The sequence below is a fragment of the Podarcis raffonei genome, chromosome 4 (assembly GCF_027172205.1).
Source record: "Podarcis raffonei isolate rPodRaf1 chromosome 4, rPodRaf1.pri, whole genome shotgun sequence".
Classification (NCBI taxonomy): domain Eukaryota; kingdom Metazoa; phylum Chordata; class Lepidosauria; order Squamata; family Lacertidae; genus Podarcis; species Podarcis raffonei.
Window position 1 is genome coordinate 49,113,131 of NC_070605.1, and position 72,089 is coordinate 49,185,219.

At 40.9% G+C, this 72,089-nt stretch overlaps 2 protein-coding genes across 3 annotated transcripts; one reads left to right on the top strand and one right to left on the bottom strand.

Annotated features, from left to right (window-relative positions):
• The first annotated feature begins 6,306 nt into the window (after positions 1-6,306).
• On the top strand, positions 6,307-38,575 carry CXADR (CXADR Ig-like cell adhesion molecule). 2 transcript variants are annotated; one of them, XM_053386510.1, is made up of 8 exons: positions 6,307-6,622; positions 20,027-20,187; positions 20,537-20,735; positions 21,882-22,034; positions 24,276-24,398; positions 24,514-24,652; positions 26,623-26,809; positions 38,044-38,575. In XM_053386510.1, exons 1-8 carry the CDS (start codon positions 6,568-6,570, stop codon positions 38,083-38,085), a joined length of 1,059 nt encoding a protein of 352 aa, XP_053242485.1. In that variant the 5' UTR covers positions 6,307-6,567; the 3' UTR covers positions 38,086-38,575. The 2 variants fall into 2 exon arrangements, with proteins under 2 accessions (XP_053242485.1, XP_053242483.1); XM_053386508.1 differs by lacking the exon at positions 38,044-38,575 and having other exon boundaries at positions 6,308-6,622; positions 26,623-28,455.
• Positions 38,576-66,929: 28,354 nt separating this feature from the next.
• On the bottom strand, positions 66,930-69,385 carry LOC128412932 (glutamate--cysteine ligase catalytic subunit-like). Its single transcript, XM_053386511.1, has one exon. It carries the CDS (start codon positions 69,065-69,067, stop codon positions 67,199-67,201), a length of 1,869 nt encoding a protein of 622 aa, XP_053242486.1. The 5' UTR covers positions 69,068-69,385; the 3' UTR covers positions 66,930-67,198.
• Positions 69,386-72,089: the final 2,704 nt, after the last annotated feature.

The window sequence follows — 72,089 nt, forward strand, 5'->3', positions numbered from 1 at the left end:
TAGAATGCAGGTGAGTAATCAGACCACAGGCTCCCAACTTCATTTTATGCAACCCACAAAGCTCCTATACCTTCATTTCCCCATTTTACTGACTTGTGTTTGTTCCTCGCTTTCTATGTAGAAGCTTGTTTTAACATGTTTCCCCTTGTTGTATGGCTTTAGGAATCAAAGTTTTATTTTTCTCCTTTTATTTTTCACACACACGCTGAGTGTGTGTGATATCGAAGTCAGAAAGGAATTACCTTCACTGACTTTCCAGAGCAATGGCTGTACTGGTTCGTCAGAGAACAGGGAAGCAATAGTATTTCCCCTTTTCTTGAACATGATGTATAAGTGACCATGATGGCTACAATAAGCAATTTAATGATGAACAATGATGTTGATGTTTAGGTTCACATAATTTTACAGATTTAAGCCCCCTAAAGATATCTTGTCTATACCATTTTGTAAAGAAGAAAAGACTGCACTAAATTCAATTAGCTTTCATCTTTTCTCCATAAAGCCTCTTAATTTTAGCGACTTGCTGAGATACAAAGATCTCATTTCAAGCCAACAGGAATATCATTTCCCATTCACTCGTGGGAGCAGATCTGTGAAGTCTAAACACAAGAGTTTCAGTTTCCAAAATGCTGTATAGTATTACATAAAATTACTAGGTGGTGTTATGTTGCATAAACATGAAGACCACCAATCTAACAAAGATAGCTTTTTATTTTTCTGTGCAGGGTATAATTACCTGATTAACTATTCCATCATGTACAATTTATGTCAACAGGCCACGCAACCAGGTTTTTCACTCATCTAGTCTATAAAAACAAATTTAGACTACTACTGGTCTTCAGAACATCAAGGAGAGTCAAATGTATATTTCCAATCATCTATGATCACTCATATTACATAGAAAAATACCACTGCAAATCTGCCTAACGTAATTCACCCCCACTCTCTAAATACCCAGGCTCTCACCCTGAGTGGTGCCACAAGCATCCATAGCAAATGACTCTCATTTCTTATCCACATTCGGAACGGAGAACAATACATACACAAAGAGAATGGCAGTATGCCATAGATTGTGTTCCTTTCCCCTTCCCAGTCCTGGGGAAGCTCAGGAACCTCAACAAGAAACATGCAGATGGCTTTACTGGCTACCCACATCTCTCTTCTCCTTAGCAGCTGACACAAATAGTGTTCAAGGTCCTAGACTGTATGCATATAATCATTTGTACTGGGAAATCAATGTGTCTTGCCTCCTAGTGTTCCCACTGTCCAAAGACTGATCTGAACTCAGAGCACACCAATTATTAAGGTAAGGTAGTTATGGGGGCAGATATCTCAGTACAGAGATACTGATTTCTCCTCTCTCCCATTTTTCCCTTTTGCGATATGCAAAATAGTTCACATCAAGCGAATAAATTAAATCCCTTGCTTAAAGAACAGATGCAGGTTGAAATTTCCAGATAGGTAGCCATATTAGGCTGCAATGCCAAAACCAGCAACAAGTTTTATTGCAACACAACTATAAAAAAATTTGATTCTATGATAAAGACTAACAAATGTCTCAAACCAGGGATAGCTGCCCAGATTTTGCTGGACCACAGCTCCCATCAGCCCTGATCATTGGCCATTCTGGCTGAAGCCAAATGGAGTTGCAGATCAGGAACGTCCACACCATGTTGGCTACATTGTTGTAAATTTAATCTGATGGTTGACACTAATCAACTGTGTTAGGGTTGTAGTCAACATTAGTTCTGCTCAGAGTAGACACTGACAGTAATGGACCTATGTTAGTCATGGATACAACTTTTACTCTTCAAGGTGCCACAATACTATCTGTTGTTTATTCAAGTTAAAAGAGATTCATGTTGTATCTAAAATGGCTAAAAAGACATTGGCTTTAGGGCTTGCTTAGTAACAAAGACTCATGATCAGTCTAATCTGGCAAGCCACAAGTGCTTATTGTAATCTACCAGATTTTTCTTTTGGGGGAAAAACATACCTTTTAAAAAGCAATGCTAAATATATAAATAACCCCTTACACAAACATTTGTTTTGCCTGATCTGGAGGAAAATCTGAAGAAGCTGTTAAGCACAGTGATTGCCTTTGTAAAGGGTAAACAGTACTTTCAATTGTACTCTCAAGGAAAAAATGACATGCATCTACTGCGTCCCCTGTAATTTTACCAGGAAAACAGAGACTCAGATTTGGCAGGTAAAAGCTGTAGCTTTATCTACGGTAATATAACTAATGATTTCAAAAGATATAGGGGACATTTACATATTCATTATTTCAGTAGAAATGGAGGCATCCTGATTCTCATCAGTGGGAGCCATCTACCACAGCAAGTGATTAATAACCACCTTTTTGTTAGCAAGAAGAAAATACACCCTCTTAGGTAACAACCCATTGGCTCTATTAATGTCCATAGAAGGCATAAATTAACTTGGGTTAATAGGGCTAGATTGATACTACAAAGGAATACTCTCAGACTCTGCCCAGTCATTAAAACACATTTTAGTAACCACAGTTGCATTGTTCTCTATACAATGCTGTTTCTTCCCACTGCAGTTTAACTAAAACCCCATTCCTGAGACACTTGATGCTTTAGACAAAGTCCCATGCCTTCAGCAGAAATACAAAATGATGCTTGTGAAAGAAAATCCAAATATATGGAATTCATCAGTTGTGATACCACTTCAGTTTTTCAAAGTGTCTTGCTGTTCACTTGATTTTTTGCAGCTTCAGACTATATATTATTATTTTATTTACTTTCCCTGAACAATTGTGTCTCTTTTTTCACCACGCTGTCTGTAATTTACAATTCATGAACTCTGTGTATTGGGGAAATCCTCCTTTAGTGTCTGTGTAATTTAATTCAGATCTTTCCTCTTCATGGGATTTCTTCCGCTCTGTGCCTTTTTAAAAACATATTTTTAAAATAGTTTACTTACAGAGCAGTTGAGCATCCTGTGAAGCACAGTACAGTTGAACCTTGGAAGTTGAACAGAATCCATTCTGGAAGTTCATTTGACTTCCAAAATGTTCAAAAACCTAATTGCGGCTTCTGATTGGCTGCAGGAAGCCAGTCAGAAGCCATGGAAGCCCCGTTGGATGTTCAGCTTCCAAAAATAGTTCGCAAACAAGAACAGTCACTTCTGGGTTTGCGACGTTTGGGAGACAAAACCTTCAGGAACTAAGCTGTTCGAAAACCAAGATACAACTGTACTAGTGAGACTCCAGCTACCTGTCTTTTTCATTTGCTCAGAGACATCTATCCATATAAATTAATATATGGGTATTTTATACCAATTTGTGTCATGCCTGGGCCCTTAAGTACCTAGCTATTCCCTTACTCCCATTTCCTCACAATAGCTTTTCTTTTAAAATTCTGTGAGGATTTTTTTAAAAAAAGACACTGTATATAGTTCAACATTTTGCCATAAAGTAGACCCAACCAGCCTCCAGAAATCAATCCATGTAGACACTGGGCCACCCCAAGCAAAGAGCATTCTGTGAGGGTGTTTATAAAGGAGTCGTTGCAGGTGACTCTTGACAACGAGCCAAAGCACTTCCAATTAACCATGGCACACTGTTTCATAATAAATTATTACTGGTTTGAGGTATTCAGTTTTGTGGGTGGATTTAGGCATAGTTAAATAATCAGTCACTTGAACTACAATATGAAATTGTTATAGGAGAGTTAGGGAGTTTGCAAACATGAATTTAAGGAGTTGCTGTAGCTGAGGGGCTTTTTTAGCTGAATGCTTTTAGCTGAATGCAAAACATATCACAATTAGAATAGGGTTTGACACCGTGTGACAGAATGAAGAAATCTCTTCAGTTAATACACAATCCCATAGCTGTCAACTTTTCCCTTTTCTTGCGAGGAATCCTATTCAGAATAAGGGAATTTCCCTTTAAATAAGGGAAACGTTGACAGCTATGCAATCCTTCCTCCTAATAAACTATCCTTCTCAAGCAAACTCCTATTAAACTGTTTCTCATAACATTTTAAAAACACAAATACACTTCAAATGTTCAAGGTTTAGTTAACAATGTACCATCAGCTATCTCTATCTACTTGTCAGCAAAATTATATTTGCCAAGCTCAGTGTCTATTCTGAGAATGGAGATAACTGGGCACATGCAAACACATTCCAGTCCTAATCCTTCTTTCCAATGCACATTATCATCCTTCTTTTAACGGAATGTTAATGTAGTGGCTAATGTTGGCCTTTAACCTTATACTTTTACCTATTAGATTTCTTACCTGCCCTTTACTATATCAGGTCCCAGGAACGGTTATAATGCTGAACTATACAGACAGACAAACAAACAAACAAACAAACAAGTTACAACCATAACAGCATAGCCTGACACAAGTCATTGCAGCGCAATCTGTCTACCTCATAGCACTGCTGTTCACGTGAAAATGACATCCTGAGCTCTATGGAGAGAGCCAAGACTTTAAGTAAGTAAGTAAGTAAGTAATAATAAAGGCTTGTAAATACACACTCCAGCCTAAGGTGTATATTTTAGACCACACTGCTGTATAAAATCCTGAAGTCCTGATCAGAGTTTAGAACTGTTTAGACAAATCAGCAGCTCTAGTTTTTAAACATTTGAGTTCTCACAATGAGTTTGATAACATTTCTAATGCACTGTTAGTGTAACTGTTTAACACGAGTGTTGGTTGGATCTCCAAATCCACTGAAGTGGTTGACAAGTGCAAGTGTGTCGGGGTTTAACAGAGAAATCGAAGCTCCTCTTATGCTGGCTGGGGAGAAGGGTTGGATTGGGTGGACGGGTCCCTCCGCCCAGTTCTGCTGGCTAAACTGACCTGTTGGTGGAGCGATGCAGGTGTCATTCTGCCAGTGCAGAATGTGGGTACCCTATCTGTGGGTAGGAGTGCTGTTGGTAGGGTAGGCAGCAGAAGCCCCCCAAATGAGGTGTTCTGGAGGAAAGAAGGAGATGCTGAGCTGGCTTGGGATCCACTGGCTCTGTGGGCCCACTTGCTGTAGTAGTAGCTCTGCACTGATTATTCAGCCCCTTCTTTCCCTCCTGGCCACTATGAGAGGTAGAGCTGTAGATGCAGCAGTAGCCATGTGGCTCTCTTAAAGCCCCAGCAGTAGGAGCAGAAGATCTGGATTGCTCCCTTAGACCTGGAATCTTTTTTCACTAAACAAGTTCAGTGAGGAAATGCCTAACAGTTCCTTAGGGCAGGGATGGGCAGAAGGTATTTTGGCATCCGCTAGTAGATCCCTAATAATCTGGTATAGGTTGTGAAGGGTTTCTGACTCCCAATTGCTTTACAGTTGCAACAATGCAACTTTTTTCATCTAAGGTGCTGAAATGAAGAAAGCCAACAAGGCTGGCCTTACCATTAGGCAGAATGAGACAACTGCCTCAGGCAGCAGATTGAATGAGGCAGGTAGCATGGGTAAAGTGTTGGAAGGTAGAGCTATACCCTACCCTAATCTGCTGTCTTCAGGTGCTGTGGAGATGTTGTCCATAGCCAGTGCTGGGGTAAGAGTCAACTATCAGTATGTCAGGGTTCCATATGTGGAATATCTTTTTTTTTCCTTTGCCTAGGGGTACAAAATATCTTGGGAGTGGAATTTTGTGCAAAAAACCCCATGATCTTCAGTCATCTCTGGAGCTGAATTCAAACGCCAACATGTGCTCAGAAGCACCCTGTTCCTTAATTTATGGTCATATCCACACCATCCCTTTAAAGCACTATTATGACACTTCAATAATTATGGCTCCTCCCAAAAAATCATGGGAACTATAGCTTGTTAAGGGTGCTGAAAACCCCTATGCACCTCCCAGGGCTACAGTGCCTTATGTAAAGATAGTTAAAATGGTGTTGAGTGTGGGCCTTTGTGCTGTTTGGTTGGGAGTGTTGCTGTAGCAACTCCAGCTTAGTTAGAGCATACCTACCTGAGTGCCACATGGGCAAAAAACAAAACATGGGGATTCTGCGGAAAATAAATCGAACTCGCACTCCTTAATGGAAATTGGAATGGCCCCACTTCACTCACAAACAAGATATCAAAAAGGGGCAGGGGAACTCACACCGTTTATGTGTGAGGCTTTTCTTTTCTTTTTTAAGGTGCTAAGGAGCAAGCAACCCTAGCCATGTCTACTCAGAAGTAGATCTCATTGAATTCAACGGGGCTTACTCCCAGGTGAAGAAGCAGCCGCGCAGCTTTTGCAGCCATTGTTGAGAGAGGAGCGCGCGCGCTGAAAGTGACCGCAGGGGTGTGCGCGGCGCTGCCTCGCCCGGCGGGCATTGCTTGCTCGGTGGGAGGCTGCAAGGTAGGTGGGTGTGAGCTCAGCCCAGTCAGACGCGCAGGCGGGGAAGCCCGTCCTCCGCGGCGAGTCCGGCGCCTGCCTCAGCCTCCCATTTGTGCCAGCGCAGCGGAGCAGGCGGCGGCGGAGCTGTGGCCAGGCGGAAGTGACGGCCGCTTCACCTGCTGGGCTTGCGAGGGTCGGGCCGAAGAGTGTCCGCCGGGAATTTACTCGGGAGTCGCCTCAGCTGCTTCTCCGGCTGGCTTGTCCCCGCCATGGAGTCGCTGCTGCTGGCGCGCTTGCTGTGGAGTCTCCTGTTTCTGTGCGCAGGTAAGGAAAGGAGGCGACGGAGCCGGCACCCTGAGGGGAAAGAGACCCCGCTTCCTCCCCCCCACCCCGCTTCGCTTCCCCGACACTGTTTTCCCTGCGCCCCGCTTCGTGGCGGCCCCCGCCCCACCTTCCGCGCGCGCTTCCCGGGCGCTTCTTCTGCTGGTCTCCGCGGGAGGAGGTGGGGGAACAAAGAGTCGGAGTCGCGGTGGGCAGCGCGCGCGCGTGGGCTGATTTTCGCGAAATATGGCTGGAGGTCCTCAATCACTCAGCGCTTGGGCTGCTCCAAAGTATTGCCTACAGATACCCGCGCGCACTTTCTGAAATAAAAATGTTTTCGGAACTACGGATGAAAAAGAGAGATACGAGCGCCTCTGCTTGGCGCGAAGTACTTCGCCTGTTGGCGGGTTCCCACGTAGCTTTAGTGTTTTAAAATGTGATGTGTGCAACTTCTCTCTCTTTTTAAACCTTTTTTTTGGTGGGCTTTGTTCCTTGGGGGGGGCGGCGGCGAGGGCGCGCTCAAACCGGACTGGCCTCAACCTGGGCTGGCCGAGCGCCTCTCTCACTCTGTCTCTGGTGATTCACCCGGGCTGAGGTCGAAGGCTTTGTTGTGTGTGCTGAACGTCCGTCCGCCGCCCTTCCCTTCCCCACGCCCCATAGCGAAGCCCTCCCTCCTCTGGACTCGGCTGCCAGCCGGAATTTGTGTGTGTTCTTTGCGTGGGATGACTTCTTCTCTTAACAAAGCAAATAAAAGCAAGGCTTCTTCCAGATCCTAGCACCGCCATCTCAATCCGTACAATCCGAACGCGGCAGACTGGCTGTGCCTTGGAAGGTGCAAGGCAAAAAAGGAAGGGAAAAAAAGATTTTGCCAAACGTGGGCTCTTCGACAAGCAGCCAAGCCGGCAGCGCCAGGAGGGCTCAAGGGAGAGAGGGAGGAGGGGCAAAGCTCTCCTTGCAATCTCTGTGATCTGGGCAGCAGCGTGGTCCTTTCTTCTACTCTCTTCCCCTGTGTTTCTGGAAAAGAAAGAAAAGGACACCGAAGATCTTTTTAAAAAAGCAAAATATTGTGCTCTTCAGTTTAGGATTAATTTTTAGCCTCTCTTCAGAATTTGACTCTGTGACTGTAGATTGGGAAGCTAGTTGAATACTGGAAATAAATAGGATTAATAGCTGCATGTAGAGTAGGTCCCCCCCCTTTTTTTTTCTGCTTAAAGGCTGAGGCTATTTTGCGGCTTGAACATGTGAACTTAAAGGCTGCCTTCATCACAGTGATTTTTTCCCCTTGGTATCTCTAGGAAAGAAAACCTGTATTACCGGCTGTACTGAAATAAATCCATAATGCATGGCAAATGCATGTCTTTTTACTTTGGCACAATTCACAAAATGGGCAGGACTGTTTCTTAGTGGTTTGATACGACTTATATTTAGAAGATTCAGTTCCTGAAATCTGCAGGAGGAACAAGACTGGCTGGAGTGTCTATGAAGAAGTCTGGCAGTCTTGAGGCAGTTGCACAATGCACAGATATTAGTGCACATATGGTTGGTTTGTTTTTAAATGGAAGTCATATCCATAAAAAAATTGAAGTGGCTTTCTTCTAGTGTGTCGTCTTGTATTGAACTTGAGATACTGATGGAGCATCTTTGGAAATGAATTGATGTAGATGTTCTGCTCCATGAAAAATGCTTTGCCCACCAAGTATTGGGACTGGAGCATAGGATGGTGGGAGTTTTGTGTGTGCTCTCCAAGTTGTAAATATCTTTGGTATGCTAACTTTTCAATAACCACAAACTAAATTATAAATGTAAGTTTGCAATCTGGATACCTTTGAAAATATAAAAGCCTTTTTGAAGGTTTTCTTCATAGAACTAGTAATGTAATAGTGGACAATTCTCTTCATTTTGAGAAATTGCTTGTAATTATTTCCTCTTCTCAAAACCTAGCTATTAAATTGCATGCAACAAGCAGAATTCAATGCATGCAACACCTGTGGGGTGAAAAGCTATGCAAAATAAAAGCTTTTCAACACTTTTCAGCCCTTTGTTTCCTGTTGAAATGTTTTATGCTATTGTTGATGTCATACATGCTTTGGAACATTACTCATGGGATAAAAATCCTGTCCAGTCATCAAATAATATTTTGTTCAAAGTACATAGAAGTAAAAAACTGATTCAAGTTTTAAATAGCAGCCTAGAATCAGACACCTGTTTTTACTGTGTGGTAATAAAAGTGACAATTGATTAAATCTCATTTATAAGGAAATACTATTTTAACTTTGGTCTGATGTCAACAAATGCTTTCATTTTATCCGGAAAACTAGTACTTATAAAATAGATGGTTCAGAAATGGATTTCTTTCCCAATTGTCACAGAATTATACCATACACAGATAACTTAGGTTGCTCATCAACTGCTGCACTGAAACTTAATCATCATAATTCCTCATGTAACAATGAAGGCATATAATAACACTGACCACTAGTTTATAGTTTGTTAGCTGGTAATTAAGAATTTTCAGAATTGAAAACAGGGTTGTACAGTTGAAGGTTTGCAAATTTTGACTTGGATTACTAGTTAAATTATTGTTTGTAATCTTCATAGAACTCTCCCTGTAACAGACCTTTGGAATTTGCAGATACATTTAGGAAGAGCAAGTGCTTGCTTGCTCTTCTGCTAGACTTTTGCAAATGGAGAAATGGGTTCTGGCACTGCCAGCTTCTGCAAATGTCTAATGGGGAAAGGGAGTGAATCCATGACTCCTTTTCTTCCTCCCAATTCTCTGTGGTGGAACAGGAAATGTTGGTAATCCTATAGTAAGAAAAGCTGCAAAATCCTATAGTAACTAAAGCTGGGGATATAAGGGGAGGGGAAAGGAGTAGTTTGTTTTCTGTTTTTTTACTTACTACAAAACCCAGAGGTGGGACAGAACTCACAGCTTTTGCTCATTAAACTTTTATGGGGACAAAAGGGCAGGGTAGTTAATGTCTCATGAATGGAAAAGCAGGGATTGATTGATTGATTTATATTTATTAAATTTGTATACCGCCCTTCATCTGAAGATCACAGGGCAGATCACAACATTAAAATACATAATAAAAACAAAAGCAAATCAATAACCCCTCCTCACGCAACACATTTAAAAGGCCAAATTCTGAGCATTTGTAAGGTCTTACTTCAGTGTGCATTCTTTTATGTTTAATAAGATCAAATGGAGAAGTAAATCCCTTGTCGCAGTCTGAGCGTTCTTATGTCCTCTCCACTTCATGGGTTCTGTGGGGTGCAATAAGCTGTGTGCTGCTCTGGAAGCCCTGCTCACATTCCAAGCATTTATAAGGCCTCTCCTTGATGTGGATGAGTTGATGTCTAACAAGGTTTGATTGAGAACTATACCCCCTACCTCAGTCTGAGCACTTGTGTGGATTTTCCCTTGTATGTCTTCTCTAATATACTTTAAGGCTGTTCTTCAATAGAAGCTCTGTCCACATCCTGAGCATTTAAAAGGCTTCTGTTTAGTGTTGGTTCTTTGATGCACACTAAGGTTGGAATGAAAAGTATACCTCTTGCCACAGTCCGAGCATTCGTATGGCCTCTCCCCTATATGGGTTCTCTAGTGTGCTTGAAGGCTGGTGCTGTAATTTAAGTTCTGCCCTCGTTCTGAGCATTTATAAGGCCTCACTCCAGTGTGGGTTCTTCCATGTTCAGCAAGCTTTGCCTTGTAACAGAAGCCTTTCTCCCCACATACTTGGTACACGTACGGCCTCTCCACAGTGTGGGTTACTTGGTGTAAAGTAGGGCTTTGCATGAAGCTTTTTTTCACACAGTTCACATTTATAGAGATGCTCTTCAGATGTGGGAGGGTGGTTGCTAGTAGCAAGCAGGTGAGTTAATGTGCAGAACCTTATATATTAGAAAGAAATTAAATTAGGAACACCTAATAAACAGTTAAAGTAAGTCAGAGCAGGCTTTGTAATTTTCCTTGTTACATCTGTTTAATGCAATGGCTCTCAGTATCTTAACCACATTTGATTTCTGATTTCCACAGTTGATGGCTCGACCACATGTTGCACGGATTCTTGTTCTGCATCCTTCTTACTAGTCGAGTCCCTGGAGCATTTCAATGCGTGGAAATGAACAGGATAGTCCATTGGTGGTGAAAGGGTGTCTCCCAGGAAGTGCAAAGCATTCCACTTCTACTACAATGCGGCTCACTTGCAGCCAAAGCACCTGTCAGTTACAGGTGGTTGTGATTGGCAAGGAACCTTCTTTTTGTGGGAGGAAGGATATATGCGAAGACAGATTGTGCCTACTAAAAAGTTGTGAATTGCTGGATTGAATGATTGTTGGCTTCACTTTAATTATTTAAAGGATTTTTATCCTGCCCATAACCTAAGACTTCCCGAGCAGCTTACAGATCATTTAGTTAAACCCAACAAGACAGTCCCTGTCCTCAGGCTTTCAGTCTTAACTTTGGGCCTGTACAGATAATGCAGTGCAAATCAGATCTGATCCCATGTGATTAATCCTAGACATTCAAACTAAAATGTGCACACAGTTTTCAGACGGAAAAAACACATTTCTCAGCAATAATAATTTTAAAAAAATTAAGATGTACACAAACTGTTCACCAATCTTTGTGTCTTAATTTTTAATTTCATTATTTGTTAAGGAAGAATGCTAAAATTCCCATTTTTGCAGTTCTTGTCTGGCAGGCATAACATGTCTTAAGTATCTGATAGCTAAATATTTTATTAGTTTTTGAATTTTGTTCTAGCCTTATGTGTCTAAAATAACGAAAAGACGCTGCAAGGTTTTGTTTTAGAGTTTGTCTTCTCTCTCTAGCATTAGAAAACAAAAATTTAATTGAGTGTTTTATGTTTTAGAAACTTCCTTTCATTTCCCTCAGTAATAGTCTCTAGAGGTCTCTGGAAGTAATTATATATTACAAAGGGAAATGTGGTGGTCTTAATTCTGTGTTTTCTTGTAACATCAAAGCAGTGACAGGGTTGGCAGTTGCAGTGGTGTGGAGATGGAAGGAGGTGCATAAGCTTTCTGCTTCCTACCATTCTCACTGCAAATGCCCAGCCCAGCAAATGTTTACTGGTTTTCCAAAGATGTGGGTAGGATGTTAACTAGCTACCGTGTAGTTCTGCTCTCTCATTGTTAACCACTTTCTAGGTAGTGTTTTCTAGGCAGGCACTGGGCAGCCAATCTGTAGTGGCAAAGGTTTGTAGCAACACCTATATAGGAGCTGGCCGGTGTGACTACAACATAGTCTTCTCTAGGACAGTCCAGCCTCTCAGGCCAGGTGGGTTGGGCTGCAAGAGTACTTTGACACAGAACCTGCGAGCCGCACACTGAGTTCAAATTGTAATACAATAAAATACAATATATACAAAATAAAAGGAGGAATCAGAATACAGTTGTACCTTGGTTCTCAAACGCCTTTGTACTTGTACGTTTTGGGTCCCAAACACCAAAAACCCGGAAGTAAGTGTTCTGGTTTTCTAATGATTTTTGGAAGCCGAGTGTCCGACGCGGCTTCCACTTGAGGGCAAGAAGCTCCTGCAGCCAATCGGAAGCCGCACCTTGGTTTTCAAATGGTTTCAGGAGTCAAATGGACTCATAGAACAGATTAAGTTCGAGAACCAAGGTTCCAGTGTACATAACAGCTTCTAACACAGCACATTATTAATGTTTACAACAACCAGAAAAATCATTAAGTGGTCCACCAAAGACCCTCAGCAATTTTCAAGTGGTGGTGGTGGGGAGAAAGTTGGGGAACTACTGGTATTGAAGATTTACTGAGGAGAAACTACTCAGGAAGAAGACTAGGAACTTTAGTTGACTGGAAGTTTTAGATCAGAAATAGCAGCAGTGGAGTTTGTTAGCACTGTCTCGCCAACAATTGACTAAAACATCCACGGATGTAGATCTATTTTCTCCTTATTTAACTGATACCGCAGCTCCCTTCTTTTCTGGGTGCAAGAAGCTTGTATGTATAGTAGTCACCTTCTCGTTAGTGGTGCCCACCCTGTGGAACGCCGTCCCATCAGAAGTCAAAGAAATAAACAACTGTCTGACTTTTAGAAGACATCTGAAAGCAGCTCTGTTTAGGGAAGTTTTTAATGATTGATGTTTTAATATATTTTTAATCTTTTGTTGGAAACCGCCCAGAGCTGCTGGGGAAACCCAGCCAGAAGGGTGGGGTATAAATAATTACTACTACTACTACTGCTACTACCACTACTACTACTATCACCTATTGACCAATCCTATAATGATGATGATGATGATGATGATGATGATAATAATAATAATAATACTAATAATAATAATTTATTTATATCCCGCCCTCCCCAGCCAAAGCTGGGCTCATTGCCATGTCCTTTCTGCTTCCAAAAAGGTAGCAAATATCAAGTGATGCTCGGTTAGCTCCCTTAAGTGCAGACCATTTCCTATGTAGGATTGTTTTAAGGATTGTAGCATGGATTTCTATAAAATATGATTGAGGCAGCCTAACATTTCTCTAGTATTTTGTCCTATGCTCATGATTCCACTAATGATATGCTCAGTGCCAGAAAACTCTTGACAGTGTGGATGCCGTCAAAAGAGTTTCACATATGGTTAGAATTCACATTGAAGCAAAGACTTATGCTGGCCACCACTGATCTCCAAATGCCCACACTTACTGCCTCCACCAATTCCATAAATGAATAAATGCATACTTCCTAAGGGCAGGGTCATGCAGCTAAAATACCTTTTTTAGGTCGTTAGCATCATCATCCCTTTCCTTGTCCTAATTTTCCATGTGTAACATTCTCTACTTAATGATAATAGGGCTTTGTTAGGTATCTATTTTTTTTAAGGTGTGGGAGGAGAGAAATGTCGCCCTGCATGACTCTCTAGTAAAGTGGCTGTTACTGCCCAGTTGGAACTGCTACAGCTTGCACTGCAACATGGGGCAGTTGGCTTGCACGGTAGCGACATGCAGAGTCTTCAGCTACTGCGAGCCAGCTTGTTGGTGCAGTACCACAGAAGCAAAGCCCCCCCCCCATGGCTGTCAGAGAATGGGGAGAAGGCAGGTCAGCTGATGAGGGAGGGGAGTGTGGACAGGAGGCAATGGCAGCACACAGTCTGGAACTGTTCCCTGGTGCGTTGCAGAAAGGATACTAGGAGGAGAACTTCCCAACCTCTGCTGCAGGTTTGGCTTCGCTGTCCCCTCCCAGTCTTGCCCACTTAATTCTAGAGTGGGGGTGCCCCCCTTTCATGCGGACGCCACTCTGTATACTCCTTCCCATCTCTCTGAGTCCCTTCCTCCTTCCCTCTCACCTGGCTGCTCTTGGCTGGCCCAAAAACAAAGGTAAAAATAACAAAACTGCAGTCTGAGACCAAAAGAAACTCAAACCAGCAACCACAAAAAGGGGCTGTTTGGGAAAGCAGTCTCTTAGCATTAATAATAAGGACGATAATGATTATTATTATCCTATTCCAAGTACTTCCACAATTGGGCCTTTGTTTTTTACTATTCTGCTGAAAAGTGTGAGTACCTAGGATTTCAAGAACTACGCTGTCAAGGAAAGTTTTGCTCATCTGCAGAAGTTTACATTTGCAGCTGAACTAAAAAAAAATCTTCTCTTTACCTGTCAGGTTGCTTAACAAATACAGAGACTCTCTTTGGGAGCTGCAACTATATTTAACATAACTGCAATACAATCCTCCTCCTCATAGAGGTGTCATATGTCCTTGGGAACTGCTGTTAAGAGAGTTGCCTTAGAAACATCTTCAGTCTCTCCCAAGTGGCACAATAGTTACCTGGATTCTGTTTGGCTACTATATTTACTTTTCCAGCCAAGAAGGGATGGAAATAAAAGCATGGTCACACAGAAGTATATTATATCTAATCATCCATCCCAGGTTACTTCATAATGTATGTAAAGTATCAATTTCATTTTTTGGGGGGAAACCCACTCCATTTATCCATTCTACAGTGCTGGCCAGTATCTTCAAAAATACCTTTAAAAGCTTAGTGAAAGGAGGTTTTCAGCTGGTGCCTACAGTCAGATGATATCAGTGGCAGTCAAAGCCCCAGGATGGAGGATGTTCTGTAATAAAGTTGTCGTTTCTGAGAAAGCCCCTGTCAACTCCTAGACCTGCAGATTACAGAAAAAGGGGGTTCCTCCAATTGATTCTCAAAGCACCAGCAGTACAGTATGGGAAACACATTCACTCAGGTAATTTGGCCCTAAGCTGTTCAGGGCTTTTTTATATGTCAAAACCATCACTTTTAATAGGGCTCCATAAGTAAAGGCAGACAGTGCAGGTCTCCCAGCACTGTCATTCCACGGTCCCAAGTTGTTAGGCCTATTAGACCTCCAGCAGCTGCCTTCCTTATGCACTAGCTGCAATCATTTCAAGGGCAGCTCCACATTGTACAACAAATGAAAATGGGTAAAAGCCCTGCTAGATCAGACCAAAGGTCCTTCTAGTCTAACTGCCTGTTCTCATTGTGTCTGTTCACAAGCCAGAAAATGAGCACAATAGCACTCATGATTTCTAGCAACTGCTTATCCTTGAAGTCATGATTAGTAGCCACAGATCACCCAAACCTCCATGATTATGTCTAATTCTCTTTTAGTTGGTGGCCACCACCTCATCTTGTAGGAGTGAATTCCATAGTTGTACTGTGCACAGTGTAAAGTAGCACTTCCTTTTGTTAGTTATTCAAGAGTCTTTGGTGAGAAATTTTATTAAAAACTTTGACTTAGGTTGTGCTGCGAACTGCATGTCTTGCAGTAGGGTGCATGAAAGACATTACTTTTCCCACAATCCAGAGAAACCCTGTGAATATCAGAGTCCTCCATTCTTTCTGGACAACCCATAATTACTCCAATTTGTAAGTGTCCTAATGGGAGATAAGACAGACTTTTCCTTTCCAATAGAGGCACAGCAATGTACTATTTCAAATGCATCTCAAGAGTACCAGCAAAGTACCATTTCAAGCAATGAATTCCTCCACCTCGATGCAAGACTTGTCAGCATCAAGACAGGGACTTCAAATCAGTTTTGGACGATATATTGCTATATTGGCGAGCCCTACACTCCAAAACTCAGGAAAGGCCGTGACATTCTAGGGGCAGGACAAAAAATGGCCGGGGCAGCAAAGCACCAGTCACACTGTTCTCAAGTCAACATGTTGTGTTACAAATATGATGTTGAATTTCATGCACTGCAGCACAAACTAAATCTTAGAACCGCAGTGCACAGGGGCCAGAGTGTTGCATCAAACAGTCAAGTTGGCAAACATGCATTGCTGCACATGTCAGCAACTGGTGAGATAACAAATAACGCTGATGCCATAGGCTCCCTCATTCTGTTGATAATTCTTTTGACCACAGGACTGACTGGCTGGTGCTCTCTTTTACTGCAGCTGAAAGAAAACAAATGTTTTCTGAATTTGATAAATGTGTCTCAGTAGAGCAAGGACATCAACTGTTTGTTGCTAGGAGAAATGTTTGGTTAACTTTTAATTAAATTAGATTCTGTATTTGTTCAGAAAATGCTGTGAACACACTAGTTTTTAATAATGGAGATATATTTTTATTTATATATTTATAGTTTTATTTTTTTTATGAGAACCAGGAGTATATCTGTTCAACTGCAGAAAACATTAAAGCTGTGCTGTGAAGTAACGTGTTAAAAAGTATTTGCTATGACATAATTTACTGTGAGGACTGTACTGGTAAGGACTGTATCAAACAATGTATAGTCCCTGGTAAGGACATACATCAAACAATGTATAATTTTCCAAGTAAAATAGATAACAGCTCATGTAGTAGGATTTGACTTTCCTTGCCTCTGCCCAGTAGCAGGTTTTCAGTGTCTGCATTGGAAGGTTGCTGGGGTAAGTGTGGGCTCTCTGAAGCAGATTTTGGAGATCCCCATTGGGTTGCAGAAGGTGAAGTCTTCTTGCATAAGTAATTCTTCTCTTCCAACGTTGGATTCCTCCCAAAACTTATACATGAAATTTCAGTTTTAATTATGTGTTTGATTTATTTATTGCTATCTTGACTTTAAAGATCTATGAAGATGCTGAAAACAACACAGTTTGGTTCTGTCCATGCTAGCTTAAGAAAAGAAATAGACATTTGTAGTGTAGACTATGAGCTTGAGTTAATTACAGGCAACAACTGTCTGATGCACGTCTGTGCATGTGTACATCACGGCGAACTGGAAAAGGAGGTGGGGTGGTCTTATGTGTGCTCCGTTGTTGCACGCATTGGCCTGGAATGCAACCTCCACACAGATTGGCTGTTGCCTGTATTAGAATGTGGTTCTCTGAATATTTTACTTTTTAGTAATTAAGTAGTACCCTAATTTTACATGAAGGAAACTAGTGTGAAAGCTCTTGTGGTGGTATGCTTTTCATGTCTACCTGGTCTGCTCGTATATCTAGCCCAGTGTGGTGCCCTCTAGTTGTTTTGGACTACAAACCCATCAGCCCTAGCCAACATAACTGCTCTGACTGGGGTAGTGAGAGTTGTAGTCCAAAACTTCTGGAGGGCACTAGGTTGGTAAAGGCTGTTTCCTATATAGCTATTAGAATTATAGAGTTAGAAGAGACCCCGAGAGTCACGTAGTCCAACCCCCTGCAGTGCAGGAATCTTAACATGTGGTTCTCCATCCAAGTTGAAAACATACAGGACCCTGCTTAGCTTTGGAATTGTGCCAGCAGTTCTATTGCTGCAACACTAGGAAGACGAAGTCTATAGGGAAAGTCAATGCATCACTTACCTTGAAAATTGCCCTACATTGGTGTTCATATGACACTTCTGTAAATCATGTAGACTGAAAACAGAGCCTGGTGAATTCTTCATTGTGACCCTAGTGCTTCTGCAGCACCGGGTGTATTGATCGTTGCATTATAAGCACGAGTTGAAGCACAGCTCTGGCACCAAGAAAATGGATTTGGTGTTTGCGCTTGCATCTTTCTAAGATGTGCATCCTGTTCAGCTCTAACATTGCAGGAGGGAGCTTTAGAACTGCAAGATTACATTTCATGTCCAAGTAACACATTCTGTCTACAGAAAACCCACACTTCCATACATGTGAAAGCTCATGTGAGCTGTCCAAGAGAATGAGAAGAGCACCACGGTACCACTAAAACATTATGGAAGAATTTCATGTTGGAATGTTGGATAAATTTGAGGGGAGGGGAGGGGAATAAGATTTCTATATATATCTAAAAGGGCTTTTATCCCAGATATTTCTGGCAATATATCTGTGTTTATGTTTTATTTCCTATCTTGTCATACCTTCGTAGAAAACAGTATTGGACAAACAAAAATCTGTTTTAAATATAAATCTATATGTTACAGCATATGTTATGGATTAGTGGCATTTAATAACTCTAGTACTGTATGGTGGTATAGCAATTCTTGCGTGACTTATCCTTTGTTACTTGGATGTTAATGTAAAAACAGTAGAAATCTGTCATAAAAATCTAATTGGTAGCAAAAAACAGTATAGGAACAAGTTGTTTCTTTTTTAAGCATTGCAGAACACACCTCACCATTTATATGGAATAATTTTGAAAACTACTTTTCACTTTTTTTTTAGAGTTGAGAACGTATATTCTTATTTAGAATCCCCAAATTTGTACAAACATTTCTCTTGGTCTTTACTTAACTATCTCTGAAAAAGTTCTTTGGCCATTATGCAGATGTTGTAATCATTTGCTTGTGTCAGAAATGTGTGTGTCAGAAATTTATTGTCCTTCTGAGTATAGCATGCAACTGAGGATTATGCTGATGTTCCAGGAGGAGATGAAGCAGAAAAGGCTGCCAAAAGCATTAGATCTGAAAACTCATTTGGGATTTTATGAAAATGCTAAACTACACAGTTGTTTAAAATTAAGCTGTCTTTGTCTGAAAATGGAACTTCATGATATGGCTGTAGATTTACTGTGTTCTCTTTTGAAGAACGATGTGAGAAATGTCATATGAATTCACTGAGAAATAGCAGTCATATGTTGATAGTCCTACACTTAAAATTATATAACTTTTGTGAAAAATAGGAGGAATGAAGTAAACGTTTCCTGATTCTAGTGAATTGTTTATCAAACAGTGGCCTGTTTCTCGTGTTACATTAAGCCATAGTTAAAAGAAACGATGGTTTAATGTGAAGAAGCTGCATGTACCACTGTGCAAAAGTCCACACTTCACTCCTCTCCTGCTCCTGCTGTGCTGTAAAAGAAACAAGCCAGAATCTCACCTTTTCATGAATGAAAACATGAGCTTGTGGTTTTTTTCTAAGCTAGGTTTGTTTTGGGGGGAGAAACTAATGATAAGTCCGTGTTTGCACATGATGACAAGCCAGACTGTGGCTTGTTTCATTTCCAGCAGGGGAGGAATTGACGTGCAAATAGCAGTGCATACAGCATGTCCACATGACTGGTTTACCATGTGAATTGGGCCAATATGTCAATACTAGATTATTGTCTGAATTTGGACACATGGGAGTCTCAACGTTTGACATTACCAACTTACGCCCCCCCCCCCATTTTCGTGGGAGAGGGGGTAGTTCAGTAATAACACAGAAAGAGTGTTATGTACTGAAGTTCTCACCCTGGGCCAGCAGGGGGATACTGTAGATAGTTTTCACTCAGGTCCACATATGCAAATAAGAGATTGAAAGTGACATTCAGTGATTGGGTAGTTACAGAAAATGGTTACTGTTGCGTTCTAGTGGAGCTCTATATAAGCAGGCTGGCTGAACCCTTCAGTTCAGTTCTTTTCTGGCCTGTGAATAAACAAGAGCTATTTGAAGAATCGCTGTGTCGTCTGATATATTCACCCACAACTTAACAGAGAGAGATTTATGGCTGCTCAGAATGACTCCATGAAGTTATTGCAATGAAAGTGCTCAACTTTGCCTTCCTCGTCCCTTAATTTTATAGCGTGTCTCTTAGATTGTAAACCATTATTGTAAAATGGAAACTACTTTTGCTGTGATAAAAGGAGGTAGATAGTATACTGTTACATCATCATTACGCAGGTACCGTGGTTGTAGAATTCAGTCCTACTTGCTTTAGCCTGCACAGCGTTGCACTGGCCTTTAAGTATAGCAGAGTAATGAAAAAGGCATGCAACATCTATTTAACATAAAAAATTCTTCAAAAGATATGAGTAATGTTTTAGTCCCTAAGGGCAAACAGCTAATGTAATCACTGTTTCCTTTGTACCTTGCAATACATAGAAATGCAAGAGGTTTGCAATAGTTGGTTCCAAGTCACGTGGTTTATTTAGATGTCTAAAAGAGAGAGAAGCTATTCCTATTTTCAAAGTTGTGCATACAATATATTTTCATACTTTTTAAAACTTCTAAGGTGTTACAATTTTGGTTTGCTTCTAGATCTCACTGAGGGCGTAACAATAACATCAACTGAACAGACGATGGTAACAAAGGCTCTAGGAGAGAAGGTTACTTTGCTCTGCCAGTATACTCTTGCAGCAGGAGATGAAGGACTACTTGACATTGAATGGGTTGTCTTGGAGCCAAAAAAGGAGCAACCGGTAAGTGAAAACCTTTATTAAACTCCTAGGTCTTCCATATCTTTCACTTCCATTTTGAACGTAGCTGAGCCCAAAGCTGAGACTTAAGAATTCAAATGTTTAACCTAGTGTCCTTCCAGAAAATAGTTCTAGGACATATTTATTTACTACTGGGAAAAATCGAAATCATATTAGATAGAACATACATAACTGTAGAGCATGAGACTCTTAATCTCAGGGTTATAGGTTTGAGCCCCATGTTAGGCGAAACACTCCTGCATTGTAGGGGGTTGGACTAGATGACCCTAGTGGTCCCTTCCAGCTGTGATAACTCATATACAAGATAGTCATCTGTCTCTTTTCCTTTCAGGTAATTATGTACAGTCAGGACACGGTTTATGATAAGTATCATATGGCTGGGCGGGTACAGTTTGTTAATCAGAACCCAGCTGATGGAGATGCGAGTATTGATATCCTGAACTTACAGCCGGCTGATAGTGGCATGTACCAGTGTAAAGTGAAGAAGGCTCCTGATATGCAGACCCACAGAGTTCAGCTGACGGTACTTGGTAAGATATTTCTAGTTTTGCAGTTGCATAAACTGTACATAGTGCAGGCTCGTGACACTCTTTTCTGTTGAGAGCTGTATTTGCTTGGAGATACGTGTTTGCTGCATGTTGGCAGGGGGCAAGGCTGCAGCAGCAGCATGTGGAAATGGGGTCAAAAGTAGGTGTGTCCCCCCCCCCACGCTTTCATCCCTTTTCAGCAGTCTGCGGAATAGGGGGAATAGATAACTCTTTGCTTGCAGAGGGCTTCCAAAATTCTGAGCTGCAGGTTGCCCTGCTTTAGTGAGTTATTAAAGGTAAAGGGACCCCTGACCATTAGGTCCAGTCATGGCCGAGTCTGGGGTTGCGACGTTCATCTCGCTTTATTGGCCGAGGAAGCCAGCGTACAGCTTCCAGGTCATGTGACCAGCATGACTAAGCCGCTTCTGGTGAACCAGAGCAGCACACGGAAACGCCGTTTACCTTCCCGCCGAAGCGGTACCCATTTATCTATTTGCACTTTGATGTGCTTTTTAACTCCTAGGTGGGCATGCATACAATTAATATTACTTTTTATCTGATTTTATAAAGTGGCTGTAAGTATTGGATGAATAGTTGGAGATTTGCTAGTATTTATTTTAATTCATATAATTTATATATCATCCTTCATCCGAGGATCATAGGGCAGTTTATAGTATTAAAACAAACAGAACAATACCACCACCCCTCCCACACAGTTTAAAAGGCCACAGTCTAAGCATGGTAAAGAGTTGTTAGATGGACAGTATTTAAATCAGCCCCCTTATTATCTTGCATTAGCTGGGCCAGGAAATAAAGCATTTTGCATGCCATATTTCAGATTAAAGGGCACAATGACCATAAGTTTGTTACATTTCGAAGCAAGACATAGTACAAACTGGTGGGTGGGACAAATATGTGGTGTGATATGCTAAGAAATGGCTCTGTAGTTGGTCTCATGGAAGAAGTAGCTTAATCTTTTTGAAATTGTAGTAACAATTTGTTGGCAAACTACTGATATTTGAAAGAAAATAAAATATGTGTATAAAATGTCTGTGATGTATGTATAGTTTATGTTGCGGCTACATATACCATTTAATGAGTACATAGTTCTAAGTTTGCATTCATAGTACAATAATATTCTTTTAATAGAAAAACCTCAAAAGACCAAATGCTATGTCGAAGGATCACAGGAGATTGGAACTGATGTTACTCTGAAATGTAAATCCCAAGGAGGCACTCCCCTTATAAGCTACCACTGGGGGAAGATGGGTAAAGAAGGACTTCCGGACAGATCATCACTGAGTATGCTTCTATATTATTACTGTCTTTTTCATATTTGAACACGAGTGTCTGTTCCCTTCTAACTTCAAATGCTAAACTAATTACAAGCAGAGCTTTGAATTTTAAAGAGTTAATTTTTTAAAAATTGAGTCTGCTCTGCTGAGTTTCTTTAAAGAATTTTCCAGAGATGTTTCCTTGGGCCATGAAGGTAGTAAAAAAAAAAATGCCCCCTGGTGAGCTCTGGAACTTGCTGAAAAGAAGAGTTATACAGTGGTACTTTGGTTTAAGAACAGTGCTGTTTATGAATGATTCAGTTTACAAACTCTGCAAAACGTGGTGTCCCGGTTTGCGAACTTGACTTTACTCAGTCCAAGAACAGAATCTGAATGGTGGAAGGGCACAAAAATGATTTCTATCATGCATTTTACTGCAGTGATTTCCAACCTTTATGAGGATGCTTTTTTAACCTCAAAAAATTAATGGTCCCCCACATGCTAATTGTTGTAATTTTATGCAACTTTAAGTCATATAATAAATAATGAGCAAAAAAAGTATGAACACAGTAGCATTTTTAAAAGAAAATGCAAATGTGCCAAAATCAAAGAAAGCAGCAAGGATTCGTTTATTTATTTCCTCAGTGTACCCACAAATCAAAACCTAAGCAATTAATTCCAAAAGGTATTGCATATCAATTTATCTATAAATTCATTTATTTCTCCAATATGCCCCTTGATGAACCCAATGAATATATTCAAAAAGGTATGAAAGACACAAGATAAAATTATTTATTTCCCCAGCACACCCGGTGATCAACAACATAACTAATCAATCAAATTGAACCAAATATTTATTTCTGAGTAATACCCAAAAGAATTATAAAGAAAACTTTAATTGCCACCAATGATATATATGGCAATTTATAGAATCATGACTCTCTTGTATTCTTCGGTAAGTTTCCTAATCACTGTAAGTAAATCTACTTATATATGCAGTTAATTAGATTCTATTTCATTTATAGTTTTGGTTGTTTTGTTTTTTTAGTAAGGTGGCAGGCATGAGGAGCAAATGCTGCTCAGAACAACAGGCAACCCTAAAAGGTCTGATGCCCAAATGATCTCTAAGACACAAAACTCCCCCAAATCCACAAATTTTATTCTTTAATAAAGCACCAAAAGTAATCTCCACTGCTGCCGTAACTGAGGAACTCAAATGCAGCCAATAATTAGTAGGCAGAAAGTCCACAGAATGGAGATCACTAAAATTAAATTGAGGGTCTACAGCCCTCTATAACTGTGTATTTCACCTTCTACAATAAACCCTAAGTGTTGTGCATCATAAAAGGCCCGAAAACGCCAAATGCAACATGCCTCTGCTACGTTCTTGCAACTTGCCACCAGGTTTTCCCAAGTACACCTCACAGCAACAAAAGAAAGTAGAGCAGGCATAGACCAGTGCTGTTGAACCATGTTCCCACAATTTCCAGCGGTCACAGTCTCCTCAGGGATAACATGGCACTCCTGGGAATGTTGCTGCAAAGAGGTACAGCAGCATAGGAAATCATCCAACTGCAGACTTGGAGGAGCGCTACCCATGGATCCCTTGGGGGTTCCTGGCCCTAAGGTTGGGAAACTGTCCCAGTTCCTAAAATATTTTGTTAATTTTTCCTATTAATAAAACTATAAAAGCAGGCTGTTCTCAGCAGTCAGTTAATTAATTTTAATAGAAATTTTCATTGGATAATACTAATAATGTGAATTATAAAAAAGCTTGGAAGAAAATGGTATCCTCTTGTAATACTATGAAGCTTATCCAGGCAAGGTAGAAAAACCCAAATCTCTAGATCAACCTAGATTAAATGGGTGAGTAAATATGTGGGGGCAGGAGTTTTTCCAGACACCTTATGAAAAGTCAGTTTAAGTTATAGCTAGTAAACATCTAAATAGCAGTAGCAGATTTGGTTGCTAATTGGTTTGGTACCTCATAGCTACTTCATCTTGATTTGGAGGGTGATTACAGCAGCAGCCCCAAGACTATTCCTAATAGGAATGGGGTGAGTGAGTTGGCAGAGTGCGTGTCTCTGAATATGTTTGGAAACCAAACTTCTTCTGCACCTTAGCTGTGTTGAATTATTTTGTGTAAGTAATATGCACAGTCAAAAGTTAAACACGTAAGAACATAAATCCATGCTTTATTGATTATTCCTACCAATGCTACTTTTGACAAATTCTAATGAAGTTTATATGTATATATATATATTTACAGATTCAGATACAGGTGATCTTTTGATTAAAAATGCTTCTCGGGCTTCCTCTGGCACATACAAATGTGTAGCTTCCAACAGAGTTGGTGCAGATGAGTGTTCTCTTGTGCTGAACGTCACCCCTCGTAAGTATTATGTTTTGAAAGCAAAAACATAGAAATAATAATTTGGTAAGGCTTTATCATTAAACTGAAAAATGAATTCCTGCCATCTCATACATCATTGTTCTATTTGTTTTAGCGGTGAATAGAGCTGGAACCATTGCTGGAGCTGTATTAGGGACTCTTTTAGGACTCTGTTTATTAGCTTTTATCATCTTCTGTTGCTGCAAGAAACAAAGAGAGAAGAAATACGAAAAAGAAGTGCATCATGATATAAGGTGTGTCACTCTGGCATGAGAAACTAGGCATGAGCTCAAAAATTTAATTGTCAATTTTACAGAATGTTTTGACAAAGGCATATGCATGAAATACCAGAAACGTTGACATCTACTCATGTACTTCTTTGACTTCATACTTTTCCCTTGTCCTGCCCTCAGTTTGAAAGCTCAAAGTTACTTATAACTTATACAAACAATTTAAAGAATATTAAATATATAAAATAGTGTGTATAGGGTTTATAAGACTAAAGTATCCTAACAACTTGCCCTGTGGAAAGTAGTACATAAGCTACCAGTTTGAACTATTTCACTAAAAAATCACCACCTTGCTTAATCTATACAAACATCCTTTAAATGCAGGGGAGACTATGTAGTGTATGTGCCAAAGTTGGCCCCTAAGAGGCAGTTTCATAAATGTGTAGTCATTCCTTAGATCAAGTACCTGGTATAGTATTTCATGCTTCAGCTATTTAGTGGTGGCGACAAAGAAAGTTTCTTGGCCATCATTGCATTCACAAGTATCCCTCCAACACACCATTGCAGAGTTACCTGACCAAGAGAGCCTTGCTTTGACACCATTGAAGGCCTGCTGTAACAACTTCTCCATCTATACTGGATCAGTTTAGGTAGTTGCAGCTTGAGGATGATGTGGACAAGCTGTAGGGGTTGACTGGGTGGATCCAGAGGGTGCTTAATCTTCACTGGGGATTGGAGAGTTATCTTCTGCCTTGAAGGAAGCAGTGGTGCTCCCTCTCCTTAAGAAGATATCCCTGGACAATTATCACCCAGTGGCAAATACCCCCTTCCTGGGCAAGGTGCTCAAGAAGGTGGTGGTGGTCCAGATTCAGGCATGCTTGGAAGAAGTTGATTATTTAAATCCATTCCAATCTTGAGTTCAGGTTTGGTCATGGCACTGAAACTGCCTTGGTCTCCCTGGTTGATTACATTTATTGGGGGAGAGATGGGGAGAGTGGAACTCTGCTTGTTTTCTTCAATTTCCTGGTAGCTTTCAGTACTGTTGACCACAGTATCCTTCTGAAGTGTCTCAGAAGGTTGGCGCACTGTTTCAGTGGTTCCACTCTTATCTCCAGGGCCATTTTCAGAAAGTAATCATGAGAGGCTACTATTCAGTGCCATGGGAGTTGTCCTGTTGGATCCTGCGGGGTTCAATCTTGGCCCCCCACCCCATGCTATTTAGCATCTTTTGCAAAACCTCTGGGAGTTGTCATCAGGATATTAGAATTGTCATCAATATGCAGTTGACTCCCAGCTCTGTCTCTTTGGTCTAGTTGTGGTGTTAGATTGGTGCTTGGATGAGGGGATATGCTGGATGTGGGCCAATAACCTGAAGCTGAATCCTGAAAAGATGGGTGTTGTGTGTTCCAAGTTCTCATGTGCAGGAGGTGGGGAGATGGCCTGCCTGGACAGAATTGCCCTCCCCTAGAAGGGGCAGGTTCACAGCTTGGAAGTGCTGTTGGATCATTGCAGGCTCAAGTGGATTTGGTGGCTAGGAGTTCCTTTTTTCACCTCTGGCTGGTTTGCCAACTCTGGTCCCTTCTGGACAGAGATAACTTTGCTCCTATACTCCATGCTCTGGTAACTTCCAGATTGTATGGAACTGTACTTGAAGGCAACTTGGAAACTGATTGGTCCAAAATGCAGCAGCCAGACTTTTGGCTAGGCTTCTGTTTATATCCCATATAACCCCTGTTTTGAAATAGCTATACTAGTTGGCAGTTCATTGCTGGGTCCAATTCAGGTGCTCAGGATAGTGCTTAAAGCCCCAAATACCTTAAAGACCACTTTCCCTACAGACCTCAGGTGCCAGGATAGGCAGAGGGGGGCCTTGAGGCAATGTTTCATTGAAATAAATGGTACCAAGTCAATATGGATAGGGATGTTTCTAAGTGTTTGGGTTTTCCTTCCTACAAGACTCTTAAGTAATTTTAAAAATCTGCTTAATTTTTCAGAGAGGACGTTCCTCCTCCGAAGAGTCGTGGTTCAACAGCCCGAAGCTATATAGGGAGTAATCGCTCTTCTTTGGGTTCAATGTCTCCTTCCAATATGGATGGATATGCCAAGACTCAATACAACAAAGTACCAAGTGAAGACTTTGAGCGTACTTCTCCTCAGAATCCAAATTTTCAACCACCAAAGGTAGCTGCACCTAATCTAAGTAGAATGGGAGCAATTCCTGTGATGATTCCAGCACAAAGCAAAGATGGTTCCATAGTATAGTACAGCATTAATTTATACTTTCTGCAGTTCAGTGCATTAACTTGTTCCAGTTCTACACTTTTAAATATGCACAGAATTGATCTCGAGCATTGACAAGTGCGCTTTGTTTACCACCTTTGTACCAATTTTGACCATATACACTAAAAACTGAAACTTTTGAAGAAAGTTTTGTCATCTCTGAGTAAACATGAAACACTAGCAATATTTAAATTCTGTATGGGTTGTTAAATGAACCCTTTGCTCTGAATTTTTGATAATATTAGGAGATACTGAACTGTATGACATGAATTGTTTGTCCTTACATTTTTAGAGTGAATGAAATATATTCAGCATCTGTTACAGTGATGGAAATGTCTTGTGTAAAAAATGGACGTAAATTCTTGTAATATAGACCCCGGAATATTTTTATCAACAACTTTAAACTGAATGAATTTTCAGTTCCAGCTAGACACAACCAGCTTGGTTGATTTTTTATTTCAGTTGTTCAAAAGGCACTACCACTGGTCTCTTTCTCTTGTAGGAAGATAGTAATTTACTATGACCATGCAGCCACTAAATATATCTTGTACTGCTTGCCCCATGAGCATAAACCTCTTTATTTTTGGATACATAGCACTGTGTGTGATTGCACAATAAGCACCTGATTTTTTAAAAAAGAAAATTTAAAACTGAAGTCTTATTTCTAAATTAACACTTGGCATTCTGTAACCAATACTTGCTGCATGTCAGACACTCTGAATTTCTGCGGATTTGTGTGTGCAGAAGTCTGAATTGCGGGTTGGTTTGTTTGTTTTTTTAAAAAACCCACTATCACTTGTGTGTTCTTGGGATATTTAATATTGCTCTTTATGTTGTGTAACAATAGTGAAGGACTTAAGGATTTTGTCCCCTAGCTTTTCTGCAGTATTGATACCTTCGATGGCTCTTTCCAATACCTGCTGATAATATTTTTTGGTTCTTCCTCCCATCTGTGTTCCTATACTATTTTAATTAGAAAACAGAAAAGAAAAACCTAGGAGGCCATAAAAGTGAAACCTCTACTTAATTTATAGCCTTTTATCTGTTTATTTAAATAACCAGATGAATTACTAGGAAGCCATTGATACTGAATTTGTATAGAAATGTTCCCTGTCATAATTCCACGGATTTAAATATCAGCAGATATTTAAACTGCCATTGCAGTAAGCTATATTACTGTGTATTATTTGCTCTGATGTTAGTAAATACAATGTCTGCATTATCTGCTCTTCCAACTTGAAGAAATTTGGATTACCTGTGTGTGTAGCTATGAAAACATCAGATAAAAAAACAATGCTGTAAATATCTATGATTTTCTTAACTTGGGTAGATCTGATATTTTCATGTATTATAGTGAGTATTGCATAACTTCACATCAGGACTCATATGTGAAGTACATACGCCCTGATGAATTTTGGTAGTGAATAGATTGTAAGTGTGTAAATAGTATTCATATACTGAGATGTTTTAGATTATCTGATGCCGTTGGATTGAATATCCTTTTTTTTCATCTGTGCCTTTTCAATAAACTTTACATCTGATTGTAAGTTAAGTTTCAATTATGGAATATTCTGGTGCCTGACTTTACTTTTCTTAAAGGTGCTACAAGATGAAGGTATAGTTTTCAACACAACACTGTGACTTAATTCCTTCTTACTTGATGTTTAATTTTTTTCTCCCTTGCCAATGTTTTGGATGTTGCTCAATTGCCTACATAATGTCATAATGTCCTGTATTTCAAAATGACTCCTTTTTGTTTGTTGCTGTGTCTATGATACCTTCATGGGGATTGTTACTATTTCCTGTAAAACTTGTTTATCTACTGTGTTGCACCAGACAGATGGATGATTAGGAATTTAACATGTGGCTTTTGAAAAGAGGAGACAAATAATGATGATGATGATGATGATGATGATACCTAAACATGCAATATGAAAGCAAGCCTCCTTTAAATATGTAACATGGTAGAACCATTGTTTTTTTGAGAGGGCGGGGAGCACACACTGCTATTCAAAAAAGTTACCCTTCTGCACTGTTTCTGAAGTAATACAGTCCAGATTCTAGAAGTCTGCCACACTGCTTAAGTAGATTAACTCTCACTGAATGATTTAAAAATGCCGTGTTGCACAGTTGATAAACATGGGGTATATTCATATAGCATTTTCTCAGTACTCTCTACTTGTGGTATAAATGGGCAAAAGGCATAATTGTGTGGTAGCACACCAGTCAGAAGAATTTCTGCATATTTATTAACTTGTCATCTCACATGAAAGTAATAAATGGGTAGAATGAAGGATAGCACGATGAGCCTTCAAAACATAGCTCTTAGGCTTTGGGACCTTGACAGTTTCTGCTTGTTTATAAAATTGCATGGAGATTGTAGTAATAGGAACTGACATAGCAGATCTATATGTTTTAGGTAAGAAGTGACTTGGGACAGACTTTGCTCTAAGCACTTAACTTCTAGACCCTACTGAATAACCAAAACACCAGTCTGAAGGACACTGCTATTATAAACATGATAAGGTCCGAAAAAGTTTCCCGTGGTAAACTGTCGGATTTTCTTTAGGCTGTGTGTGTTGTTGCTTTGACAAACCAGGAAGCAGGAAAAGGGAGAGAGGTCATGGCCTGGGATGGCACTGTGCCCCTGCATACCAATAGTGTCAACACAGCCAGTTCATTATTGTACTAATTTACCATCTGGATGCTGATGATCTGTAGAGGAGCTGTGCAACAACAGCACAATCAGTGTTTGAGAGAGGGGAAGCTGGTATGTAGGGATTAAGGTTAATATGGTCTGCATTGATTTGACATTTAAAAAATAGATGTCAGATACTGATTTATGTAGAAGAAAAAATAATGTCATCCCAGTTGCTAGATGGGAGGAGGTAGCAGAATAACCTAAGTAAAAGTCTTCAGATGGTAATAGTACTTCTGCTAAACCTCTCTCTGCAAGGCAGCAAGCAGTTATATAAAAATATTAGCACCATCTGTAAGGTAGTTCATTCACAGCAGTTTCGTATGTTGTTGATTTTAAAATGGCAAATCTTTTAGCTTAAATATAAAATCGCAGTCTTCATGAAATACATTTGTTTTCAATCAAAAGATGGTACCTAGAATGATTTAATAATTTTAATGTATTACCATACATTTAAGCAAATAAATATTTAACAGTATCCCTGATTGGCACGCCCTCATAACATTGAACTGATAATAGTTTTTAAAAAGGGATTATTTTTAAAAACGTCAGTAACAAAGTTTTGAATATCATCTCCTTGGGTTTGAGCCTCCTCACTGTTGATGGAGGCAATCTTGATATTGTTCCTCTTACGAAATAATTCATTTTTCTTGGCATGTACAAGTCGTTGTCACACAAAGGGTAATTCATTTGTGGTAATTCATTTGTTTAAAGGCAATGGGATAAATGTACTTGTGGACCTTCCTAGTTTTTGCTCATTATTAAGAATGCTTAGGCCCATTTGGTGTTAGTGTATAACTCAGCAATTGGAGCAATAATACAGGACATTAATGAGGCACCGTGATAGGTTTTGGATTTGGCAATGAATGCAGTTTGTATGCAATTTGCTTTTTCAGACTTCTGAAGTACAAGCACTGAAATTTGTAGGACAAGTCCCAAATTGTTGTAGTTTAATGACTTATGCATTACTTGAAATAAAGTTGTTAGTGAAAACTATTATTCTGATACAGTGTCTGAGTGTGTGTTCTCTCTGTACCCGCCCCCATCTTCTCCTGTAAGTAATTTTGAAAGGATTATTCGTTTTTGTGAAAGTTGATTGTGGTCATTCTTAATATTCTGCTTCTTCCTTTAAAAATTAAGATAGAAAGTAAAACCATGCGGAAAGCTGGGGCAGTTGTCCTGTTTATTGGCATCTAACTGTTGAGGTCTAATTTGTGTCAGCATGAAAGATGTCAGCTTATCCACAAGCCTTTTTGCAAATGTATTCTAACACATCAGACAGCAGACTAGAAGGAATTGTGGGTTTAGGGTGGCTGTCAGCTATATTGATGCACACTTTCTACTGTGCTAATGCAGTTGCCTTTGCATCCAAGGGACAGTGAAACATGGAATTAAACCTTAACACTTCCCAAGTAGGTGCCTAAGCATAATTTGGACTCGACGCACCACGAAAGCAGCCAACATTAAGCTTCAATCATGCCTGGCTGTGTGTGGAACTTCAGCTTTCAATCTGCACGTAGTCCAAAAGGGAAAATCGTAATAACTGCACACCCAGTATGGCCAGCAACCTTGGGATATTTTTATCTTAAGTATTTATACTCCTGCATATTTGTATTCCTGAATATGCTCAATGCTTAGTTGATGTGTGCTTTCTATATATTTAGTAAGTTTTATGTTCTCCCTTTCATGAAAAGGAAAATCACATAAAATATTTTTAACGCAATGCAAATCACATGAACTTTGTATTTCCAGAGGATGGCGACATGTTTTATGAAAACATAAAGATGGCTTGTAAAAAGTAATGGCTTTGTTATTTCATATCTGTTCAGCCTTGTGATTATTATTGGATTTTAGATATTTTAACTACAGTATAATGTATGTTGTCAGAAAGATGATTGAATGAGTAGGTGTGTGAACACTGAAACTATTGAGGTGTTTTTTTTTTTGTATACTGTACCTTCATTATATAGAAAGAGCAGGTCTATCAAGAATGGAGTCTGGAGTAAGTGTCTGGATGTTATTGTGTACATATTTTAATTATATTTTGGTTTTTTACATTTCTGTTGTGCATAGCACTTGGAAGCACTTCTTGGGAAGCTGTTTATAAATCCTTCATTAAATCTCTTTAGGATTTTCAAAAATTGGTAGCAGGCATGATAGTTTATTTTTTTTCCAGGTTTTCCACAAATAAGAGTCTGGATTCTTGAAAGTAGCTAGCCCTTTTCATTGTTGTAACAGGAAGAGAGCTTAGTACATTATTTGCTTTCAGGATTTATAAACTGCTTCCCAACAAGTGTGTCTGTAGGAAAGACATGTAAAAACAAAAATCCATATGCAATAAAAATAAATTTATACATAACAATCTAAAACCACATATTAAATCATACAGATTCCACTTGCTAGTAGTAAAAAATGGCTGAGCCTCCCCTAAGGGAAAGTTTCAGTAACTATCTAAAAGCAAAATACGAATATTTGTTCACAACAGGGGTTCCTGTAGTGTTTAAGATTGGGGTGAAACTAATGATAAGATACTTTCCCACCAGTATTACAGAGATTTGGAAAACTAGAGAACATGAGAAAACCCTAAACTCATTCATTTTTTTGTAACATAGTTTTTATTCATTTTCATCTGTTTAACATTGTTGCAATGAGATACATATTCACTTTACATTAGAGCAACAGTTACCTAAAGTTAAAAATAAAACAATAAACACCCAGATAAACGTTTCTGAATATATTCACAAAGTTAACAATTATTACAAATACTACAGATATGAAATGTTTATTAACGTTAAATTGGCGACCATAAGCAAAAGGTACTTCGTATCAACAACAATTAGAATTTATAGGGAGGAGAGAAGGGAAAAAAATAAAAATAGGCACTTTATTCATGCCAGACTGTGCTGTAAGCTATGGGTACTGTTCCCAGACTGCATACAGATTCTAAACTCATACTTTTAAAATTCTCTTTGTGTGTAGAAATTTGTGTAGTTTTCCCATTCGGGGTATGATTGCAAAAGTTCTACTTTTGATTTAAAGAAAAACATGTCATAACTTCTGAAGCCAATTTTAAGATTATGGGTTGAGATAAAAATTCACAAAGCCCAGAAAGGCTTGCCCTCAAAGCTTGCAAAGGATAGTTAATGATGCTCAGAAATCAAAACCTGAGAATACTATAATTGTTATACTACTGGTCCTGTAGTATAATGCAGCTTTAATAATAAATTATATCCCACTCTTACTCTGAAAATATGAATAGTAGAATTCGTTTGTTGTCAAAGGTGTGACACTTGATAAAATTATAAATCAATTTAGGACTTTCATTCCCTTTCTGCTTATACCTTTTTCTGTTACTTTTATCTAATTCGCTATACTGAATCATACGGGTGCCAAGTTAATAAAGCACAAAAGCTATGCAAGGCTTTGGACTAGTGAATGATTACTTTTGAGGCTGAAGCAAGCTGACATCTCTGGGCACAGCTGGTGAATTGAGGAACATAGTTGAGAGCCTGTGTTGTAGCTGCCAGCTTTCTCTGTGCTAGATGCTACTGCTTTCTGGTAGTAAATATATTGCCCTTTCCCATCACCTCTAATTCTATAACCATCCATACTGTAGTATTTCCAGTAATACAATATGCTTAACAAAACAAACGAAAGAGGAAGTGCAATTTGTTAGTCATGGGCAACTTAAAACCATCAGGAGTGACGCCTCATGCCTTTCATATGGACTGAAGATTTTGGGTGTCACGTGGCAGTACAGAGTTTCAAACAAATATGTGCTCTCCCACATTCCAAGCATGTTTGCACTCCTTTCTCAGTGACACTTATGCTGGCTTGGTCATGTGCACAGAATGGAAGATGGCAGGATCCCCAAAGATGTGCTCTATGGGGCTTAAGGCACCAGGTTCATTGGCAGACCAACTGCGTTACGAAGATGTCTGCAAATGTGACGTGAAGACTGGCAACATCAACCCTGCCGTGTGCAGACAATCACAGTGCCTGGAGACAGATAGGTTACGTATCAATAGCAGTGACCAGAGAAGGAACGACTGCTGGGGGGAGCACAGAGAGAAGAAACACCATGATTCATCTGCAGCAGCACAACCGGGCGCCTTCATTTGCCCCAGCTGCAACAAAACAGGTCTCTCCCATATCTTTGTCTACAGCAACAGCAGGCGCTGCAACCTTCCAACAGTTCAAAGGAGCAGCCCTCCAGTGTCTCCTGGGACAGACGGATGCCAACAAATATCTGTGGGACTTAACATCTCTCTGGGAATAGGAGTAGAAGCATCAGGGAATGGAGTGACAAATATTGGATCTCAGCCTATAGATTAATACTTTCCCCCATTGAACTGCAGGTTTTATTTAACCTTGGGCTACACTGGTTCTTAACATAGCCTAAGCACTGTGGCTCATGCACTGGTAACCCTAAGGCTGGATTTTGGCTGGGGCGGGGAACTTCCTTTTCACACCAAAGGCCCCATTCCCATCTGGGCATCCTTCTGTGGCCTCCATGCCAGAATGGGCCAAAGGCTAAAGTGGGCCAAGCAAGTAATGCAAGTTTTTCCTTGGTACACACAGCACCTCTGTCTTTACTGTAAGCCCCAGTTTGAACAACACAGTAAGGCAAGTTTGGCTTAACTCAGAACAGGAGAAGCAAATATGTTGTGAGTCCATATGTTTTCTCCAGGAGCCTACATGTTTTCACAATTTCACTAAACCAATGTTTGGCTTAAGTGTGTCATGCAAACCAGGCCACTGAGAAGTACCTGGACTGATGTTAATAACCAGGATTAGATAAGGGTGCACAATGGTGGAGAATCAGAATGACGATTGAAAATGAATTTGCCAACATGAAGTAAATGTTCTTGTGATCTTGCTTGTTCCGTTTCCACGTATAATAGCACAAACAGTAGGCTGAAAACTGGATCTTGGGTTGACAACCTAACTGCAAAATATTTTTTGCCTGGGGGTGGGGGGAACCAAGCAGTAAATGTTGCTTAATATTGGTTAGAAGCTGTAGAAATGCTTTTTAGTTTATGCTGCTTATCGTCTTAAAATGGTGAAAAGTTTAGGTGTATGACATGACCCATTTGTAGACCCTAGTGTATTGATTCCTTTTGACTTTAGTAAATGTGTAAAAAATTCCCTTGTGGGGTTGGGGGTTGGTGTAAGACTACTCAAAGACTACATAATCTCATAAAAGAGTTTGTCTATACAACATGCACCAACCATTTCCCAACTCGGCTGCTTATAGCATTATTCAGTATTTCGCAAAGCATTTTAAGTAAGTGGAGGAGGAGGGGTGCTTTGCAAATGCATATTGTCCTTTAAATAGGCTGACACTGCCATACCTGAATAATAAAACTGCATTGATAGAGAAAATAATTCATTCACCCTTGTGGCATAAATTTCATTGTTTTACTCTTTTTGTAAACAATTTTGAGGTATTTCTTACAATCAAGTGGTATATTAATTTTATGAAAAGATTTTTCTTTTAGTGATTGCATATCACATTTTTGAAGCATCCTATACCACTGCTAAAAGTTTTGATTTAGGAAACATTTGGCTTGGATCAGCCAGGATTTGTTAATGCGTAACAGACTGTCTAAAATGTTTTATTCCCCTTCATGGTGATAAAGCTTTATATTTTCTTCCTCTGAGTGATGATACTGTATAAACTTTCTTTTAAAAACTGCATTGGTTCTATAAAACCAATTTAAGTTTCATTTCCTGTTCATCTCTATGGAGTTCATTTCAATTCCACATAGCAAATTTCTGTATCTTGAATATAGAACATCCTTGGTTAATAAAATATTATAAGGTGTAATTATTTCACAGCATTGAATTTTGAAAGAGTTTTGGCATGCAGCTGTTCCCATAGTGTGTGTGTGTGTACACGTACACACACACACAAACACACACACACACACTATAATGGAACTAAAAGGGCTGATATTTCACCCTGCCATTATTGAAAAGATGAGTAGTTCAGCTGAAAACATACTGTTCACCAAACACCTAAAATTCCACTGTGTGAAATAAGGGACATTTGTGTTTTTTGCATGAACTGATCTGTTGTTCTCACTGTGTTAATATAAAATTTCCTGATATACCAATAGCTATAAAGCCCAAAGTTAAATTCCTTTTATAGCAAAGCTGTCAGAGGAAGAAGCCGCTGACATGTCAGTTCATCAAAGACCAAACTTATCTAAGGCACTTGGAAAAAAATCTTTTTTGGTTCACTGCCCTTCTAGGGAGATATAAATTCCTGGGACAGGTCTTAATGCATCAGATGAGAAGACTCTGGAAGCAGGAAAGAACACTTCTCTAAAGCAGAAATAGTACACCCTGATCATGCCAAATCATACAAAAAGTTGAGACATCAATTCTCCCTTGTTTCCAGTGATGATGTGCTTATAAGGGAAAGAGGTAGTTTTGTTGGCTGAGAAAATCCCTTGGTTTAAGATTCCTTGTGACAGGTAGTCTGTTAGTAGACCTAAATTGAGCTAACCAGGGCATTCTGCTTTATTTGCTTCCAGTACTTCTAATGAATACTTGCAACATTAATATCCTTTAAAAGTCTGTTACGTATCAGACAGAGGTTCCCTCTCTTATATTTTTTATTCCTGCTGAAGGCCTTCCTTTTCCAGCCAGTATTTTAAATGACTATCTGTATTGTACTTGAACTTTTTAAAATACATCTTTTTATTGTAGATGTTTTTCTTTTTAAAATTGCTTTTAAATGCTTTATGGCAAGCGATTCATAAATGGAATAAAGAAAGATTTGTGGCTATTTCTGCATATCCATTGTTTCTTATGCTATGTTGTTCCTGTACGAAGTAAAAAAAAATCCTTTCCCCTTAACTGGCATCTATTTCTTAAATATTTATCATTCTATGTTTTCCCCATTACCACTGTTTTGCACCTGGTTCTGGTTGAGGGATTTGGGTATTTTAGAAGAAAAAAACCCCAGTAGATCCCACAAGCCTAAATTCTGCTCACCCCTAGGTCAATGAGTTCCTGCCCATACTGAAACCTAGGACATTGTAGCATGCAAATTAGTTTTATGTTAGTGGGCTCTCATTAACTACCATATTTATGTGATTCTAATGCACCAGTGAACGTAATGCGCACCTCAGTTTTCAAAAAATGCTCGAAACCAAAAAAGTTTTAGCTGGCACCATCAAATCTAATGCTTACCCTAATTTTTGTGACATAATTTGGTCCAAAAAGGTGCACTTTACATTCAGGTCAATACAGTACATACCTATTTTTAAAATCCTAAATCAGGGACTAGGACTCACTTTGCATATATGCAAGGGATTTAAGCTGTAAACCACTCTTGAGAGCACTGCAGTGTTGAAGGTGTAAGATATAAATAAAATGTACAAATATTGAATTTAGGCATAAATAAGAAATGATTTTGTGCAAATAATGTTGCAAGTGCTTGCACAATCAGCAAAATATCTTCTGGATAGTCATTCTTCTGTTCTTTAGCTAAGCTGGATACATCCCTCCCACAAGTGGAATCTTAGATCCAGACCATTGTGCAAAATTCAGAAGGTTTTAAGGCTTAATAAAAGACTGTCTGAAGCTTATAACACTGAGTCCTCTGGGTCCCCCCCCCTCTAAAAAAGTTTTTTTAAAAAAGGAAAAAAGAATGATCATTAAAATGATAACAGACCTAGACCTAGAGATGAAAGCAGAATGAATAAGAATTAAAAGAAGGCAACAGCCTTGGAGACAGTTATGCTAATAATGTCTGTGGAACATCAGCTTGCAGAACTTGATAAGAATTTGGAGTGAAAATTTGGGAGGGAGATGCAGCAGTCGGAGAAGGAAAGGTTTAAACTAAGATACCTACACAAAAGTAGGGGGTCAAAAATGTCAATTGTTTTGTGTTTTTGAATTCTGCCTCATACTCGTAACCTTGAGTTCTACATCTTGCTTCCCACCTGCTCCTTCAGTCTTTAGAATTGGGAGTCAGAAGTACAAGCGATTCTGCAGTGTTTCTTACTTTTGTAATGTGCACCATCTTGTTCAGAATGATTTGATTATATGTAAAAAAGAAAATTCATGTATAACATATTCCTAATCTGGGATGGAAAGAGTAGTAGCACTTGTGTTTGTTAACTAGGTTTGAGATACTCTATATAAAACAAACATACAACAGAAAGAATCCTAAGCCACTTAGCTTCATGAATATTCTTTTTGAATACGTAGAATGGTTTTATTGGAGGGGAGAATTTAGATCCTGGAGCATTTATACAATTTTAATTTCATTGACTTTACAATTTGAATTAGACTTGCAGTTATCCAGCCACGACAATTTTACAGCTCAAGGGTGTCTGGATTAATTTTTTTATATTCCAGTTATTTATACTTGAATATACTAGAGCTCTGTATTGATTGATAATATTTTCTCTATTTATAGTATGGCCACGCAAGCAGGATGGGTGACATAACAGTGGTATAAACTTGAAGAAACAACTTGTTTGTCATGAATTTCAAGTTACGGAACAAATGAAGTACTCTGTATTTTGTCATAACTTTTAGAATCTACAGACAAGATGGTAATGTAGACTAAATTTATATTGCAGGTAGCATTTTGCCTGCTGAATGTTTACAACATGTTTTGCTTTAAAGATTTCTTCCATTGTAATAGTCCTAGACATGAATATGTGGGAAAATATGAAGGTTAACACTGGATCTGCGTGCAAATTCAAAAGATCAACCCAGATAACAATGTAGCTCATATTTTTTGTGGTTAATTAATTCAATCTGTTTGCTTAGATTTGTATGAAATTACACTTAGCAATGAATTAGTATGTTTGAAGCAATATGTGCCTTCCATACTGTATATTTTGGTGCTGTCTTTTTTAATCTTCTGATTTTTTAAACACAAACACACCTTTTTTTAAAATACTTGTGCTTTGTAACACTTAATAAAATTTTGTACGATGATACCTTACATGTACAGCAAATGTTTATCCATTGAAGTTGGAATTGTAATCGCCATTGATTTCTATGATTTGCATGGTGGTTCAGTAATTTTAAGTGTTGTGCTCTTAAGATTTTTTTACAGTGAACCTGCTGACTGCTTCTTAGATATTGTCATTACTAGCACTTCGATTTGGGTCTTGAAACAAATAAGAAGCCAGTGCAATTGAATAATATGTTCACCACCAACTTTCCTTCTCAGGAGGGGGAGTCCACAGAATTCTGTATTGGCTGATATTGCGATGCAGGAAGAATAGGCTGGAGTGGAGAACATCTGGCTTACAAGACATATAAAAGCCACCCATTTACTTCCACTGAGAAGCATTTTTCCCAAGTCTAACGCCCTCCCAGAGGGCTATTTAGGAAGGTTACAGCTATAAAGGCAAGGCTTAGTCCAGGGGTCGGCAAGGTCTATCTCACCTGGGCCAGTTCACTCCAGTGGAGATCCCTCCATAGGTTCCATTGTGTGTGAGGCCGCAATTTCTGGCGTCTGCGTCTGCACAGATGCAATTTCCGGCACTGTGGAAGCGAGTCCCTGCACTGCGCTGTGCTGCTTTAGCACAGCGCGTGGGGACTCGCCGAGCGGGCGACTCGGTTCGGGGCCCAGTTAAACGACCCCCGTGGGCCACTTGTGGCCCATGGGCCTTAGGTTGCCTACCCCTGGCTTAGTCCTTCCCTCCTTCCTCCATAAAGATCGCACCGCCCTCTGGCAAGACTCCTAATACAGTTTTCAATACTTTGTGTGTATAAGAGAATATGAATGGAGGGGAATGGAGTCACATGATGTGTGGATGTGTGTGAATTGGTGTGGGGGGGGGGAATAGAGGAGAGAGAGAGAGAGAGATGCTAGCCCTGCCCATTTTAGTACTGGTCCTGCCCACCATTGGCATGCAGTCCCAGAAGTTCATCCATGAGGGAATTTGTTCCTGAAAGATGTTTCCACCACACCTTGTACCTTGCACATTCATCTAGATGGGTAGATCTGTTGACTCTCTATCCCTACACTGACCCACTACTATAGTTTCTGTCTTGCCTGGATTAAGCTTCTGCTTCTTAGCAGGGTTCATTCCTTGGTAGCCCCAGGTAGGGCTGCCTGAGATTCCTGTCTGAAACCCTGGAAAATGACTGCCAGTCATCATCTTGTATGGATAAGTGTCCAAATCAATACAAGGCAGCTCCATATGGAGTCTCAGATTACGCTTTTAGCAATTTGGTTGCCGCTGTATACATTTTCTTTAGTTCACATAGCAACGTGATGTTATCTGCTACTAGACCTTGGAACTTGAAAGATGTGCTAGGAAACTGAAAATGAACTCCTTTTCAGTGCCTCTTCAACACTTGTATCTTCCCTCATACTGAGATTTGAAGCATTTTTTACTCATTTTATTTTACTGTAGTAGTAATATTCCAGACCCTGAGCCGATATAAACTAATTTTAGCATGACCTTTCCATCGAATGCTGGGAGGATGCTTCTATTTAAGTTCATAAGGTACCTCACCATTCTCTCCCATCCTTCAGTACCAGTAGGGACATTGAGGTGTTGCCAGTTTGCAACATTGTTAGGTGGATTCACGTTTAATTTAAATCCAGGTGATTAATGAAGGGAGGAGGAAGATTGGCAACCTGTGCAATACTTCCCTTGAAGCTCTGTGTTGGGAAGAGGTTAGAAATAAACAAGAAGTTCTTGGTATGTGAAGCCTGCTGTGTGGAACAAAAAGTGCCTTGCTGGCCATAATGTTCGTTCTGAATAACAAATAAAGATGTAGTTTTGTATGACTTGATGAAGAAGCAGGAGACTTTGATCTAATGTTATATTATGTAAAGTATAATTGAATATTTGATGCCATGTACAAAGTATTGAAAATGACACTCGTAGCTTAAAAATTATTTTGGGATAATTGCTTTTATTGCTCAATCTCAGATTTCCTGAAATAGATTGCGACACAAGCAGGTCAGCTAAGACAGCATTCTTTCATTCTGTTAAAAACAACAACTGGTAGTTGCTCTTTCTTCCTGCAAACGGTGTGTGGCTCTTTCAGGCAGAAAGCAGTAGTTTATTACCAGGGATTATCTCTTTCTGTGGGCTGGCTGACTCACCCACAGAAAATGTGCTTATTCAGGAAGTCTGCAATCCTTAAACCTCTTGTTTGGAAACAGATCTCTTGGAGGTAATTGAACAGCTCTCACTCAAGAGAATTGTGGGTGGCTGTAGTCTGGAGAGGATGGGGGGAATGTGAAAACTAAAGAAGTCAAAATAAATGGTTAATGCGAAGAATTACAACAAAGATCACTCAGAGACCTAAAACATGGAGCAATTTGGATCACAGATAATGGTGCTGAAATTGCAATTAACTGTTCACACCCTGGGACCTTATGGTGAAGGGTGGCTAATTAAGAGGTAAAAAAGAAGGTAAAGGGACCCCTGACCGTTAGGTCCAGTTGCAGACGACTCTGGGGTTGCGGCGCTCATCTCGCTTTACTGGCCAAAGGAGGCGGCGTACAGCTTCCAGGTCATGTGGCCAGCATGACTAAGCCACTTCTGGCAAACTAGAGCAGCGCACGGAAACGCCGTTTACCTTCCCACCGGAGCAGTACCTATTTATCTACTTGTACTTTGATGTGCTTTCGAACTGCTAGGTTGACAGGAGCAGGGACCGAGCAATGGGAGCTCACCCCATCGCAGGGAAGGGTGGCTAATTAAGAGGTAAAAAAGAAGGTAAAGGAAAGGACAGGACCCCTGGACGGGTAAGTCCAGTCAAAGGCGACTATGGGGTTACGGCGCTCATCTCGCTCCCAGGCTGAGGGAGCCAGTGTTTGTCTGCCCGCAGCATTCCGGGTCGTGTGGCCACCATGACTAAACTGCTTCTGGCACAAGGGAACACCATGATGGAAACCAGAGCGCATGGAAACGCCGTTTACCTTCCTGCTGCAGCAGTACCTATTTATCTACTTACACTGGCATGCTTTCAAACTGCTAGGTTGGCAGGAGCTGGGACAGAACAACGGGAGCTCACCCCGTCACAGGGATTTGAACCACCGACCTTCTGATTGGTAAGCCCAAGAGGCTCAGTGGTTTAGACCACAGCGCCACCCTAAACAACACCACACTAAAAGCCTACATACCAAGACACAGTGTGTTCATGACCCATCATACATGTATCATGAACTAACTCTTTTTACTTCACATCAGCTGACTCCAGCTTCCTCCCCAAATGTGTTTTAAGTTTATAACTATTTCTAACAGTAGTATGAGGCTTTGAGGTGGAAGCTGCTTGAAGGCTATCTGCTAAAGGAAATTGCTGCTTTTGCAAAGGAGCTATTTCCTCGTCTTCTTTTCCCCCCAGCAGCACCTCTATCTAAACCTCCTTTTAAAACTTGGGGAAGCAAATGCTTCTTCCAAAACATGTGACTCTCCATTAAATATAGGTCCACAGTAGAAAGGATGGGACTGTACATGCTTGGCCAAAATGCATAAGCTGGATGAAAGGTGTGGTTAAAGGCCCATCCAGTACAGTAATTAGATCTTTGGAAAAGAATAAGGGAAATCCAAGTTCCGATCCCCACATGGCCAAGAAGCTAGTTGACCTTGGTCTGGTTGCTGTCTTTCAGCCTAGCTGCCTCGCAACAACCAGGAGTGCTGTGCTGAGCTCTTAGGATAAAAATGTAATAAATGTGCCCCCTCCCTTGGATCCTTTGACCTGCTGTTTTGATTGTCAGATGCTGAGGAATAACCAAAGGAGAGATTTCTTCCACACTCTGCTTGCCACTCTGTGGCATTTGCTTACTGTCACATGGAATATTTAGCTGGCTAGATCATTGGTATACATTCTTAAATATTAGCAAATGGTGTGAACCCAAAGAAATCACAGTTTGCCTCTCATATCCAATTTGTTTTCAGCACAGCCTATGGCTAAGGTTTACATTTGTGTGCAAATGACTTTTCTCTCTGTTTTCATAGGTCATGAAACGGGGAGATTCAGAATATGGTTCATTTGTCTGAACTTTTGTAACGTCCTTTGCTTTTCGGCTGAGCTGACAAGTAAATATTTAAAGAGTTTGTCTCATGAAATGTAATCTGCATGCATGGAAAGTGTTGAGAACAACTCAAACAAGACATGGGGGGACGCAGGGGATTTCGGATAATTGACTGGGGTGTGTCTAGGTTGTCATTTTGACTTGCTCTTCAGTTAGAAGTAGCTTAACATTATGTGAAGTGAATTTCTGAGTTCTAGTATTCTTTCCTAAGTGTCTATTCAGGGTAACTGAGACATGGAATTATTATAAGAAGAAGAATAAAAAATACCCCGAGCCCAAGTAGTTATAATGTTAGTGAATAGTCCACGACATGAACTAGTGTCTGAAGGGGGTGGCAGGCTCAAAGAAGACTGACAGCTGATAACAAATGTATAACAAGGTGGCAGAGCATACATAATTCATCTTATCAAATTCACTAAGAAGTATAAAGATAGAATTCCAAATATTGAGTTGGAACAACCTAATTAAACTCAAATGCGTGTCATATGGCTAATATCCTGGGATCCGTGCTGATATACAGGATAATCACCTCATTAATAGTATTTAGCCAATAATGTAATGAGATAAAATGAGTGCTTAGAGCAACTAGATACCAATCAAAACCAAGAAGAACCTAATTCCCTGTATTTTTCTCATACCCCCCGTTTATTTCCTAGCTGCTACAATGGGTATTTAGAAGAAAACCTTTTATTAAATTAGGCCAAATGCTAAGTAATGCAGGCCTGTAATTTAGGATTACAATTAAATGTTCGTTAATGTTTCCGCAAGTCTGTTGATAAAGGGGGTGGGGCGCAAAGAGGCGAATGATAAAAATGTGCCTGTGTCTCTACTGAGGTGAACAGAATTATTTTTCCTGCTTCTCTGATCTAAGTGGAATTGAGCTGCAGCAACAACAACAAAGAGATCCATGCACAACGGTTCGCAGTGTCTCAGTTGTCATGATGTGGTGTAGAATGGAAATCAAAAGCACTCTCCCTATGGGAAGCCAATGTTTTTCTTTTCCTTGAAACTGGCCTCTGAAGCCTTGTGGAAAACCTCTTCAATGCTGTGGTAACTTCCTGAATTCATCTATCACAGTCAGAATTCAGTAAAATGAGACTGTGGCCATGCTTTATGGTTATATGGTGAGTTACTGTGTTTGTGTCTTTGTGTACGCAGACAAACAAGCCTAATCTAGTTCCATACATTTCAATACACTGAATCAGCATTTAGTTCAGCTGCTTGTAGCAGCAAATTGTAGATGGTTAGGCTGAATGTCTCTTCTTGTGAGCCTCATTCTAATCATTGGGAGGCAGAGATACACATTGATCTATCCCCCTTATGTTGTTTTATGTATTTCAAAACAGCTATTGAATTAATTAAAGAAATTATGCACACCTTGTATATTTAAAAGGGAAGATTATTCATATTCTGTTTAAGGGGGAACTAAGTCGCATTAAATGATGTAGCAAAACAACTGTGAAGGTAAGAAGCTGCTTTGCAGACCTCTAATTAGATGCTGATGCAGGTGGCGCTGTGGTCTAAACCACTGAGCCTCTTGTGCCTCAGAAGCCTCAGAAGGTTGGCGGTTCGAATCCCCGCAACGGGGTGAGCTCCTATTGCTTGGTCCCAGCTCTTGCCAACCTAGCAGTTCCGAAGCACGCCAAAAATGCAAGTAGATAAATAGGTACCGCTGCAGTGGGAAGGTAAACGACGTTCCCATGCGCTGCTCTAATTTTGCCAGATGTGGCTTAGCCATGCTGGCCACATGACCCGGAAAAACTGCGGCTCCCTTGGCCTGTAAAGCAAGATGAGCACTGCAACCCTAGAGTTTTCTGTGACTGGACTTAACTGTCAGGGGTCCTTTACCTTTACCTTTTTAATCAGATGCTGAAGCAAACATGAACTTGTCATATCAGAAATGGTCCAGATATGCACTGTAGTTCCTGGAAAGACTGATTTAAACTTTATGATGAATTCCGTACTTGAAACAGGTGGAAAGGGAAGATTGCGAGTGGGAGGAGGTCAAAATGAAGTTTCTGAGCAGAGTGTGGCATTACTTTTGAACCACTTTGCTATGCAAATTAGATGGGAGGTGAGACGTTGATCTGAAAAGCGGATTGCTTTGGATTAGACACCCACCAAGACAGCAGTTTAATCTGGCAGCCAATTCACAACCAAACTAATTTTGCAAAGAACCTGCAAGTGAAGAACAGGCTGTCGCATTGTAATGAAAACTAGGGTGGCAGATTTCCTAGTAAGTGACAGACTGTGTGTTTGCTCATATGAAATTCTATGGCAGATTTAGGAATGGCAGAGAGCAAGGGGAATGAAGCATCACTAGTAAGCAAAGATCCCACCCCTGCTTTTCCCATCCTTAAACAGAGGACACGTTGACTTATTCCCCCCACCCCACCACTCCCAACAAAGGTTACAGAAACAGAATTTTGCTCTCTCCTTATATTTGTGGTGCTGAAAAAGGAGCTACTAAAGAGGATTCTTCAGTACTTGAACTTATTTAACAAGATTTATGTACCTCTTAACCAGCACAAACTGATAACAGAACAATCCTAACTACAGGCAGACAGTGCCATCTTAAATTACAGTTGTATCTTGGTTTTCAAACAGAATGCATTCGGGAAGTCCGTTCAACTTCCGAAACGTTCAGAAACCGAGGCGCGGCTTTCGGTTGGCTGCAGGAGTGTCCAGAAGCCGCAGAAGTTGTGCCGGACGTTCGGCTTCTGAGGCAAAGTTGCAAACCGGAACACCTACTTCTGAGTTTGCGACATTCGAATTACAAGTTATTCATGAACTAAACTGTTCAAAAACCAAGGTACGACTGTACCCTTATTTCAAACCCAGTTCAGGAGGAATTTGTTTTATACTACTCTTTTTGCCATTTAAGTTCCACTAGGTTCCTAGGTCACATAACGTGAGTTGAAAGGGGTTTGGAAAAGGTGCAAGCCTCTCCTTGTTCTGTCACTTGGAGTGGAGGGACTTGCACTGGCATAAACCTTTCTGAGCCCCCAGTGAGTAGGGGTGTTTTATGCTGGCATATCTTTGGCTCAGCCAAGGTGAAGGACCTGATACCTGCTGAACCCAGTCTCAGCTGGGAAAGCCCAATATCCATCCAGTCCAAACTCTCACCCTGGTGGATCTTGAGTTTGGATTGTCCTATGAGTGGTTTACATAAAACCACACAAAATATTCATATACAAACAAACTTTAAAAGCAAGTAGACATAACACTGATCAAGATATAGATTAAAAACGAGCACTTTTACAGCATATACATCATAAACATTGCAGAGAGCTAGTACAAGGAAATAGATATGTTTAAGGTGTGTGTGTTTGTGTGTGTGTATGTTTGGTGTGAGGGTGTGTGTAATAGCATTGTTTCTCCAAGGTGATGCAAGCTTTGCAAAGAGTGGCTATAGGAATATGAAAAATGACAGGTGGAATTAAGACTCCAAGCTCCTCAGAAGGAATGAGGTCATGTTTGGCAAAATACATTAGTATCACCTACTGAGGCCACTAGAAATAATAAAATATGCTTGAAATCGTGTACACAATACATTACTACCTGTTATTTTAAAAAATCTTTGGTGATTTAAAAAAATACATTATATGAAAAACAATTCTGGTATCTTGAAAACTGATGGGGAAATACAAAGTTTCTTCAGACACATGAAAGATAAGTAGTGCCTGGGATATAATAAATAATAATAATAATAATAATAATAATAATAATAATAATAATAATATATTTATACCCCACCCATCTGGGCGGCTTCCAACAAAACACTAAAATACAATAACCTATTAAACATTAAAAGCTTCCCTAAACATGGCTGCCTTCAGATGTCTTCTAAAACTTTGGTAGTTATTTTTCTCTTTGACATCTGGTGGGAGGGTGTTCCACAGGGTGGGTGCCACTACTAAGAAGGCCCTCTGCCTGGTTCCCTGTAACTTGGCTTCTCGCAGCAAGGGAACTGCCAGAAGGCCCTCAGCGCTGGACCTCAGTGTCCAGGCAGAACGATGGAGGTGGAGACGCTTCTTCAGGTATACTGGACCGAGGCCATTTAGGGCTTTAAAGGTCAGCACCAACACTTTGAATTGTGCTCGGAATCGTACTGGGAGCCAGTGTAGGTCTTTCAAGACCGGTGTTATATGGTCTCGGCGGCTGCTCCCAGTCACCAGTCTAGCTGCCGCATTCTGGATTAGTTTTAGTTTCCGGGTCACCTTCAAAGGTAGCCCCACGTAGAGCGCATTGCAGTAGTCCAAGCGAGAGATAACTAGAGCATGCACCACTCTGGCGAGACAGTCCACGGGCAGATAGGGTCTCAGCCTGCGTACAGATGGAGCTGATAAACAGCTGCCCTGGACACAGAATTGACGTGCGCCTCCATGGACAGCTGTGAGTCCAGAATGACTCCCAGGCTGCGCACCTGGTTCTTCAGGGGCATAGCTACCCCATTCAGGACCAGGGAGTCCTCCACACCCACGCCCCTCCTGCCCCCCCAAACAGTACTTCTGTCTTGTCAGGATTCAACCTCAATCTGTTAGCCGCCATCCATCCTCCAACCGCCTCCAGACGCTCACACAGGACCTTCACCGCCTTCACTGGTTCTGATTTGAAAGAGAGGTAGAGTTGGGTATCATCTGCATACTGATAAACACCCAGCCCAAACCCCCTGAAGATCTCTCCCAGCAGCTGCATGTAGATGTTGAAGAGCATGGGGGAGAGGACGGAACCCTGAGGCACCCCACAAGTGAGAGCCCAGGGGTCTGAACACTCATCCCCCACCACCACTTTCTGAACACGGCCCAGGAGGAAGGAGCGGAACCACTGTATAACAGTGCCCCCAGCTCCCAGCCCCTCTAGACGGTCCAGAAGGTTGTTATGGTCGATGGTGTCAAAAGCCGCTGAGAGATCCAGCAGAACTTGGAAACAGCTCTCACCTTTGTCCCTAGCCTGCCAGAGATCATCGACCAGTGCAACCAAGGCAGTTTCAGTCCCATGATGAGGCCTGAATCCGGACTGGAAGGGATCCAAATGGTCCGCTTCTTCTAGGTGTGCCTGGAGTTGTTCAGCAACCACTCACTCAATCACCTTGCCCAAGAATGGAAGGATGGATAGATGTAATTATGATCTCCTGAAAGCTAGGCAATATCCTGATGTCCAGGTCATACAGATTATTGGTATGGGGGGCACTGCGACTCAGTGGGAGAAATCTGCTTTGCATGCAGAAGGTTGCAGATTCAATCAAGGTGAGTCAATGGTCTGACTCAATATAAAGCAAATTCCTATAATTCCCAATTGGTCTTGATCCAGCATGGTGGTTCTTGTGCTTCCTGTGACGTCTGTGTTGCAGGATGTTTCTAAACGTTGCCGAATAACCACAATGTTAATTTAGGGAAAACATGCAATATACTTTTCCTTCTCAAAAAAAAAAAATCCTGGTCCACTATTCTTTTACCTTTTAAAATGCAAAAGTTAACCTCTGCACTGACTTTTAACAACACTTCATTGCAGACAGGCAACAATGAAATCCATTTATGGCCAGCATAAAATACAGATGAAGACATTAGTTGTTTCTACATTAGTTTTTGAAATGGGATAAAAACTGATAAGGATTTCCTGCCGACTTTGATTAAGAATGCAAAAAAAGTAAGATTGGCACATTAGTTTTTGAAATGTGATAAAAACTGATAAGGATTTCCTGCTAACTTTGATTAAGAATGTAAAAACAGTAAGATTGGCGCAGCAATAAAACTGCTAGCACATTTGCAAAGCTAAGTATGGTTTCAAATTGGATGGACCGCATGCTGAGATATCTGCATGGCAGGGGGTTGGACTACATGACCCTTGGTGTCTCTTCAAACTCTACCTTTCTATAATTCTATGTATCTATGATAATGGGAACTGGAGATGCAGTGGGTCTTTAGTAGATAGAACTGCAGATATATAATCTGCAGGACTGAGATATGCTTAGAAGAGAGAGGCTGTTGGAATAACCAAGGTTAGGATGTGAGAAGAGAAGAAGCATTGCTCTTTATTAAAAAGAAATATTACAGCTCAGGTCTATACTTGGAGAAGCAGAATCTGTAACAAGATGTTGCAGGGCATCCTTATCTCCGAGCAGGAGTGCTCCTGTTCAGAGTGCCAGCAGGTGTTTCCATTTCCTGTCCATTTTTCTTTCTTTACTGTCAATATTTCCTGACTACTGAGCATGCTCAGTGCTTACTGGGCTAGCTGGGCTAAGAGCCAGTTAGAGTGCCAGACTAGGAACTGGGAAATCAGGGTTCTAATCCCCAATAGACCATGAAACTCATGTGATCTTGGGCCAGTCAGAGTCCCTCAGCCTAATCTACCTCAGAGGGTTATTGTGAGGATAAAATGGAGTGAGGGGCTTCCCTGGATTAGTTGTAAAGGCATTTTGTGACCTTCAATCTGATGGGGAGATGGAAGCCTGGGCAAAAAGATATGTCTTCAGGAAACATCCAAGGCAATGTAATATGGGCAGGCAACTGGAACTGATGCAATAAACTCCTTGCCCCATTGCCTTGTGGAGAGCAAATTTCTGATGCTGGGAGCCTTCTATACTCACAAGTTCTCCCTGCATGGTTTCAGGTTCCTTCAGGTGCTATGGCCTGAAGAGAAATACAGGTAGAACAGGCCTGTATGTTTTAGCTCTATCACCCAGATCTAGGGGACTCCTCTGTTCCCTTCAGGAATTTTCAGCTGCTGTGAGGAACCTTGTGTATCTGTGGAGGCGTCCTGTATAAGAGGGATCAGGGTTCAGAAAGCTTCAGAACCCTGAATAAATGGGGGGTCTTGAATCATGGGGGAAACCTTCATGAGTACAGGATGCTCCCCTGTTCAAGCCCTTCATGATTGGGGGCTGGGGACAAATAATTTAGCTTTCCCTTTTGATTTTACACATGAGCTTCTGCATAGGGGTTGACTAGTTTATCCCAGTTAGTTGATCATGGGTTTCCATGATAACACTTTGTGTCATCAGCTATGCTGCATAGATTAAAAATGCAGACAGCCATGTTGGTCTGTGAGGAAAGGAATGGAAACAGGAGAAAGTATAGTGATGCCTTAATGAGGAGGGCCAAGTGAATGTCACAAAACAACAGTGTAACTTTCATGTTTCACCGAACTTTCTCAGGCTGGGTGCTAAAGAAAAAGATGGTGTGAGTCAGTGGAGCGGCAACTGGGAAAGAGAATATTAAAGGTGCTGTTTGTAGAGGGAATGGTAGAGACATGTCTGTAATATGCCCAGGCTTAAGATGGTGATTCAGGAAGCTCTTTACAGAGCAATTATGTTCCTTTGTGCCAAGTGTAGAAGATCTCAGGTGGCATCAAAGTGTACAGGAACAGCAAAGCAGTGATTGTTTTCCTTTTGAAAATAGAGAAGCACCTACAGTAGTTTCTCAGATCTACAGCTTTGGTAGTACAAGTGGCATTGATAGAGAGCACTCCATCTTTCAAGCAATTTCATAAAATATACTAGCCCTCTTACTGTCTTGCACACCTATCTGTGTAAATTATTTGTGGTCCAGATCCAACCAGTGTCATTCTCCAATATAATCTCCCATGTTGTCGGAAACAAAAAGTTTGCATAGTGTATATTTCCAACTGTTTCTTAACTAATGAATGAGAAATAGTAGTTGCTGAGGTCTTCCACTAGGGAGTACCATTGCACTTCTGAATGAGAAAGGCAAGTTGGCAAATGCTTCCATGGAATGTATGTACCAGAGTGCTTTTGGATTTTTCTGTTCTGTAAAATATCACCATCACCAATATCTTTGATAGCTATAAATAAATTTGTTCTTTACTTTGTTTACTCTTCCTGCCAGTGCCTGGTGGTTCATCTTAAAGTAAAAAGAAACCACTGGAATGCCAAATTTCAGAGGGCTTCTTTGTTTTAAAGCAACTAGCATAATTGTAACTGTTCATAACTATGAGTTAATCTGAAAATTATTGTAATCACTGCAAAAAAAGCAATGTAGAGTCATCACTCATCACTTTACCACAATATCAAATTACTGCTGGTATTTTTGTTTTAGGGTTGTTGTAAGGAAGAAAAGGGCTGCAGGAGAACCGTGTATATCATCCACCATAGGCTCCTTGGAAGAAAAAAGTAGCATATAAATATATATAAAAAATAAGATAAAATAATTATCTGGACTTAGGTTGTAGGGTATTTCCAGCCAAACCAGAGTCATGGAGCAAAAAGGAAGGTTGGGGTTAAGATCATTGGTTCTGTAAGAATTCTGAGGATGCCACCTTTCTTTAAAACAAAGTTTCTAGACCTATTGGTGATGGAAAATGTGCATGTTAAATATGACAGAAAGGGCTGCAGCTAGTTGTAAAGCACAAACTTTACATGTAGAAGGTTCTAAGTTCAGCTTCTAGTGTTCCAGTTCCACATAGGGCAGGAAAGACTTCTGTCTAAAACCCTGCTGAACTGCTGCCAGTCGGTGTAGACAATATTGTGCTAGATGGACCAATGGTCAGATTTGCTGCTATGCAGCTTCCTATGTCTATGACAGTTATGCATACCAGAAATCAAATAAAAACAAAATCCCTATGAAGTTTAATGAATAATTGTTCAGATTTATTGAAATTTCAGATCTACTAATTTCTCATCCTGACTTCAGCTAGTTTAACAGTACAAAGGGCAGAATCCTACTGCTTTTGCTAGTGAAACAAGACATTGCTACAGTTCACATGCCTTTGTGTAAAAATCTTGCTGATCCTCAACATAGCTCAGTTAAGTGCACAAGTCTTCTAAGAATGGAAATATTTCAGCACTTCTCTGGCGATTGGTTTCTTCCTGTCCTCTTTTTACTGATATGCACTTCATAAAGGTGACACCCTATCACAACCAGTCATTCTTTCTTAGGCAGCTATAAAAGTACATTGGAAGCTGCAGATAAAAACTGGCCCCAAGATCCACTCTGTTTAAGTGCTCGGCCTGGGAGCACAACCACCACAAGAATCCTGCAACGTGAATATGTCTGCCCTCGCTGCGTCAGTGTGCAGCCAGTCACACTGGCATTACAGGGTGGCACAGAGTCACTCTGTTGGAAATAGCCACCAGCAGCAGACATCCTATGAGGGCATTGGGCCAGGTAGGATGCCATTCCAGGTAGCACAATCACAGCATCACACATTTCTTTTTAACGAAGATCTTGGGCTTTTGAAAGAGCTTATTTTGGCTCAGAAAAGGGTGACTGTTTCCACTTCTGCATACTTATCCACAGGATCAGGATAACAGGTTGATAAGGCAATTCATTGTATTGACTGGCGATAGAGTTTTTTATTGTTTCATGCCACCCCAATCTCTGAGCACTATGAGATTTCAGGGGTTCCATATGCTCACCCGAGGTTCATATTTCCTTTGGGAACAAGGCACAGAGGAGAATGTGGTGTCTTCATGATATATGGTTTATTTACACACAAATATAAGCTGAGCCTACGATGGATGTGCTTGTAGCATCAACACCTCAAAAAGGTATTGCTCTCCCATAGCCACAGCCTTGGATTCAAACAGAAATCAAACTTTGCTCTCAAACATTGCTCTGAGTCTTTCTCTAGCCCATCTTGCCATCTCTCACATAGCCCCTTTGCTTCATTTATCTTAACTGCCCATCACCCAGGCTATCACCTCGACACAATAAGTAAGCCTGGCTTATATTTTAACACTTGCTGGAAAATAAAAGCAAAATAAAAGAAATTACTAAGATAACATAACACCCCCAGCATTAATGCTTTTTTGTTTTAAATGACTCACTTTACCAAGAGCTTAGAGGCAGGCAGTTATGATAGAATGTTTCTTTCAGAAGAAAAATAAGACTGAAATTGTATTTCCTTTTCTTAAATTTAAACTTTAAACTATGAATTAATGCTGCAAAGGTAGATAGCATTATTATGTTATCCTTTAGTGGCTAGGGAATTGCCAAGTGCTTTAGTTCTTTGTCTCAGAAGAAATGAGACATGTTAAATTAACGAGACAATGACTTTCTTTCTGTGAGGTATAAAAATCAAAGTCTATTTTGCTTTACAATGTAAATTAGTTTCACACAGATGTCATACCCCAGAAGAACAGCTTTATCAGAACTGCTTCAACTGTTGCTTTGCCTTACTCATGTTCTGAATATGTGTTGGGACATGGCCAGAAATGAGAAATGCAGTGCATGAACACAGACAACCACAGCGAGGGGTTAGCTTACTATAAAGTGCTCAAGGGCACTTGATAAGCTAGTGGTCCAAACTAAACCAGACCAAAAGAAGTCCCATGCGAGTTATCTATTGCAGGACAATAGCATTTAAGTGACTTCAGGGTGCTGGTGTTTGGAATGTCACCCGGTTTGGAATGCCACCCTGTTAAAATATTGTCGACACCAGGGGTAGCCAATGTAGTGTCTTTCAGATATTGTTGAACTCCAACTCCCATCAGCCTTAGTTATTCTGGACAATGACAAGGTACAATGGGAGTTACAGTCCAATAACATTTGGATAGCAACATGTTAGCTACTTTCAGTCTACATTCTATGCAATTATGGACTATTTGTAAAGAACTGGAGCCATTTTTAAAGTGAACAAGCTATTAAGGTCCAGCAGAACATGTAATATATGGTCAAAATGCACCAGTACAGTGGTTCCCAATTAGCTAATTACTGAGGACTCCCTATTTTTCAAATCCAAGCTACAGACCCCCTACTTTGATCTCTATGGTAGTTAAACAATAATTATAGTAAATTACAGTCTTCATAAAAGTTTTCAATGGAGTGCATAGCACCTGCAAGAAGCTACAGACAACAACTGATTGAACAGAATTTGATCTGAAGCACAGCTTCTTTTTAATTATTTTCCCCCTCAGTCAGTCACTATCATTCTGCCACTCAGGTTCATGGCTTCATTATAAATATTTTTAAGACACTACTAATTACAATATATATATATATCAAGATGTTGGTGAGGCATCTATACAAGGTATTTGCAGGGTTTAATACTATATATATATATACTATATATATATATATATATAGTATTAAACCCTGCAAATACCTTGTATAGATGCCTCACCAACATCTTGATCAAAGAAAATGGGGGACTTTAGCCAGGAAAAGCCTAATGTATTGATTTCCGGCAGATTATTAGCGTGCAAGCAAATTGATCTGTTTCTAGAATAGGACTTGCACCAGACTTTCAGCCTAAATGTTGAATCTGAAGAATGATGATGATGATGACGACGACGACGACGACGATTTATTTGTGCCCCGCTCATCTGACTGGGTTGCCCCAGCCACTCTGATCTCCCTGCAGAATTGTAACCAAACTGACAAACAGCTCTCAGCCAGCAGCTACTTATACTATGCCTGTGAGGGGACTCTATATTTGAGGAGCTTTAATTAAAATGCTGAAGGGGACTCTTGTTCCAACAAATTTCTATCTTCTTGGCTAAATATGAAACAAATATTTAGAATAGGAAGCATATACATAGAGGTGGGGGGAAGCCAGAAGTAAATTATCAACTTTAAAGAAGTATTTCAGAACAGGTGCTGATGTATTTTGAAGTAGGCATTTGCTCATTTCTACAGCCTTCTACAATGGAAGATCAGATTATATGGAACAGCCAGCATTGGCTTTTGTACTCAGCTCCTGTTGTTCTGTTGCACAATAGCTGCTGGGTTTGTTTTCTTGTTCTATGCATGTCTCTAATCCTTTGAGTTATGCTAGCAGCTGGGCAAGTTCAGAGAACAGTGAACAGGCACACACATGGCTTGGATGCCAGGACTCGCCAACTCATCCTTCATGTCGCTCTTCTCCTCCACCCCCATCCTTTCTCCAGGTTCTCCAGCCAAAGATTAGTGTAGAGAGTTAGAAGCAATGTGAGCTAGAAGCTTAGAGCAGAGTTAGGAGTGATGCCATGGAGAAGGCAGGCAGCAAGCTGCAAAGCCAGAGAAGCAGAGCACAATGTTTGATGTCTGTTTGAATCCAAGGCTGCAGATATGGGAGAAACCTTTTGGGTTGTTAATGCCGTGAGCCCCTCCATTGTAGGCTTCAGGTTGTGTATATATGTATGTATAAATAAACCATATATCATAAAGACACCATAGTCTCCACTGTGCTTCATTTCCAAAATAAAACACACATCCTGGGTGAGTGCCTGGAATCCCTGGAATCTTGTACCATTCTGAGATTAGGGTGGCATGCAATAGCATTTTAGACCATTGCTAGGAATGTTTATGTTTAATTTATGCCTGTAGAATTAATGTTCTCCACATCGAGTGTGTATTACATGGCCTAAATATTTTAAAATTCACTAAGCAAGTACTTAAATTCTGTCCTCTGAGGTTCTATCCTGATATGAAAACAAAACAAAGCTGTTTGACATGCTCCCTATGTTTTCCTGTGAACAATTAACTGTATTTAAGGATTTAAAAGCTTTGTGCCAGTTTTGTTTGGCAGTCACGACAAATGTCTTTTGCATTTTTAGCACTTATCTAAAAGCAGGAACACATCCTGCCTTGAAGCTTTTATTCATGACACCAAAGTCATTTGGAGCCTGTAGATATTTTTTCTAACACATTTTCCTAATATGGTTGGCACTATGTGGGTGCTAATCTGGAGTAGTTAAGAGGCTCAGTTTCATCTCCCATACAATGCACTAGAGGTATACTTAGGGATGATAATGTCGTTTGGCTAAAGCATCCTGTTTAAACTACATTCAGGATATGATTTGGATTACTCAGGGGCAACTATTCCAAATAATGTAAGGTGATGATTTGCAGTTGATCCGGCTGCTAACATAAAGGGATAGTTAATTAATGAGACTACACAGCCTTTGTAGGCAGATGGGGAAAAACATAAGCAGTAAACTATCTCTCTTTTAGTCTGCTCATTAGATATTAAGAGTCCATTAACCATGTAATGCACTCATTTAAATTTTGGTTAAGGCCTTCAAGAGATTTGAATTACTCTGTTTAAAAACCACAGAAACTAAAACCAACATACACAGAGAGAGTGATCTGCCTAGAGAAGAACAAACACTCTTAGCTTGCCAGTTACTCACCTGTCCCCCAATTACAGAGTAGGACTGTGTACACACCATATATCTAAGTCACTACCTGAAGAATTATTGGAAGCAGAGTTTGCTCAGGGGGCTGGGAGTTGTAGCTCTGTGCAAAGCAAACTAGAGTACTCTCCCCCTTTGTGGGGGAGGGAAGAAGAGATGTCCTTTAAATGTATGGTGTGTATGCAGAATATAGACACCTGGCCAATATGTGGCTGTCAGCCTATGTCTTTGAGGACCAAGTCTACTTCTATGTCCACTAGATCACACTAACTCATGTTAGGTCAAAGTCACCTCTAAATACACAAATAACTTTGCTCACCTTGACAGGACCAAGAGACACACAAATGCTTGGCCTCTCAGACATTTCTCCTTGTTATCTTAGCATTAAAACAGAAAATAAGGCTAGCTGCAGTGAGGGAAATAGCACATGTTCAGAGCCAGTCTAGGATCCTCTGTAAATGCTTCAAGTATTTCTCATTTCAACATAGTATTTTATTTTACTGTAAAAATGGTTGTAAAATCAATCCAGAGGGAGTGTTTTCTGATGATACATATCATATGAAATGTTGGAAATACGTATTACCAAGTGCATGGTCGATTTCAGTCATCAGACATATCAGTCCTGCGGCCTATAAAAAGCCATGGCAGTATATGCCACGTTTAGCTGAGAGAAACACATGTTTTCTGCAGTGAACTAAATGGAATGTAAAGGCTGTTTTTGATTGTCTTTACTTAATTAAGATTAAAAAGACGCACTGTTGTATGTTCAAGCTGAGCCTTAGTCTGTGGGAAATGTCAGGCAGCATTAGGCTCATTGTCGACACTGGCCTAATTTCTGTTGATGTTAATTAAAAAGTTTTAGTTCGCCAAGTCAAGGAGAAATAGTGGTTGATGGCCCTGAAATTAATTTAGAAAGTGGCAACTTGCTTTGTCAATCCACCTCATGTACTTGAAAATAACTCAGCGGGTTGGAGGAAATAATCCTTCAGTTCAGATGCTTCCTGACTCCATTTAACACAACACCATGCCTGGCCTTCTTCAAAACCCTGCCAGTGCAATTCTCTACATGTCTGCTCAGAGGTAATCCCCACTGTGTTCAATGGACTTACTTCCAGACTAGGATGTAGATTTGTAGCCTGGCAGCATAATCCTCTGCATATTTTACCCAGAGGTAAGTGGTACTGTGGGCAAACAAAGCAGGATGAATTTTCACTAAACAAGTCCTCTGGAAGCAACACGAAACTATGAAACCAGGGAAATCCTGGCTGTGAATCCTGGAGGACCTGCTTCTTGCCTGGGAGACCTTTTCCCCCTGGTCTAGGAGGGCTGGGCCCTGACTGACTCCAGCTACAAAAGCTGAAGCTGCTGAACAGAATCTTGGACTGTGGGGTTAACTTGTGTGGATTATTTTTCTGAGGGAGGGGAGTTGTGCCTGAGAAGAGAGGAGCTAGGGAGAGGAAGGGACAGTTGCAGTGGTTCAGGGAAGGAGGAGGTATGGCGTGGAAGGTGAGACAGGCTGGGTAAGGGGTACACAGCACTGACAGTTAGTGACTCTGCCGTGTGCCCATTCCTCCTCCAGCCTGGGAAATTGTTGTCCTATCAGCCAGCTGTTGGGTCTTCAGATGCTGCTGCTGCTGCTGCTGAATGCCAGGTCACCTCTGAACAAGACCTCCCTCATCCATGATCAGATTGTGGATGAGGAGGCTGATCTGACCTGCATCACTGAGACCTGGGTGGATGAGCAAGGTGGAGTTTTTCTCATCCAATGGTGCTCACCTGAGTATTCAGTGCAGAATCAGGGCAGAATTGAGGGTCTGGGAGGGAGAGTTAGGTAAAGGTAAAGGGACCCCTGACCATTAGGTCCAGTCGTGACTGACTCTGGAGTTGCTGTGCTCATCTCGCTTTATTGGCCGAGGGAGCGGCGTACAGCTTCCTGGTCATGTGGCCAGCATGACTAAGCCACTTCTGGTGAACCAGAGCAGCACACGGAAACGCTGTTTGCCATCCCGCCAGAGTGGTACCTATTTATTTACCTGCACTTTGTTTTTTTAAAAAAATAATATTTATTGCTTTTAAAGATTACAGAAAAAGAAGAAAAGAGAAAATTTAAAGACAAACGAAGAAAGAAAAAACAAAACAAAACCAAAAAGTGAAAAAACACAATACAATACAGTATACAAATAATATAAACCCCAACCCAATCCCATTAAGCTAAACACATAAATAAATCTAAACAAAACAGTTTAAAATACATCTCTCCTTTTCCATATTCTATCCTTCATTTCCTTGTTTCCTCGACTTCCTCACATCTCCCTTTTTGTATTCCCATTCTTCTAATTATTTCAGCAAATCCTTTCCATCTTTCTCTGTTTTTTATCGTCTTATAAATAACATATTTTTTAACCTTATTTCCCTTTAAAACTAAATTACTTATCTATTCTTAACTTCTTCTAACATTTCTACTAAATCCATATAATAACATTCCATGATTTTTCTAACTGTCATTAATTTTGCAAAATTTCTAAATATAAGCTTTAGCTTCCCAATCTTCCTCCACCCTCTCCTCTCCCTGGTTTCGGATTCTGCCAGTCCTTTCCGTCAAATCCATATATTCCATCAACCTGGAGATCTTATGTCCGAGGCTCTTAATTCTTTTCCAAGTCCCTTCTGCGGATCTTCTTCATATTCCTTGATGCTCAGGAGCAAATCTCAGGAAAACTCCAACCTTCTGAACAGCTCAGCCAAATTTCCATACTTGAAACTAAGGTCCATAGGGTATTTCAGAACGTATTTCAGGATTCCTCCAAGTCCATAGGCCCCCACAGCTTCAAGCTCCTCCAGGCCCCAACCCATGTCCCAAATGTCAGTTAATCCCTGGATAAAGGGGTCTTTCCAACTTTCGTTCTTCAGTCCAAGCCAGGGTCCCATCCTCAAGCTCTGGTTTTTGCTAAAATCAATCATGCAGGGCCTCCATTTGTAATCCTCAATTTGCCTCTGTAGAACTGAGGATCCTTCTTGAGTTACTTTAAGTTTCACAACGGCATCTTTCTCCTTTTCCTCCACCATTTGTCTTGCCAAGATATTTTCCTGTACCAAGTCCATGTTGTTGCTTGCTTTTTGATTCAAGTTAGTCACTTTCTGTTCCTGGCTGTCAAGTTTGAAGATCATGTCATCTACATTTTTGTGCAGCTGTTCAAGTGAATGATTTATTTTGAGTAATGCAGTCACAATACCTTCTCCTATCAGCATTTTGAATAGTCCAAGGTCAATCTCTGATTCTCAGAAACTTTATCTTGCAGCTGGAGTTTACCCTGTTACACTCCTGTAACAGTTTCATATGCTCCCTCTAGAGGGAAGCAGTTTCAAATTGTATTAGTTCTTTCAGTCACAGAAACAGTTTCTATTTTCAGTTATTTTTCACCCTTTAATAAACTCAGAAGAGATCAATGGAAACAGTATCTTTCTAATTTTAAGTATCTGCCAAATCCGTTCTGTCAGTGAACCTTCCCCAAACGTCATCAGGCAGACCATCCCCAGGTTCAGAGCAGTGGTAGTTTACTTTTCCCTCTCTCCTGCAGGTTCTCCCTAGGTCCACGGCTTCCCCCCTCTTCTCCTGCTTCCAAGGGGGGTTTGATATTTTTAACCAGTGGAATTTTAATCCTTTATCCAAAAACTTTCAGAGACTTTAGTTTGTAACGCCTTTGCTTCAATCTATTTACAAAAACGGGAGGCGGACTTCCTGTTTAGAGCCTTCCCGCTACTTTGCCAAATTAGAATATTTGAAGATCCAAATTTTCCAGTCTACTCACGGGTAGTTATTTAAAGTCCAATTGTCCACAGGAAAAAGTCAGCACTCTCCGGCAACAGCAGTGCGGCTTCACTCCGTGAAAGAAGCAGTCGATTCAAAGCACCGCGCCACTCACCCCACGTTGCTCCGGATCCCCAAAACAGGGTTTCCCCGCGAGTAGGGGAGGCGCAAGAGGTGCCAGCCGAATCCCAAGTTCACAGGCTTCTCCCGCCTGTGATTTCTGTGGGTCTCCGCCTTCACCGTGGCGGTCAGACCCTGCTTTTCACGGAGCAAGTTCCTCCCGATCGGAGCTCCGACATTGCCGGAGGCGTCAACCCGGAAGTCCTATTTACCTGCACTTTGACATGATTTCGAACTGCTAGGTTGGCAGGAGCAGGGACCGAGCAATGGGAGCTCACCCTGTCACAGGGATTCAAACCGCCGACCTTCTGATCGGCAAGTCCTAGGCTCTGTGGTTTAACCCCCCCTCTCTCTTTCTCTCTCCCCCCAGTTGGTGTGTGTGTGTGGGGGGTGGGTCCTAGAGTGTGTGCTGGTCAATCAGAACAGATTAGGGATTCTGCTGGTTTACCACCTGCCTTGCTGCTTAGCAGTCTCCTTACCTGAGCTGACAGAGCTGGTTTCAGAGGCAGTGTTGAGGACTCCCAGCCTAGTTATTTTGGGGAACTTCAACATCCCTGCCAAGGGGACTGACTGTGGGGTGGCTCAGCACTTCATGGTTGCCATGAAGACTGTGGGGCTGACCCAACATGTCACCATCCCAACACATGCAGCACACCACACTTTGGACCTTGTTTTTTCAACTTGGTAGGAAGAAGGTGGTCTGAAAGTGGACTTGCAAACTCCACCCATTTGGATTTCTTTATAGAAAAAAAAAATCACAACATGAAACTTTATGAAAGAAGCATTTCTATGAGATGCTGACTTTCATCAACATTTCAGCTCATTTCTCCCTGTAATTCACTTCTGGGATGTGTGAACAAATATTTTTGTACTGAGTCCAGGATTTATTATCTCAGAATAGTTGATTATGTAAGCACCCGCCCTTCTATTGCCTCACAGCAAGCTCCGAGGATCATGCCATAAGTTGCTTGTTAATCAAACAAATGTTATATTTCTGTAGCTTTGCAGTTTAGATTGTCAACCCAGCGCCAAGTTCAGCAAGTGCTAAGCCAGTCTCACTGTCATGCTGAATGCTAATTAAACCAAGGTTGTATCATGCTTTTCTCTTTTGCTTGCCATCTGTTTATTCTGATCATTTTCCCCTCAGAAAAATCAGCTTTCCTTTCCTACTTTCATTTGCATGATCAAAATGCAGCATGCTTAATTATGAATTATAACCGTGCACATTTGAAAGCTAAATCAAGGGAAAGTAACTCCAAAAAGTGTTTCCTTTGAGGAGAACTGAAGATTTGGTGTTCATTTCCTTCAGATTTTGATTAGTTTAAAACGTGATGTAACGTGTGTGTTCATCTCACCAAATAATGCTAATTTTTTATTGTCACACAGTAAGCAAAAGGTAGCTGTGCTGACCAGAAAAAAAATGGATTAATGAGAAGAAGGCTGACCTGGGGTTAAAGTCACAAGGTCTGCAACTCATGGATTATGCAGTGGTTTTCAACCAGTGTGCCATGGCACCCTGGGGTGCCTTGAATGATGGCCAGGGGTGCCGCGGACAACACTGGTCTCTGTCCCTCTTTCCTTCCCTCCCTTCTCTGATACCCTCTTGCATCTCTGCCTCCCAAAGGTCTGCACAGCTGTTTGTTGCAGTAGCCCTGGCTACAAGCTCCCCAGGTGAATGGTGCCTCTGGATCTGGCCAGGGGGTGCTTCCCAGGCCCCTGTGGGGCAGTGTGAGGAGGCACCTATCTTTGGGGCAGGGGGCAGCTCAGAGACCAGGGGTAGCAGCTGTGGCTTTCCAGAGGACTCCCAAGGAGAGGGGAGAGGAGAGGAGGCTGAGGGAACAATTCACAAGGGAGGGTGTTTGAAAAATGGTGAGAGACTGCCAGCTCTGCAGGCAGGGGCTGATCCAACTAGGCTCCTGAGCCCCACTGGGGTGCCACAGAACGAATGTAGTTGGTCAAGGGAGCCGTGGACTCAAAAAGGTTGAAAACATCTGGATTATGGTACAAGATAGCAGATTTAATAGGTTAGGCTCTCATAAGTCTCCAAGGCTTCAGCGTTTAGCTGACATTTTTCTCCACCCAAAACCTGTCTGCCTTCTTTGCTTTACACCCAGCCCAACAAAGAGTTCTGGAGAACTCTAAAGCTTGCTCACTATTTTTGATATTTTTGTGGGCCTAACAGACATCCTGTCACACTATAGATTATGCATATAGATTATACACATTTTTGTACACATTCTTTGGCTGGAGACCTGTATCCCCAAATTAGATGAACTATGCATTTCGAAGGAGCATTGTGTTTCAAGTTTGCATATTGTTTCAATGAGAATTAAGTAGGTTCACATTAAAATGTAGACCAAGCCAAATTCTTCCCCACCCCTACAATGCGTAATGCCTGAGAGCAATGCTACTTTTCGAGATAAAGAGGTGCCGGAACTCACCATGAACACCTCCACCTTTCTCATAGAATAAAAACGAAACTCTCCATGTGAGGAGAGCAAGCTTTTGTAGTCTTTTTCACAGCCAGTAGTATCTTTGTTCCATCAGTTTGTATCTTTGTTCCATTTGGTTGTTTAGAGGTTATATTTTTTAAAAATAAAATTTTTAAAAATGTGGGTGTTATTTAGAACTACTGCCCAGCAAAGTCACCTTTGAAATCTAAGTACCATTTTTATTGTTGCTTTTGAAATTCAGGCAACCAAGGGTTGCCTCACAGCCAGCAGCGTAGCCTATGCTGCATTTAGAAACAGGCAGATACTTAACTTTTAAAAGTCATTTTTTTCTAGTAGATTCCTGGAATGTAAATTCTTGGCTTTGCAACTAAAATAACAGAAAACAAGTTGTGGCAATAAGTAAATATATATAAAAATCCCATCATCACCACAGCACACAGGAAGAACTTGAAGAATGTATGCACTGTGTTAGGCTACTTTTCTTTTTTAAAAAAGGTGAGAGTTTCAGAAATCCTTCTGCCAGGAGGTAATGAAGAGGACCCAGTGGGTTGGCTTTTAAAGAGGATTAGGCAAATTCATGGGACGTAGGCGGCGCTGTGGGTTAAACCACAGAGCCTAGGACTTGCTGATCAGAAGGTCGGCGGTTCGAATCCCTGCGACAGGGTGAGCTCCCGTTGTTCGGTCCCTGCTCCTGCCAACCTAGCAGTTCGAAAGCACGTCAAAGTGCAAGTAGATAAATAGGTACCGCTCCGGTAGGAGGGTAAACAGTCTTTCCGTGTGCTGCTCTGGTTTGCCAGAAGCGGCTTAGTCATGCTGGCCACATGACCTGGAAGCTGTACGCTGGCTCCCTCGGCCAATAAAGCAAGATGAGTGCCGCAACCCCAGAGTCGGTCACGACTGGACCTAATGGTCAGGGGTCCCTTTACCTTTACCTAGGCAAATTCATGGAATATTAAGCTATCAATGGCCATTAGCCATGATGGCTATATTGTATCTTCACTGTTAGAGACAGTATGTCTCTGAACAGCCATTACTGAGAACTGCAGGTGGCCAAGTGCGGTTGCACACGGTTCCTGCTTCCCACAGGCATTTGGCTGGTAACTTGAGAACCAGATGCTGGACTAAATGGGCCACTGGCTTGATCCTGCAGGCTTTTTTTAGGTTCTTAGTATTTAACAATGACTCATGTATGTATTTGTATAGTACACATACAAAACTGAAGGATGTATATAGCAATGAAAACTAGTCAATGTGTTCATGAAAGCCACCCCTTCCTCCAGTTTGGCATGGCTCTAGATATGTTACAAAATACTTTATCACGCACTTTACAATATTTCAGTGAATAGCTAGCATTGAAATCCTCTTCAACTGTTGCTTTTTATGCTGACCTCTAGTGGACAAAATGAGTATTAAATGGAATAGAAACAAAACCAGAAGATTACAGATTAGCTGTGTTCATATATGAAGCGATACAGAGCACCATTTTTTAAGCAGAAGACTGCAAGTCCTTGCAGGGGACCTAGTCCAGTTTGAAATATGGCCATTTGTTATCTTATGAGAGAGGGCTACTTTTTAATCACATTGAACCTGTTTATAGTGAAGTGTATATAACTGATCTACACCAGCAGGTATTTAAAAAGCTACGAAACATTTGCGGCCAGCTGGTTTATTGTGGCATAACTGAGATGAATTACTGTCCCTTATGGAGGATAAACAGAGCTGACAACCTAACTAAAAACTAAATATAATGGGTATGCAAAACACACCCTCATTTTTGGAGCATTAAAAATATAGGATCATTCAAATGTAATACCAAACCATGGCTTGTTGGTATGAAAATGAATCATAAGAAGCCTGAGTGCTTTGTGTTCATGTCACAAATGATAGTCTGCCCTTTTTTTGGTTATTCAGTATACTATGGTTTGCTACAAACTGTGTTTGAAAGTTTCCAACTACCATAAAGTTTCTAATTACTATACATGATGGCACAATGAAGGTGGAAGAAAACAGTACATTCATAAAACTAAAAAAATTCCTTCCAGTAGCACCTTAGAGACCAACTAAGTTTGTTATTGGTATGAGCTTTTGTGTGCATGCACACTTCTTCAGATACCTTCTTCTTAAAACTAGACTGTGTGTGGTATCCAAAAAAGAGTTCATTTATCACAAGGACTTCTGGCTGCACAACAGAACTCCTCCCTCTCTTTTTCTTCTTCCACACCCCCTAACACTGTTCTGTGTCTTTCCCCAGCCTTCTCGAGCAGATTTGGAGACGGCAAGGGGGCAGGTGGGGAGATGAGAGGAAGGGTAAGTTCTGTTGCACAACAAAAATCCTTGCCCTAGCAGAACCACCCTAGGGTTTACAGTCTTATAATAGTGAATGCAAGGAACAACCAAGTGAGAAATGGCTCATATATATATATGAGGGAAACACTTTCAATTCTTTCTAAAAGCCCAAGAAACATAATCATTATATAACATTTAGATCACTGGGCTTTGCATACACCCAAAAATCCTTAAAGAATTAAAATGTTCAGATGACGATGACAACAACTACTCACTTAAATCAAGCTCTCTTTTTTTTTGGAAAATTAGAAGGCAGTTAACAAGCAATCATTTTTTGAAAAGGTATCCAAGATGGAGGAAAATATTACAGGCCAGCTAGCCTAATGCCTCTTCTGTCTAAACTGATAGACAGCATTGTTAAAGTATAATGATTAGAAGGAAGAGAAAGCCTTGCTAAGGAAGACACCACATGATTCATTTACACCCCGCCTCTTAGCCATGGGCCAAAGGTTCCCCACATCAGCATAGTGGGTGAGGTTCCCATGTTTCCTACTTGCATGTCATCTTGTTTTAAAGACATGCAGACATAAAAGTGGTGCCAAAAAAAGTATCTGAATTGACACCAGAAGGCCCAACTAACAAGGTCAACCGGACTACCAAATTTGGTAGCGACTTTAATATCGGTATATGTAGTGTGCTCCGAAACAAGTACAGTGGTACCTCGGGTTAAGTACTTAATTCGTTCCGGAGGTCCATTCTTAACATGAAACTGTTCTTAACCTGAGGTACTACTTTAGCTAATGGGGCCTCCTCCTGCTGCTGCGCCACCGGAGCACGATTTCTGTTCTCATCCTGAAGCAAAGTTCTTAACCTGAGGTACTATTTCTGGGTTAGCGGAGTCTGTAACCTGAAGCATATGTAACCCGAGGTACCACTGTATTAAATATCTTTTATGCTCAGTGGATAATTAAGTACCATACTGTATTTTCTCAGTGGGATAGCAATCTGTACCTCAGAGCCACCCTGTGCACAGGAGTCATTGTGTGGATAAATCCTGAACTTGTGGATTAGCTGTCTTGAACCTGGCTTTAATTTCAAATCCTTTTTTTAAAAAAGGGATAGTCTACATGAAAGTGCTTGGGACTCTTGCTTTTTTTGCATTTCAAATTGAAATGGTGCAAGACTTCATGCTTGTCCACAAGAGGGTAGCAAGATTACATAGCTGCTAATTTATGAAGATTTCAAGAATATGCCTGTTAGTGGTGCTTTTTTTAGGGCCTGTTGTTTTTCAAATGGGAACTTTGATCTAAATATTGGTTTTCAGGTGTCATGAATCAGATCCTGTAGTGTAAAAGCCATTTAAAAAGATGTAGGTCACTGATTTAATTGGAGACATCCTATTTTCGTTAGAAAAATATTGTGTTTTCGGCACCATGTGTCTTACAAACTGGGTTTAAATTTATGAAAACTTTTTACAGGAGGAAGAGATGTGTGATTTGGGTCTCCACAGAAACATGGAGTGTCAACACCATGTATTAACAAATAGAGTGGAGGTGAGGAACAGGGTGAGGTACTTGCCTGCTCCTCCACCATGGCAGATGTTATGTCCAGGTAGAATATATGGCATGCTCTCCAGTATTCCCAGCCCACTGACCAGCAGAACCAAGAGATGTGATCTGATCCTTGATGATTCCTCTATCCCCTCCACAAGTGACCCATCTACTCTAATCTGCTTGCGGGTTGGAGGATCCCTCTGGAGCATATGGGGTGCATGTGAGCCATGGGTTAGAGAGAGCACCTAAAACTCCCTCTTTCCCCATTCTTCTGATTGATTTCCTCCACCAGGTAAGAGTCACCACTGGACACCATGCATGAACTGGGTCAGAAAACCATAATGAAGTATGAATATATTGGAGTTATGATAACTTTAAAACAGGATGAAAGTGGAGTAAAAACTAAGCACTTCTATAAACTTGGAGTTAAGAGGATGCTTTTTTGACAATTACCTAATAATAAATGATTCCCAAATGTCAAGTTACTTGGATGTGACTCAGCAGAAACTGTAGCTATTGGGAACTTAAAAATCTGTGGCATGAAGCCACTGAATGAAGCTGACAGACTTGTGGAAGAGACAAAAACACAATTAGTAGAGAAACATGTTGATTTTTACCCCAGCTTAGTAAAGAAAAATACTTTAGATTCATCATATCCCATTTACAACAGTTAGACAAACATCTATTTAAATCCAAGTTTGTGAACTGGGCTGCTTGACTGGAAACCTGATTTCACATGTCAGCTTCTGGTAGAATCAGGACCACATCACCTTCTCAAGGTAGAATGGGGAAAATATCTATGTGAATCAGGTTCTGGTTATTTCCTTAAAATATAGCAGATTGTTAAATGCCGATAACAAACGTTTGAGAACACTGACTCTCCCTGCATTGCCCCCAAATAAGCACATTAAAAAGTACCAGCTGGTTCACAATGTATTTCAATATAGCATTATTAAAATATATTGATGTTAAAAAATTTGGAAAAAAAACATTTTACTATTTACATGTACTGTACACAGCATAATACATAAATATAAGAGTGTGCCTATTGTAGGGAGTTTTAAGAGAATATTCTGGTGGATAGGCCCATCTTAAATGGAAGTAGAATCTATTTTGGTCTTCGCATTACAAAACTGCAGATATTTACCAGCAATGTAGCTATTGCTCCAGCAGAGAATGTGATGTCCTTTCCACAGTTGATTAAGGCATTTCATAAAAAAGCATCAGTTTTAGTTTCATTGCATTTTACTTTGTTAAATCATGCTCCAAGCAGTTCAGGGCATTCAGCTTGTTCTTCAGCAATTTGGTTGCATTTCCAAATCAGACTATAATTCACCTCTTCAGTAATCACACTGTCATTTTTGTATGCTGGGTGGCTAGCGACAAATTGTCGCATCCATCGAGCAGCTGTCATTAACTCTCCTGATGCCCTCTTTTTTATTAGTTTCAGGTATTTTAAAATGCTGCACCTTGTATCCACATCCACTTCCACACTTTCAAGGTAAGAGTTTAAAATTGGAAGTAATCCAGGAAACGTTCCCTTCTTCCCATTGATAATTGTATCTATGCTCATTAAGATATACTCTTCGGCGTCTGTTTCTGGAACATTCTGAGCTGAGCCACATCCACCCACTGCAACATTTCCACATTTATAAATATCTTTTCTGAAATAAAACATGCCCTGCTGGACAGCATCTCGTTTCTGAGCCACTTTAATGTTTTCATCCACCTTGGACAAAGGAATAAGAAAGTCTAGTTTGTATGAGAGAATGACTCGTGTCAGCAACACCACAAATGCAACATACGCAGAATTTTCAAAGTCTGTTAACTGGACATCCATGGGTCTGAACTCAACCCTCCATCCGATATCTGAATTGGGAGGAGGAGGTTTAAATCTCATTGACTGCCAATTCGTGGACTGAATATTTTCAAAGTGGTCAGATTCATTTGCATCATCCAAGTGTAGTTTCTCTTCGAAGATAACCAATGGATCACGAATAAATAAGTGAGCAATGTGTTGGGCCAAAAGATGGTCAATGCCTTCTTTTACCAGCTGCTCATAGATTTCTTTATCTACTGCCAAATCAATGTCGTTGTATTTTTCACCACTTTCAGAGAGGTAAGCGTCTATGGAATCATATCTGGATTTGTTGATTCTGTAGCGGTTGTTCTTTAATGGCTCCAACCCCTTCTCCTCCCTGGTTCTATCGTCTACCGATGCAGATATTACTCCCCAACGGCAGTCAACATCCGTCACATAGCCCCGGTAGAATGGAGCTGCAGCACTTAATGCCATCAGAATGGGACACATTGTGGCTAGCTGGTCATAAAGGTATCTCGCTTCAGAAATGCTGCAAGCCTGAAATGTTACTTGAAGGCAGCAGTTGCCCATTCCAAACCCCATAGCATCCATATATACATGGTCAGGCAGGGCTGCTTTTGCTGCTTCACCATCATCATTAGGAAATATTTCTATAAACGGCGATGGGGTATTCCTGTCCTTAAATATTGGTATGTTTATCACTACTTTTTCTCCTCTTCTGTGCCGAATGTTTCTCGTTAAAGTACCAAACCTGGGGTGTTTGCTGATGGCTTCATCTGGGAAGAAGAGGGACTTGGAGGCTCCTGTCTCAACAGGTGTTGGGACACAATCTGGTACCGTAAATCCTGGGCAACCTAATCTTGGAAATGATGTTATAGTGCAAAGAGCTTCATTTTGTTTCAGCACTGATGCCACTTCATGCCGACGCTTTCTCATGTTCTCTTGCACAGTGTTAAATTCAGACATTGTTTCTCCATATGGCTGTCCAGGAATCCCTTCAACCATATAGCATCCATATTCTGGCTTCCACAGAGTTGGATGGTTTGAGTCTACCCTTTCAACCTTGTCTTGCAAAGTATGTGCAATTTCTTCTCCAGTTAAGGACAATCGTGCTCTCTTATTTTCATGGTCAAAAGCTACCACCATGTATTCTACCTCATCCCCCCACTGGAGCAAATCCTTGCGCCTTTCCCCAACAGCTCGGTAGATGTGCAAAAACTGGAGGATGCCGTGCTTGCGCACATGTTCTGCGTGCTGCTGCGTCTTTTCCCAGCTCATCGGGGAGCCCTGTGTCAGAAGCCCCATGGCCCTCAAGGGAAGCTGTGAGGAGAGCTGAGATACCACAGGAAGGAGACATAGGAAGTGGCTGAGGGGACGGAAAGCTGTGGCTGCCGAGAGGGTGTGGAAAAGAAGCAGATCAGCTGTGATGAAAATTATTTTAGATGGTGTAAAAGGAGGAAGAATTAGGAGGAGGGAGAGAAAGGAAGATATACTACTATTCTCTTAACTTCTCTTTCACTTCCATTAAGCTGCATGGCCCCCAGGATGGAGTGGTCCCTGGTTCATGCTCTTATGGCTGCACTGGAAGAAGAAAGTTTTGAGGAGGCTGTCAGTGACTGTGTATATATAGATGTACTGTGTATAGATGCGTGTGGTAGCAATGACTGTGTCAGCAGCAGGGCACACTTGGTTGGGGGTAGAGGAGGGACGTTGGTCCTTTATGTTGAATTTCTGTAATGGGATAATTTGCTTTGTCCTAGGTTGAAGGAGAGAGCGTACACAATTTTTTATATATAAATGAGCTGAGTGGGTTGGGTTGTTGTCCTCAGCGCAAAGCCAACAATGGCAATCCACCTAACTCACATGCGCAGCGGAAATCATGTGACATATCTGTGGTATTGTCAAGGAGCATGGCTAGTTGGAGGCCACAGAAGGGCAAAGAAGTTCTGGTCTGCAGGGCAGGAGTTTGGCCCTTTTCGAGCCGCAGTCTTTAGACCAAGGGGGTGGAGCTTGGGAAAGAAGGACATGAAGAAGAAGAGATGCATGTAGTATATAGTAAAGAGAACACAGTGGTCAAGAAGATGGAATACTGGAGAAACAGAGTCATAGCAACAGGTGCTAGGCAATGGTTGTTAGCAGGGAGGTGCAGCAGTTGGAAAATGTGGTTGGAAAAATTGTTGTTTGTCTGTTTCAGTGTTTGCATCGGTGCCTTGAGCCACATCCCAGAAGGAGCTCCCTGAGCATTGATAGTAGGAGAGGTACCTCTGGTATACTGTTTTCGACACCTACCAGAAACATTGCATAAGCAAGTCTCTCCAGTCATGTAGATTTGTCATGTATTTGAATATGTAAATTTTATTTTATAAAGTATGCATTTAAAACTGTTGATTTTATTTTTTGGGGGGGAAAGGCTACTTTGTTTTTTTTAAAAAAATCTCATTTTGTAGGTAATTTTAACGAATATTTTGTGTAAACTGTTTAAGGTCCTGACAGTTAAAAAGCAATAAATCACAGATTCCTCTTCACTTGAACTCATGGCTTCATAACGACTCAAATGCTGGGCTGTGTGTATGTGTGCTTATTGGATTGAGCAGAGCCATCCCTCTGTTAGTTTCTGCCTTCTTGGATAGCCTCCTGCCTGCCACTGCTGACACTGCCCAAATATCCTCATTCCTAATGTGAGTGCAGGTGGAAGGCCTTCTGGCAATATTTTCACCAGCAGAACTTTGCAGGTAGTCCTTTAATGGGCACCCTCAGATAAGGATAGGGCCAGCCAACCCAGGACCTACTGAGCTGCTGTCATAACTGGTGTTAGCTGGATCTAAGCCAAATCAAAGGCCTAATCAATGCAACAGCTGAAAGCTGGTGCAGCAGTTGGGCCCAATCTGCCTACTTCTTCACTTTCTGCTGCCCCTGCTATGAGTGGGCAAGCTGGAGGTTCAGCAATAGCTCTGCCACTCTGCAAACCACAGTGGTTGCCACAGCAGCGAATAGTTTGCACTGTAGTCCATTCACAGTCCAAACTCTAGATGTCTCCCTTGAACTTGATCTCACTAGTACCCTTGCAGAAAAACCTGAAGACAATTGGTTTCTTCTGCTAGCACACACTGTACTGAGGTTCTGTGGTGATCTCAAAATTCACCCTGGTCTTCAAAGTGCTGGTGGTGATCATGGCACTGCTCTCAGTATTGTGTATGATAGCCTGTTTATGTTCCTACAAATTTTGCTCCAAGGGGAAGAAGTCCTGAAGGTTGGTGATGACAACAGGGACAACAATGAATCTAAGGTCAGCTGAATAGAATTATGAATGTTACTCAGGATTTGGTGTATTACATGAGCAGAGACAAGAAATTGACTCCTAAGCATATTCAACTTTCCTCCACAATTCACCAAGCAAAGCAGCAATAAGTTAGTGGAACTTTTTTTTATACAGCTGAAGAATGACATGAATTATGAACTATGAGCATAACTTCAGAGACAGCACATGTGTTAACAGATCAATGGACTGAAATTCAATTTCTGAGGTGGTTGGTAGTCAAATTTTTAGATGTGCCAAAAATGCCACAGACAACAATAAAGCTCATTTTAAATAGAATAGTATCATACCTGGCAGCAAGTCAGGTGCCAAGTCCAAAGTTCAAAGTCTGGGGGATCAGTCGACACAAGCAAAGTCCAAAGGTCCGGAAATGCAGTTCAAGCTCAATGCAAGTAACCCACACTTGAAGTCCAGCAGTCAGAATACAGTCCAGAGTCAAACCCAAAGCACAGTCTCATAGAATTCCAGGAGCATCCAAGCCAAGGCCCATCAACATGGGCTGTTGAACAGACATAGCACCTCAGCTGTGCTTCCCTTTTGTACTTTGCATGCTGACTTCAGCAACTGGGCTTGATGAGGCATGTGACCCTCACCTGTTCCAAGCCACCTCTAGCTGAGGAATCACATCCTTCCTCTCAGAGCTAGTGAGCCCCACCTGGCTAGCTAGTCAGCTGGGCTGTGGGTCGTTGCCTGCCTCTTAGAGCACCCATCCTGCTGCTCCCTACACTTCAGAGCCCAGTGTGTTCATGGAGAGAGCAGCCCTTCTGGCTCTGGTGATGGTTTCTGCTGCTCTGGTTCCTGTGCATTGGCTCCCATCCTCTCATCATCCTCCATCACCCTGTGAGTACCTCCTTTCCCATCCCCTGCTTGCTATGGTGTGTCCCAGTCCTGGATACACCCTTCGCCAGGTTCCTCTTCCTCCTCCCCATTGTGCTGCCAGTTCATGACATAGAATCATAGAATTGTAGCGCTGGAAGAGGTATCCCAAGGGTCATCTAGTCCAACCCCCTG

Coding starts and splice junctions, on each gene's coding strand:
- LOC128412932 (XM_053386511.1), bottom strand. CDS start 69,067: ATGGGGCTTCTGACACAGGGCTCCCCGATGAGCTGGGAAAAGACGCAG.
- CXADR (XM_053386508.1), top strand. CDS start 6,568: ATGGAGTCGCTGCTGCTGGCGCGCTTGCTGTGGAGTCTCCTGTTTCTG. Junction 6,623..20,026: donor TCTCCTGTTTCTGTGCGCAG/GTAAGGAAAGGA, acceptor GTTTGCTTCTAG/ATCTCACTGAGGGCGTAACA. Junction 22,035..24,275: donor TCCGGACAGATCATCACTGA/GTATGCTTCTAT, acceptor ATATATTTACAG/ATTCAGATACAGGTGATCTT.